The sequence below is a fragment of the Silene latifolia genome, unplaced genomic scaffold (assembly GCF_048544455.1).
Source record: "Silene latifolia isolate original U9 population unplaced genomic scaffold, ASM4854445v1 chrun_scaffold_16, whole genome shotgun sequence".
Classification (NCBI taxonomy): domain Eukaryota; kingdom Viridiplantae; phylum Streptophyta; class Magnoliopsida; order Caryophyllales; family Caryophyllaceae; genus Silene; species Silene latifolia.
Genome location: NW_027413123.1, coordinates 465,256 through 537,344, shown reverse-complemented (window position 1 = coordinate 537,344; position 72,089 = coordinate 465,256). Strand labels below are relative to the sequence as shown.

General features: G+C 39.2%; 4 protein-coding genes across 5 annotated transcripts; 2 read left to right on the top strand and 2 right to left on the bottom strand.

The window, feature by feature from the left end:
• The first annotated feature begins 28,972 nt into the window (after positions 1 to 28,972).
• Positions 28,973 to 29,449, top strand: LOC141637286 (uncharacterized). The gene has a single exon (XM_074446845.1). It carries the CDS (start codon positions 28,973 to 28,975, stop codon positions 29,447 to 29,449), a length of 477 nt encoding a protein of 158 aa, XP_074302946.1.
• A 1,939-nt stretch (positions 29,450 to 31,388) lies between these two features.
• Positions 31,389 to 32,401, bottom strand: LOC141637285 (uncharacterized). Its single transcript, XM_074446844.1, has 2 exons — positions 32,059 to 32,401; positions 31,389 to 31,939 (listed from the first exon to the last, which is right to left on the bottom strand). Exons 1-2 carry the CDS (start codon positions 32,399 to 32,401, stop codon positions 31,389 to 31,391), a joined length of 894 nt encoding a protein of 297 aa, XP_074302945.1.
• Positions 32,402 to 35,086: 2,685 nt separating this feature from the next.
• On the top strand, positions 35,087 to 36,295 carry LOC141637284 (uncharacterized). The gene has a single exon (XM_074446843.1). The coding sequence runs from the start codon at positions 35,087 to 35,089 to the stop codon at positions 36,293 to 36,295; it is 1,209 nt and encodes a 402-aa protein (XP_074302944.1).
• Positions 36,296 to 36,780: 485 nt separating this feature from the next.
• LOC141637210 (E3 SUMO-protein ligase MMS21-like) lies at positions 36,781 to 40,000 on the bottom strand. Of its 2 annotated transcripts, XM_074446774.1 has the most exons (4): positions 39,843 to 40,000; positions 37,630 to 37,877; positions 37,228 to 37,314; positions 36,781 to 37,141 (listed from the first exon to the last, which is right to left on the bottom strand). In XM_074446774.1, the coding sequence occupies exons 2-4, from the start codon at positions 37,850 to 37,852 to the stop codon at positions 37,008 to 37,010; spliced, it is 444 nt and encodes a 147-aa protein (XP_074302875.1). In that variant the 5' UTR covers positions 37,853 to 37,877; positions 39,843 to 40,000; the 3' UTR covers positions 36,781 to 37,007. The 2 variants fall into 2 exon arrangements, with proteins under 2 accessions (XP_074302875.1, XP_074302874.1); XM_074446773.1 differs by lacking the exon at positions 39,843 to 40,000 and having other exon boundaries at positions 37,630 to 37,916.
• Positions 40,001 to 72,089: the final 32,089 nt, after the last annotated feature.

Sequence of the window (72,089 nt, the reverse complement as noted above, 5' to 3'; positions counted from 1 at the left end):
AAAAACGTCCAAGCTAGGCCTTATGGACGTTTCACTCGAACCCTGGGCTATGTTGGCCCAATCATGGGTTTAGTCACACCGAGTCCAGTTTAGAATCGAGTTATGACAGTTTGAGTCATGTCGTTTTGTCGAGTCTAAAATGAACCGATGTCTAAATCAAACCGTGAGTTGAACCTTTGGTTAGTCAATCTCAGGTCGAGTCTTTGTTCAAGTCAAGTTAGGGTCGTGTCCTTAAGTGTGCAGGGGCTCTTACTTTAAATATTGACTCGAAGACGGGGTTTTCTTGTAGAAAGGCCGCCCAAAACCCGACGTCAAGCAATGGAAGATGCTATCAACAAGCTCACGGAGGCCGTGAACCTCATGATGACCCGAATGGATGTGATCGAGTCTAAGTTGGTTGAAGATTCCTCTTCATCTACTCCACCTCTGACTGATTTGGAGAAACGGTTCAAGTTCATCGAGGACCATTTGAAGCTCTCCCAAGGGAAGAATATCCACTATGAGAATGCTAGGGCCTATGCCCCAGTTCAGACAAGTTGCCCACGAACATGGTACTCACGACATCCCAAAGTTCAAGGGCATCAAGATCCATCCACCATGTTAAGGCCTATAAAGGGTACTTGGCATCAAGGAGTACCTGCCGATATGCTCTCTCGAAATTTTTGCCCAATCTCTAGGAGAACACCCGAAGGCGTGGTTCTACAATCTTGACCTCAAGAACTTCCCCCACTTTCGAAGACATTACGGTGGAGTTCTGAAGCACTATGCTTTGACAATGTTGAGATTCAAACCAACATAAGAACTTTGGAGGTTATGACACAAAAGGAGAAAGAGGGCTTTACTGAATTCCTCGCAAGATGGCGCGCTGAAAGCGTGAAGTTAGCTAAGAAGCCTGATGAAGTTGAAATGGTAGATAAGTTCGTGAAGAATTTACGACCTGTTTACCGTAATGCTCTGAAATACCAAAATTTTGGTTCTTTCAAAGAATTGATAAGGATCGAGATAAAGGTAGAGGACGATGTCCGAATGGTCAAGCCGAGAAGCCAAAGGGATACCAAGGGGCTTCGTCATCTAAAGCAAAAGCGCCCAGCAGCTGCCCACTTTGTTGAAACTGTCAATCTCTTAGATGGACAGTCAAAAAGGCCTCCGCGCCAAGCTCCGAGGGTATTCACCGATATCGGGTGCACTTACGCCTATGCTCTCCAAAGGCTCATGGCCCAAGGAAAGTTGAAGCCCATTGGTCCAACTCCGGACCCACTGGCCGAACAACAAGGCAAATGGTACAAACCGAATGCCTCTGTGCCTTTCATCAAGGGAAGGGACACGATCACGAAAGGTGCTTTAGACTAAAGCACGAAATTCAAGATATGATTGAGAACGGGACGCTCCCAATCCCGGCCATAAAGCCTAACAACGTCACCAATCCGTTTGGCGACCACACTAACTTTGTCTCTACCGAAGATAGTGTCGATTACTCTCACTTGATTCGCCCATGTCGTCTGAAAGGGGTTTTCGTCGGAAGAATATTCGTGGATTGCTCCAAATTCCTACCAAGCTCGAGAAACAAGATTACATTCGGGGATTTTGTTGTCGATTGTACTCCTTACATACTCCGAAGCGGCAATGAAATCAATGGCGTTTGGGCCGATGACGAGGATGATGTTTACCTCGTCAAAGGTGCGACAATTCCTCACACCCAAGAAGAAATCTTAAAGGTGAGGCAAGATGCCCTAGAGTCAAACCATTTGACTAGATCCGGACGCCCATATCGTGTGGAGAAAGCTAAGGATATCCCGAGTAAGGCACCTCAAAAGGATCCGGCAGTGGTCGAAGTTCTTGGTGAAGGGTCGACCTCCGAGGCTTCCCTCATCAAGCAACTCCAAAAGACTAAGGCCGACGTATCTATCTGGCAACTTACCTTGAGCTCTTTCGAGCATCGTCAAGCTTTGTTGCAAGCTTTGATGAACATGACCGTGTCGTCAAATACTACTCCCGCGGATATGGTCACCCACATCGCCCGAATCGGCCTCGATTACCAACGGTGTGACATTCTCCGACGAAGATCCTCGCCACCGTTCGGGCCTCGACATAACCTGGCCCTCTATATTGCTACCGTGTGTCTCAACAAGCATATCCCTATGACCTTGGTTGACGACGGATCGGCCGTCAACGTACTCCCTCTCAAAACGGCGCATATTCTCGGGATTGAGAAGAATGACTTCATCCCCACTACGCAGACAGTTCGGGCATTCGATGGCATTGTGCGTCGAGTGAGTGGACTTGTCGATCTAGTAGTACAACGGGCAAGTGGAAAAGAAAATAAGTTGCCAAGTGATTGACATATGCTCATCCTTCAACTTATTGTTGGGAAGGCCCTGGATCCATGCTGCGAAGGCCGTAACATCAATGCTGCATCGAAAAATCAAGGTCCCACTCAATGGCAAAACCGTCACCATTGACGCCACGCCACCATCGTAGCGGGAGGAGACATTACTTCCGGCGGTAAGGGTCGAAGCTACCAATGACGCATGTGGTTTCGAGATTGTCAACATGATCGAGCTGAACTCCGAAAATATGGATCTATATACGGGAAGCCATGTCTGCGAGGTAATTCTCAAGACTGGGAAGTACTTCGGTTTCTCATTATATCCTAGAAAGGAGGAGGCTTTCGAGTTGAAACCACCCGTAGCCAAAGGAGTAACCTTCGGGCTTGGATATGAGCCCACTGAGAAAGATCTACGAGAAAAGAGGGGAAGAACGATCGAAGATCGAGATATTAAAGTGGGACCATATCACTAACTCTAAACGGTCACTTCGTGAGAGCCGGGGAAGAACTCCCTTGCATGGACTTCCCCGAACCCATCTTTGACCCAAAGAAGAACCTTATGGTCCCAGGAATCGAAGTATTCCAAGATTGCTACTACATCCCTGAAGACATTCTGACCGTGATGCCAATAGAAACCAAACCGGATCCAATGAATGACGAGAACGCCATGGGTCTCCTTTTCGGTGAAGAGAAGAAATCACCAACACCAAACGAAGATTTGGTAAGCATGATCCTGAGAAGCGAACGGTTCGACCCATCTACCCTCATCACCGATGTGGATCCTCTTAGGACCAACACGGGATGGCGGAAAACAATCAAGTGGACTGACAACAAAGGACTTCTTTTCAAGTTGACAACGGGAGAAGGAGAGATGTTCAAGCCTAATGATGTTACCGATTCTCGAGTCCGAGTCCGAGTCGGAGTCCGAGTCGAGATAGGTCCTAAGATTGAGTCTAAGGAGTCAGGTGTTGAAAATACCCCTCCCCTAGCTTTCCCTTCCTATGCACCTTTTCCTAATGGTGGTATTCCGGGGCCTGTCCCGAATACCCCTATCTCGCCACTAAGTTCTGATCAGTTGGCTCAAATGTTAGCGCATTTCGCGCGATTTCAAATCAATAATAATATGAACCAGTTTGCTTACGACTTGTCTTACTTACATTGCAATTCAATTTTTGAAAATGATTGTTTTAATAATGACATTGAGACTGAGGTCGAGGATGAACAGTTGGTCGAAGAAGAAGAAGAAGAAGAAGTGGAACCACCTCTACAGTTGATAAAAGGGTTGGAAGAGTACGAACAGAAAACCTCGGTCATCGAAGATACCGAAACCATCAATGTAGGTACAACCTTAGAACCACAGGAGCTTAAAATAGGAACTACTTTAAGTCCCACCGAAAGCTAGGGGTTCATTGATTTCTTGCATGAGTTCAAAGATGTTTTCGCATGGTCCTACAAAGACATGCCAGGCATTGATAGGGAAATTGCAGAGCACAGGATCCCAATCAAGCCGGGATATAAGACGGTCAAGCAGAAGCTACGCAAAATGCATACAGATTGGTCTCTGAAGGTCAAAGAAGAAATTGACAAGCAACTCAAAGCTGGTTTTATCAAGGTGTCGAATACTCGACCGGGTGGCTAACGCTGTTCCAGTGCCCAAGAAAGATGGTAAAGTTCGGGTTTGTGTTGACTTCCAGGATTTAAACAAGGCAAGTCCGAAGGACGATTTCCCATTACCTCACATCGACATCCTGGTGGACAACACGGCAAAACACGCGTTACTTATCCTTTATGGATGGATACGCCCTGTTATAATCGGATCAAGATGGCGAAAGAAGATATGCATAAGATCGCGTTCGAACGCAATGGGGAACCTATTGCTACACCGTAATGCCTTTTGGGTTGATAAACGCAGGGGCCACATACCGCAGGACCGCGACAACATTGTTACATGATTTGATGCACAAGGAGGTCGAGGTTTATGTCGACGACATGATTGTCAAGTCAAAGGAGCGTGATGGCCACCTTGGTACACTACGCAAATTCTTGAACGATTGCGCAAAGTATAACATGAGGTTGAATCCCCAAAATGCGCATTCGAGTCACATCCGCAAACCGTTGGGTCACATCGTTAGCCACCATGGCATCGAGGTGGACCCATCGAAAATAAAGGCCATAATGGAAATGCCTCACCCGAAAACCGAGAAGGAAATTCGAGGTTTCCTTGGAAGAATCCAATATATAAGTCGGTTCGTGGCAAGGCTAACAATGATATGCGAGCCAATTTTCAAGAAATTGAAGGTCGGGGAACACGTCGTATGGGATGATCACTGTCAAGCTGCGTTCGATAAGATCAAAGAAATACTATCTTCCCCTCCCGTGCTTAGCCCACCAACGGCTGGGCTACCACTTTTGTTGTATCTCACGATTCGGATCTCCGCAATGGGGGCAATCTTGTGCAGAGATAGTCGATAAAGAGGAAAGAGCGATTTACTACATTAGTAAAAAGTTCTTGGAGTATGAAATCAAGTATACTCAAATCGAAAGACATGTTTGGCTTTAGTATGGGCGACAAAGAAGTTACGGCACTACATGCTCAGTCATAGTGTCCGCATCCACTCGAAGATGGACCCAATCAAATACTTGTTTGAAAAACCGATTACGAACGGGCAGGTGTCAAGATGGACTTTAATGCTTTCCGAGTTTGACCTGAAATATGTACCGCTAAAAGTGATAAAGGGAAGGGCGGTTGCAGACTTCCTGGCGGATAATCCGATAGTAGAAACTGAGGTTGTGGATACATGGTCGTTTCCCGACGAAGATATCGTTCACATAGACCATGATACGTGGGACCTCTATTTAGATGGAGCATCGAACTATAGGGGATACGGGATAGGAGTTCTACTCGTTTCACCGGAAGGTGAACATGTTCCTATTTCGATCAAGTTGGACTTTAACGTCACTAATAACGCGGCTGAATATGAAGCATGCCTACTCGGTTTGCACAGTGCTCTCGAGTTAGGCATCAAAAAGCTCGTAGTACATGGGGACTCGTCACTAGTGATCAATCAGGTGGCCGGGACGTGGAAAACCCGAAGTGACGACTTGCTCCGTGCAAGCGAAAATAGAGGAACTAGAAAAGTTGTTCGCCGATGTCAAGTACGTGCACCTCCCCGAGGAGATGAAAACCAGTTCTTGATGCACTATCAAAGCTAGTCTGCTCCGATCAACATACCTGATCACATGGATACTATCCGATATGTGTCGAACGAAGATCATCACCGCTTATGTTAATGTAATCGGAGACACGAAGAAACCGAGGCCGAACCCTGGTATCATGCTATTCTGAAGTTCAAAGAATCAGGAGAGTATCCACCTGACATGGATAATCGCGGAAAGCGCGCTATTCGAATGCTAGCCGCTCAGTTCGTTAGAACCAATGACGGACAATTGTACAAGAAGACCGCACAAAATATCCTTCTGCGATGCATAGACTCACCAATCAAAAAGAGTCATGGAAGAAGTCCATGACGGAGAGTGTGGCCCACACATGAATGCCCATATGCTGGTTCGTAAAATCATGAGATTAGGGTATTATTGGACAACGATGGAGACATATTGTCGCCAATATGTCAAACATTGCCACAATTGCCAAATCTTCGCAAACATACAAAGAAAGATGTGCCGCCATCATCATTTATATACTTTGACATCACCATGGCCTTTCTCAACATGGGGAATCGACATTATTGGAAAGGTCAACCCATCCGGAATGGTGGTGGGCATTGCTTCATGTTAGTCGCCATCGATTACTTCACGAAGTGGGTAGAAGTGAAATCATACAAAGTTCTACAAGCAAAGCAAGTAGCAAAGTTCATTCAGAATGAAATCATTTGCAGATATGGGGTGCCACACGAGCTCATTAGCGACCATGGCACTCACTTCCAGGTGAAACTAGTAATACTTGAAAAATATAAAATCAAACACCACAAGTCGTCACCATATCGACCTCAAACAAATGGTGCGATGGAAGTCGCTAACAAGACAATCACTTGTGATTCTCGGAAGATGACCGACAATTATCGCGAGTGGCCGAAAAAGATACCGTTCGCCTTTGTGGGGATACAGAACGTCTATTCGCACAAACCACCGGAGCTAATCCGTTCTATTTGACATATGGGATGGAAGCATCCGACCTATCGAACTAGAGGTACCTTCTTTAAGGATTCTCGCTGAAAGTCGTCCCTGAAGTCGACCGGCGCAAGCCGTATGATTCCTTGGTCATGCTCGACGAGCGACGGTTAAATGCGTTACACCATGTTCAACTCTATCAGAAAAGGATACAAAGGGCATTTAACAAAAAGGTGAAACCTCGAGGAATAAAGGATGGGGATTTGGTCCTAAAGTCCAGGCGCGCTTTACTACCGATCGACCCGGGGGAAAATTCAAGCCAAATTGGGCCGGTCCTTACAGTAAAGAAGATATTATCGGGAGGCGCGTCAGTGAGATCTAGATGGAAATGACTTTGCGAATCCGACGAATTTGGATCAATCAAGAAATACTATCCGTAGAACTCATTCTCAATGTCGTAAAATAAAATTTTGAATTGCGATGCTCGTGAGCGAGTCTAGGCCGCGCACTTTTTTTTGCTTTTGTGCGTTATAAATCAATGATTGTAGCGCGTTTGTTTTGTGGAACTACGAGCTCGGTTTGATTCTGTTAATAACAGATACGTACGCAACTCTTTAAAAGAGTACAACCGACCCTTCTTTGAATAAAATGAAATTTTATGCAGAAACTGGAATTTTTAATAGATAGTAAGTCTTATTAAAGATCGGGCGATGCCCATTACATCCTTCAAAAGAAAAAAAAAGAAAACAACTAGCAACAGATAATAAGTAGTAGTATTAAATAATATATTTGGAGTCGAAGGCTCCTACATCTTTTTTTTTCCTTTGCCTTTTGGGTCACGTGACCGAGGCTCCTGCAGAGGAGGGGTAGTTGCGTTCTGTCTAGCGCGCTTCTTAGGAGGAATCGTCATTTCCTCCCGAGGGCCCAGCCTATCTTTTAAACTCAAGCGAGGACCAAGCCTCCCTTCTAAGGCTGAGCCCGAGTGTGCCTTTGAACCCAACCGTTTCCACACACCTGTCGCCTGTGAGTCAGTCTTAGGAGTCTTCTCAGTCTTAGCACTCGACGTAGGCTAGGATGAGGATATAGGTTCAGATGAGTAGTGTCGAGTCTCGGAATGAGCTTTATCTAACGGTTTAGGCAAAGATGCCGAGTCATATAGATGTAGGTTTGTGTTGGGAACATAAAATATGAAAAACCCGCTGAAAAGAAAGAAGGCGTGGAAGAAAAATAGTAAAAGCCCGCTGAAAAGAAAGAAGGCGGTGGCAAGAAATGATGAATACTCGCTGAAAAGAAAGGAGGCGAGGAGAAGAGTGACAGAATGTTCCCAACAAGAGTGATATGTGATGTCTAAGTGTTCTCATAAAATTAACCTGTGTTTAGTGTCTGGGCGAAGCCAACGTTGTTCCTCTGTGAGTTTAATCCACCTTGTCCACAGATGCCAAGTGATCTTGATTCCCATGTGCCCTCGGGAGCACGCCCATGCCATACGATATCTCCGTCCCAAGTTCGACGACCTTGTGATTCCCATTTGCCATCTTTTGGCGCCGGAATGGCCGATTTACATTTCTACCCTCGACAAGTGCATATTTGAATTAAAGCCCGTGCACACTTACGGTTTTATTTTCTTTTTTGTTTTGCGGTAGCGGGCTACGCCCACGTTGTTTACCGGTCGTATAGAATGTCTGAGTCGTATCTCATGCTCACCCGTCAAGGTTCGATTTCGAAAATTTCAAAATTTCAAAAACTTTTTGCGAATTGTGGATAGATGATCCAAGTAGTAGAATCTATTCGGGTCGATGACCCAGCATCCAAGTGTTTCATTTCAAATTCAAAATTTGGGTCGATGACCCAGTCTTTCAACTTCAATTTTCGGGTCGATGACCCAATCACTCAAAATTTTCAAATTCAATTTTCGGGTCGATGGCCCAATTATTCAAAATTATCAAATTCAACTTTCGGGTCGATGACCCAGTACTTCAAAATGATCCAATTTCAAGATCGATGATCCAAATGTGCTTATGTGATGATTATTGCTCGTACATTTTCTATGTTTCAATTTTAGCAGGATATGCTTCAACTGGGGGCTCTAAAGTCTTCGACTTTAGAGCCATTAGAAATCGGGGCTCTGAAGCCGTTGGCTTCCGAGACCATTATCAAGATGTAAAGGATGACATCCACCAAGAATTCAATTCGATACAAGAGTATGAAATGGAAGAATTCCGTAGCTGAAAGCAAATGATGAAAGTGGCGGCAACCTCCTCGGAAAGTCCCGTCCCATTCGGACAAGCGCCAGCAGATGATAAATTTTGGGCAAAAGTCAACAAATGATGAATTTTGGACATACGCCAGCAGATGATAAACTTTGGGCATGTGTCAGCAGTTGCCGAACTACGACGCGGGTTTGATTCCGTCAGAAACGGATACGTAGGCGCCTAAGGATAAGGCTCAATCCACCATTTATGCAACTTATGGGTCGATGACCAACGAAGATAATTCGACGCAACAGAAGGAAGAGTTAATCCCCGACGAAGTTTCAGGTACGATCTCTTCTTATTGTAACACCTCCATACTCCCAGTGCCTTACCAGGACCACTCAGGTATAAGGATGCCACCATCTCGGTTACCCGAGGCATGATATTCGTAAGACAATAACGAAACAACTTTAAAAGTAAATAAAGTTTAAAGTGATTACATAGCAATACCAAACTGATAAAAAGAAATACAAGATCCTCGGACGGTCTCATCAAGCTAAAACTATCAAAGCTATAACACATCGTCAGACGCAATGGAAGACTTCTAATTGCCACGTGATGACTCATCCCAACTATCCCATACGCGTCATATCATACCCGCTCAAATAATCCGCTCACCACCCCGAATGGATCACCACGTTTTTCAAACATTTAAATGGGGTCGCACTAATCACACAACTCAATATATATCAACAATAAGATAAACAGACATTTAATCACACACACACACACAATCACGCCAAATCCAATCATCTCAATCACCGATCGCCCACTGGACCCCGGCCCCGCCAGTGGGGGACCGCACCCGTACCCACCAAATCCCCGCTCCACATAGTGAGCGATAACCTGTCCATTAATGTGCACATCCCTTCGTGGCGGGTTCCACGAGGAAGGCGAAACTAGGGCGTGAAGCCACTCCCGCAAGTGACCCCACTCAGCCGAAGCCACGCCTCGCGAACCATCAACAACGATCACAACCACAAACACAATACAGTTACTATATCAAACAACCAAACATAATACATCAACCAATATCCCATTATGGGACTAATACTGAGTAGGAAATCCTACCTGGAACAGCAACACAATCAGACGGTCTCAACAGCTGTATCACAAATCCTTTTCTACGAATCCTCCTCCTAACATATAATCACATAATTACTAACAATCACTAAACTAACACAAAACCCCCAATCCTAAAATTAGGGTTTAACCAAATCAAAGGAAAGACAATAAAAAGGGTACATAGATCTTACCCTCGACGCAAGGAACTCAACGGTATAATCAACGCTAAGAACCGACCTTCCAAACTCCGGGTATTGCTAATAATGCGATTAGGATGGAGAACTTGCTTGCTTTCTCTCTTAAACAGTAATTTAGGTTTTGCAAAAGTGATTTAGAATAATGACGACAAAGCTTATATACCTTAATCGCATAATTAACAAAACCCGAGAAAACTCCCCGTAAAACCGGCTACTCGATCGAGTACCCGAGGTACTCGATCGAGTACCCCCTTACTCGATCGAGTGCCCCAGCTACTCGATCGAGTACCCAACAGGTCAGAAACTTTTCTAAAACGCGACTTACCCTTACTCGACAGAGTAAGGCTTACTCGATAGAGTACCCCAAGACTCATAAATACGGAGTATTACAGTCTTCCCTCCTTAAAAAGAACTTCGTCCCCGAAGTTCAACCCATACACAAAAACAAACATACTAACTCGGTCAAGACGCAACAAAGCTACTAAGAACTCAAAACAAAACCCCAACTTACAGAACATGAAACCATGAACTCTTAACACCAACTCTACCAACTATTCCTACCTCCACACCTCGCTCACGATGTCGTATCAACTACATCATAAACTCTCCCGACACTAACTCCATACATAACCAACTACATAAACATCAAACGGAATGTTACATTCTACCACCCTTAAAAGGAACTTCGTCCTCAAAGTTTACTCACACTCATAACCTCATCATCCAACTGTCAACACTATCGAAGTATTCTTGCATTCCTAACATAGAACTACTACAAGCACGTCCATGACCTTTTAACACTATCAACCACAACAAATACAAATCCATACCTTATGCTACACCAACACTCTACTTCCAATTATACTACCATATGTACAACCATCAAAATCTCTTTTATCGCATCCTACTCCTCTTAAGATAAATGTTACGTCCTCGTACTCACTAATACTAAATCCTAGATATATCTTTTCATTATCCTCATCATCACCGCATGTCAAAGATAACCACCTAGAACCTAAACACTCGCCATGCACATATCCAAGGCTCTCTGATACCATTTGTAACACCTCCATACTCCCAGTGCCTTACCAGGACCACTCAGGTATAAGGATGCCACCATCTCGGTTACCCGAGGCATGATATTCATAAGACAATAACGAAACAACTTTAAAAGTAAATAAAGTTTAAAGTGATTACATAGCAATACCAAACTGATAAAAAGAAATACAAGTTCCTCAGACGGTCTACTGCTAAAACTATCAAAGCTATAACACATCGTCTGACGCAGCGGAAGACTTCTAACTGCCACGTGATGACTCATCCCAGCTATCCCATACGCGTCATATCATACCTGCTCAAATACTGCTCACCACCCCGAATGGATCACCACAGTTTTTAAAACATTTAAATGGGGTCAGTACTAATCACACAACTCAATATATATCAACAATAAGATAAACAGACAGTTTAACTGTCACACACACACAATCACGCCAAATCCAATCATCTCAATCACTGACTGCCCACTGGACCAGCCCTGCCAGTGGGGGACCGCAGCCGTACCCACCAAATCCCCGCTCCACATAGTGAGCGATAACCCTGTCCATTAATGTGCACATCCCTTCTGTGGCGGGTTCCACAGAAGGCGAAACTAGGGCGTGAAGCCACTCCCGCAAGTGACCCCACTCAGCCGAGGCCACGCCTCGCGAACCATCAACAACGATCACAACCACAAACACAATACAGTTACTATATCAAACAACCAAACATAATACATCAACCAATATCCCATTATGGGACTAATACTAAGTAGGAAATCCTACCTGGAACAGCAACACAATCAGACGGTCTCAACAGCTGTATCACAAATCCTTTTCTACGAATCCTCCTCCTAACATATAATCACATAATTACTAACAATCACTAAACTAACACAAAACCCCCAATCCTAAAATTAGGGTTTAACCAAATCAAAGGAAAGACAATAAAAAGGGTACATAGATCTTACCCTCGACGCAAGGAACTCAACGGTATAATCAACGCTAAGAACCGACCTTCCAAACTCCGGGTATTGCTAATAATGCGATTAGGATGGAGAACTTGCTTGCTTTCTCTCTTAAACAGTAATTTAGGTTTTGCAAAAGTGATTTAGAATAATGACGACAAAGCTTATATACCTTAATCGCATAATTAACAAAACCCGAGAAAACTCCCCGTAAAACCGGCTACTCGATCGAGTACCCGAGGTACTCGATCGAGTACCCCCTTACTCGATCGAGTGCCCCAGCTACTCGATCGAGTACCCAACAGGTCAGAAACTTTTCTAAAACGCGACTTACCCTTACTCGACAGAGTAAGGCTTACTCGATAGAGTACCCCAAGACTCATAAATACGGAGTATTACACTTATGGCTGGCGAGCTTATATACGCAAGTCTAATGGACTATAAACGACCCGCAGAATCCTCAGGTCGAAAGGGACCTGGGGTATACTTTGACTTTCGCCTTGTCCAAGCCTCAGTCAAAGTGGGGGCTCTGTAGATACCCGTATCCGTCGATATTGGAATTTATAGAGAACCCGACAAACACCCGATGATGATAGGACACATGTATTCTTTAGTTGTCACTGTCATTATTTGGAGCTCGTTTTACGAGGTGGAATGGGCGCCGTCGATTTATATTTTATTAATTTAAATGATATTTAAATTAATGTTTTTAGTGAATTCATTCTGTTAATTTAAATGATATTTAAATTAATGTTTTTAGTAAGTTCATTTTGTTATTTTAAATGATATTTAAAATTAATGTGTTTTTTAAGTGAATTCATTATTCATTTAATTTAAATGATATTTAAATTAAAGCTTTATTTTGAATTTATTTTCTTAAGTTTATTTTATTGAAAATAAAATAAATAATTGATTTGAAAAGTCATTTGTTTTAATTTATTAATTGATTTGAAAAATCGATTTTAAAAGCGAAGAACTCGTTTTTTAACCGTGTGTTTTGAGCTCGATTTTAGCTCGGTTTTTAAGCCCGTTTTCTTTGCGAATTGGCACGAATCTCGAGTACATTAACCCACCTAGACCAATACCCATCAACCCATGTTCGAACCCCCTCACAAGCAGCCCAAATTCTCGTCCCAAACCCCTCACAAGCAGCCCACGCATAAACCGAGCCCCCTGTTTTGGCCGCCAATTCTCGAGCCCAAACCCGCTCCAAACACTACCAAGACCCGTACCCATTAACCCTAACCCATACCCTAGTATCCTACCCATATTATCCTAGCTTAATCACCAAGAAAACCCCCCTCAAACCCTCACAAAAACCGATGGACAGCAGCCATACGGGATTGAGCCCGACTGCCTCCTCCTCTCTTTTAACCTACTTTAACTCCCTATAAATACCACCCCTTCACCATACATTCATTCCTCTAAGTTCTCCATACATCCAAGCATCACATACAAGCTTTAAACCTCAGAAACAAACCCTAAACATCCTCCAAAAACCCTAAACAAAACCGACACACAAACTGAAACTGTTTGTGTGTCCTCTTCGAAAACCCATTCGTTCCTCCATCAAAACTCCATAAAAATTCGAGTTTCTTGTTCCTAATTAACCACATAACATCCATCTACACATTAGACAAAGATTTACGAGCCAAATTTCCCTTGAGAGTACACGAGATCCCTCGAAAAACAGAGTGAAATAACACTCTGTTTTCGCGGTTTACTCTTGTCTGTCCAGTTCTGTTTGTGCTCGTTTTTCGTGCCCATTAACCCAAAACGAGCCAGGGTTGCTTTAAGATCCTTGTTCTCCTTTCTTTCTAGTTTCCAAAACATCTTTCGAATCGAATTTTCGTCGTGAAACGAGGGAGATATCACTGTTTTAAAATCGCTGTCCAGAAACTTTCCAAAACCCGTGTTTGCTTTGTTCTTCGTCGACGACGGCCTCTCGAGATAAAATCTACCATCGATTACGACCCAAGACGGTGTCAACGATACATGTAGGTTGAGGGTGCATCAAATCCCCTTTTCTCTCCTTTTTTATTTCGTTTTTTTTATGCCTTTTTTATAGTTTGTTTTTTGTTTGTTTTCGTTTTGTTTATCGTTTGTTTTAATTAACTATGAAACTAGTTAGTCCGAGTATGAGTTAAAGTACCACTATGAACACCCGCGTTGACTTGAGATGGGAAAAGAAACCGCTACATCTGTCGGTCGTACACCCCCGTCTCATTTACATATCCTCGTGTTCAAGGTAGGGCATAAATAAAACAATTATCTAACTTTGTTCTTCGTTTTCGACCCCCTTTTGTTTCGGCCAAATCGACAGACCCTAGGACCCGTTGCATGTTAGTTTAACCTCTGATTGTTAACCTATGACGTATTTAGATGACTTTAATTTAATTTAATAACCTAATTAGACACGATAGGTGGCTTCGACATAAGTTATAAAATCAATCGACGATTCTGTAAATAATTGAATGCATCTCTCTCTTTCACCTAATTTCTCGCTAGTATAAGAGTGCGTGATTAGCACCTTCTTATTGACACTCGATGAGTTAAATTAATTAGCGAATTTGACCTAATTAGACCCTTTAGGCCGTGTGAATGCACCCTCGTCCGACAATCAATCAACATCGTTTTTTTACTCGTTTTCTAACTTGTTTCTTATCCCCTTTCGCAATCACTCGATCTAATCAATGAATCTAACTTAGGAACTAGGTTGGCCGTTGGTTTGGGCCGTGGGGTGGCCGTTTTATTTACCTTTCTCGTTTTGTTTTTATACCGTTTGTTTCCTCGTTGTTTCATTGTTTGTATTTTATCGTTTGTTATCGAGTTGTATTTTTTTTCAAGTTAGCTTTATTTTATTGAGTCAAAACCTTTTTCAAAAACCTTGGTCTTGTTTGGTTAGACGGTTGTTCCCCAATGCTTGTAGGAGCGTAGTAAACCGCATGTTGTCTAAAGCAACATGGCCCGGTTTATGCTAATGCATGCTTTGGTGCGTAGCCCTATGTCTAATTCGATGGGATTAAGTGAAAGCACGCATTACGAGGAGTGACCCAAGGCCGTGTGTCATGTAGGCCGTGAGTCACCCCTCCTTGTGCACGGTTTTCTAGGCCAAACGGCCATGTATTGCGTCGTGTGTATAGCTTTGTATTTAGATCGAGTTGTATCTTTAATTTGTTGTTATGTCGGCATGAAATGCCTGGTTTGTAATAGGTAGATCCCTACGGCTCCCGCATTCCCCCTAAGCCTTGTTTGTTTTGTTTGAATGTTGCTAGATCAATCAACCCACATGCTAAATTACAACTTTGACAAAGTTAGTTTAGTTGCATCTAAAACGACATAGAAATTGTTGTCACATGATAGGGTTAAAACAACGTTTGCATATCATACATCGTAGTAGCTATGACCTTGTTTGAAATCCGACACTTGACTTAGTAGAGGCCGTTATCGACGGGCGGGGTTGGGTGTCCTTATGGGCTTCCCAACACGTACCCTCACCCCTTACTCAAGATCTATGGTTTGTGGATCCGTCTAAATACCATTGGATTACGAGAGTCATTCAAATCGAGTGATATAGGGTACAAGTCTTTATCTTTAATCACTCGTAGTCGATTGGCTTTATGCTTTTCGATGAAAGGTGTAAAGTTGACTTGAACGGTTCCAAGTTCCCAAAAAACTTGGTGGCGACTCTAACATGTCTTAATTCGATTCGAAAGAACCTCGAGTCGATTATGCCTGGTGTGGATCCCGCGGACGCAGTTCCCGAGGGCCTTGTCCACAGATATATTACAATGCAATTATACTATATGAACTAAATAATGTAAATGCAATATGAAATATATGCATGCGAAAACTACACTAAATGCAATGTATATACAAAAGAGAGAGAGGAGAGATGGGTATCATACAAATGGAGGTGGTGAGGTAGGCCTCATTCACTCGTCATCCTCCTCATCTTGGTAGCCATATTGGTGAGAGCTCCCGGCTTGGTCATACCCTCTTAGTTGGCCCCAATACCTTCCTTGGTCAAATTCTCCTCCTTGACCCGAGTATCCTCCACCTTGGCAATCCCAAGCTTGGTTCCCTTGATTAGGGAACAAGTTTTGCGGTTGTGCCCAAGAGGGCAAAGGGCCATTAGGGTCAACATACCCTTGTTGAGCCATGTTATAGTATTGGGGATAAAGGGCCAAGTAGTTGTCGACCCTCCCTTCATGTACCCCGAGGTCCACTCTATTCATGAGTGCCATCAAATCATTAATATCCGGGGTATTGGGGATTTCCGGTTCAAATTTGGCATAAGGGGTAGGCTATGGTGGGATTGGCACATAAGAAGATGGGCGAATAGGCCTTCCCGGCGCTCCGCGATGTACTTGGCGGGGTGGCTCTTCCCTTTGAGGGGGATTGTCAAGAATTTGGATATCAAGGAGGTAGCTTGGTGGAGGCGAATATGGGCTCAATCTTGGGTCAATGCCCGGTATCCTCCAACCTTCAAGGATGATTGAGGTGCATCCTTTGGTGTACCACTCTACGCTCCCGTGTTGAGTGTAGTTACACCACCGGTGATGGTTGAAGATGGTGTGTTCATCAATCAAAGTCCTCCCCTCAAGGGGAGTATAGGTCCCTTGGGCATTGAACCCGGGACAAAGGTTGTTGGCCAGAATAGTAATTAGACCTGCCATTACGAAGGTCTTAAGTTGGGTGGTTCCTTGAGCAAAATCATTGAACCTAGTAACTATCTCAAGGGGCGTGTTGAAGTTATAGCACCTCGTCCCTCGAACATTCAAATAGGACTCAAGAAAAGTTAAATCGATAAGAGTACACCTATCTTGTTCGTACCTCCCATTGATGGTACCGGCCACAAAGCGCTCGGTGAGTCGAATCACCGGATGTTGGATGGCGAAGGTGTAGCATTGCTTTAAACCGGTAAAATTCCTCCCGAAAATAGCCCTCCAAAGTAGGTCCACATCGAAATTATCGGGTTTATCAGTATAGTTGGTGGGCACTTCAAGACCGAAAATGTAGGCAAATTGATCAAGGGAAAGACTATGGTCTAGGTTGCAGAACCTAAACTCCATGCCCACAGTTGTACGGGTATTCGTTACAATGCGAAGGCTACTCAAAAATTCAAGGGTGAGACTAAGGTACGTCTCCTCATGGGCATGGAAAAGTTTTCCAATCCCAAGGCCATTAAAGAACATCTCGGTAGGGTACCTTATCTTAAGGATTTCCAACACCCTAGTATCTATGAATTGAGTGGGTTCATAGTTCTTACCTAGCAATTTGACAAAGTTCTTGCGGTGGTCATCGGACTCAAAAAGCACCTCTTGGAAGTACTCAAGTTGTTCAATTACTCCTCTTATTAAGGGACGGACGTTCCTTGGTAGTGCTACCTCTCGCGGAATTGAGGAGGATGATCCCTTGTGTTCCTTCCGGTGGATTCAACCAACTTCTTGGCCTTGCCTTTGAGGTTCATCATCTTGAAGTTGAGGAGATGGGGGTTTTGTCGGCTTTTGATGTGATGGGAGTGTTGTTGAGGAAGGAGATGAGTGTTTTAGGGTTTGATAAGGTGAAGAAATGAGGGAGAAAGGGGGTGATTTTATAGAAGAAGGGGGAATCCGAGCGGATAGGTGTGGGACCTGTCCGGTTTATCCGAGAAAAAGGAGCCAATCCGAGCGTCTTTGCTTCGGGACAAATGTCTTCTCATAATAGGAGACGGGCGTCTTCCTACAAATCCGGGCGGATTCTAATGCAGGGATTCTGCTAAGTTGAGAGCAGGAAGAAGACGGGCATCTTTTGAGTTGGGGCGGGCGTCTTGCTCGGGACGGGCGTCTTTCCAAAAATCCGCCCGGATTTCATGACAGCTTAAAAATCGTGTTTTAGGTGGTATTCAGGGCGGGCGTCCCGTGAAGAAACCGAGCGTCTTTTCTCAGGACGGGCGGTTTGGGTTGAATCCGCCCGGGTTCTGAGACAGTGTCAACCATTTAAATGATGAGGGTCCTGGACGGGCGTCTTCTGCTCCTTTTCTTCTTTTTCTTTCTTTTCCTTGCAATATCATACCCTTTCACCGATTTGCTATTCCTCCTTATCTTTTTCTGCAATGTGCTAAATAAAGATGTAAGATGACTCTCTCTCTCACCACTCTCATGCAAGAAATTAAATGCAAATGCAATAATGTACAATATTATACAAAGTAAAAGGGTCCAAGAAATATCATACAAGTGGTGGTTTGAGATAGTACTCCACCAAACTAGTTAAAATTGTAGAAATTCTTATCCATAGAGCTCAAGGCTCTTAATAAGAGATCAAAAGCTTGTGAACAAGCTCCAAATAGACACAAGTATGGGTTGCTCCATTTGAACATGAAATTTGGCCAAAGAAGCTTGTAAAATGTTCTTTTTCTTTTTGCTTTGTCCTTGGCACTAGAGCTTTCCCAATGTTTCCAATAAACAAGCCCATGATTCTTGTCAATACTAGGCATGAAGTATGGTTTATTTTCATCCGTAAACTTCCACTCACCAACTTCTTCTCCAATTCCATTAATGATGATAGCATTTTGATTTCTCAATCCTTCCAAGGTGGGAGGAGAATTCTCATGGCTTTGATGATCGAGTTCCTTAGAAGTTGACATTGTGGGTGCCAAACTTCCACGAGTAGCTTCACGAGCAAGCTTCTCTTTGAGCGTTTTCACCAAGTAGCTTTTGTACGATACCTTGGCCTTTTGAAGAAGGTCCACCATATCCTCTTCAATGATCATTGGCTCCATGATAGGTGTTAAGTAGTCTTCATGAGGAATAGGGGAAGGACGTTCTTCTTCATGATAGGGTATCTCAAATGTCTCAAGGATAGGCTCCTCAAGCAAAGTGGTATTTTGAGTCCGTCCGTTAGGCTCATCATCATTGTTGTTATCTTCATATGAATCATAGATGGGGGCTTTATCTAACTCCTTCTCCAATGTCTCAAAATTTACTTCAAAGGACACACCCTCATACTCACAAAGGCTAAGAGTACTTGGCTTACTCAACCTCATATCTTCATCATCAAATACCACACTTTCATACTCACAAGAGCTCAAGGAGATTGGCTCTTCCCATTCTTCACTTTTCATGTCAAAAGTTACTACTTCAAATTCGCATTCATGCTCAATGTCCAAAGAACGGTGGGGAGTGATTGCTTGTGATTCATTCATTTGGGCAATTTGAATCTCCAATTCCTCACCTTGGGCAACAATGCCTTGAAGGACATTATCCCTCTTTTGGCTATCCTCTAGCATTTGTTTGAAGAAATTTTGTTGATCTCCTATTATTTGGAGAATCACATTTTGAATGGGTTCATTTTCTTGTTGTGGGTAAGTGTGAAAGTGGTTGTATTGTTGCAATTGAAACTCATTTTGTTGTGGGTATTGAGTGGGTGGTTGTTGTAGATATTGGATGTGAGTGTTTTGGTTGGAAAATTTGGGGTAGTAGTTAGGATTTTCATTATATGAGTTGTAAGGTAGGTTTGTGTTGACTTGCTCCTCAAACTCCCCATACCCATAATCATATTCAGAAGATCCACCACATACTCCATATGACAAGTCTTGAGCCATCATAGCTAAGACAAGGAAGCAACTACAAGCATAGAAACTACAAAAAAACGGTAAGAACAATCCTTGAGGAACACGTTCCTCAAGGTGAAAGCACAATTAAAATAGACAAACAAGTAAGAACTTAATCACATAGTACCATCCCTGGCAACGGCGCCATTTTGATGTGGGTGATGTCGTCACTCATCCAATCAAACACATTTATAATTCTCAACAAACAACTAGTTAGTGGTTAAGTCGAGGTCGATCCATGGGACGGTGGTTACTAAATTCATTCAATCTAATTATGGTTGTGCTTGGGGTTGTCACAATTATAATGCGATGATGATTCTAATCTAATAAAAGCAATAAACAAGCAACAAAAGGAAAGATGTAAACAATTGATTAAAAATGCTAGGATATCATGGGTTCATAAGGGATTCATGGGAATTGATCATACAAACATGTTCTCAAATTATAAGCAAGCAATTATTGTTGTGATGGATTTAGTTGGGTAATATCTTACAATCCTAGGAAAGTTTGGGTCCCGGAGCCGAATCGATTAGATTGTACAACACCTACAAATCGACTTAGTCTTCCCTACTCAACAACATGCATGGTCTAATGAGACTCGAGTTGGTTTATGTCTTACAAGTCTCATTGAAAACATAGGTGATGGTAAAAAATGCAAGGATTCATAGGCTTGCATTTCATCAAACATAACATGTGCATGAGTTGAGATCATAACAAGCAAGAAAATAAACCATGAAAGCATATTAATTTAAGCATGAATCATTCCCCATGTTGGTTTCCCCTAATTACCCATTAATCCTAGCTAAGTATCTACTCACTCATGATCAAGTTTAACATGTTAATAAGGTTGTCAATCATACTAACAAAGCCAAACATGATGAACAAGTAAGAAACATTAACAATAATTAAAACAAGGATTAAGAGAATTATACCTATGGAGATTCCAAAATAATAATGCAAATAATAGAAGAACTTGATGATTGATGGAAGGTTGTCAATCTCCCAATAAACCCAATAATCTTCTAATTACCCAATAATGATCTTGAATTATAATTAAGGAGAGATTAATGTGAGATTTGTGGAAAGATTAAGGAGTAATCTATTCTAATCTACTCCTAATCTAATCTAAGGAAGGATTTGTTCTAGCTAAGAGAGATCTCTTCTAATCTCCCTCCAATGATCCTCTCTTTGATTATTATAAATGGGGTATATATAGTAGGGATTCATTAGGTTAACTAAGGCTAAATTAGTAATTACACTTTTGAGTTTAGAGCAGGGAAACGCTAGTCTTTTTAGAAGGATGGGCATCTTTCACGGAGAAAGAAGAAACGAAATTTGCTGTAAGGGAATCCGGGCGTCCGAGGAAGAAGACGGACGGATTGTTGAGGTGGAGCATGGGCGTCTTCGTGGGTATCCGCTCGGATTCTTTGGAGGAATCCGGGCGTCTTTGTTGCTGGGACGCACGAGTTGTCACTGCGGGACGGGCGTCTTGTGGGTAAGCCGCTCGGATTCTGTGGCAGCATCCTATTTCTTCGCTTCCTTTTTATTCTTTCGGGATTGGTCTTTAGTTCTTTCTTCCTCTTCATACTAGTCCATCAAATATCGTCAAATAGCTTCCGAATATGCACAAAAGACGGGAATTTCCGCCTTATTATCTTCTTTCCTACAAAACATATGAAATGCGATAGAAAAGCAAATAGGAAGATTTTGACGGATAAAATGACCATAGAATGTTATAATAGTATGCAAAATAGGCTCAATTAGGGAACTAAATGTGCTCAAATATGAGTCACATCAAGGAGATGTCTTCGGTTTCTTCGAAGGATGCACAACTCTAAACCCGGCTCCTTCCTTTCCCTCAGTCAGATGCTTCTCTTTCTCCTTTTCTACATCACGAACCTTGTAGTCAACAGGCTCGCGCTTCCTAAATCTCTCGCGCTCCTCCGGAGTAGTAGCTTTCCTCCACCGCGTATAGGAATCAGACACCCATAGAGCACTAAGAAAAGAATTCAAGAACCACACGTTTCTTTGAGCCCGTTTGATGGCCCATTCTCTTGGGCTCTCAGTGGTAAGGGCCATAGTGGTCTGCGGGACGGTATCAAGCTTCAGAATCATCTGCTTCAATCTAACCTGCCTCATCAACCTCTCCGGGAAGATGCATATCATAAACTCAAAGCCAGGAATGCGCACCGACCGGGTAGGATCCAAGGACGATACTCCAGTGACAGATTTGAGATGCCACCATGGTACGATCCATCTAATCAGTGGACCATCATCACTCTTCAGTTTGTTCTCCCAATAGTTGCAGACTCGAGTGAAGTCCATCATGTAAAGTCTAGTCCTCATTGCAATTGAGCGAGCATGATAAGCAGGAATATTAACTATGGGCTCGATCAATCAAAAATGCTCTATAAGCCAGACCTACCAAAACGCAGGTATTAGAATCAAAAAAGAAAAAATAAAATCGAAAAAAAAAAAAAAATTTATTTTTTTGGGGAATCATTTTACCAATTTAGATATTCATTTTCAAACTTACACATTTCTTTTTAATTTTCTTTTTGGGGGAATTATTTCACTCCCATTCCATTTCACATTTCAAACTTATATGTTTCTATTTTTTCTTTTTTTTTAGGGGGTGACCCTCCCTACCGTCCGGTCATTTTCAGTAAATTTGTTTTGCATTTTCGAGTCTTTATCTTGCGCTAATTTAGGCCATGTGTACAAATATATATCCTATTTGAATCTCTGTGTACATTTCGGCAGCATGACAACATAAACCGTCATCTACCAAACCTGTTCAAAAGCTAACCTGCACGTACAAACAAAGCAACCCAACAGCAAAGGCACTCAGGCCATCGTATATACAACCAAAAGGTATATGTACACCAAACTGGGGGCTCGAGCCCGAAACAAAATGTATATAGTGCAAAATGAAGGTTCCAAAATGTACAAAAGTCTGTGAAGTACGGCCAACAACAAAAACGACAAAGAGCAACAAACTACAGTTGGTCGTCACCCAACTCGGTAAATCTCGCCTCGAGAGCAGCGATCTTAGCATCGCGGACCTCTAGCTCCCTCAGCAGGCGAGCCGTCTCCTCTCGGGACTGGGCTAGCTCTCGCTCCAAGTCACGCTTCCTCTGCAAACGACAAGAATTGGCTCATGTCAATCGTTTCAAGCAAAAAGGAAGTTAGAAAATTCAAAAATGAAGTAAACGGAAGATTCATAGCTGACGTCCTCTACCGCCAGCAAGTGCCTCGATGGCCGTAGCCCGTAGCAGGTTAGCTACCCTCCACAAAGCCACGAACCGGGATGGCGCAACCTATATTTCAAGGATCCTCAACAATTTTATAAGCTTAAACAAGTGTATTCTTATACGAAAGATGATTAAATTGGGGAGCATACCCTCCGAATCAGATGCTGCCACTCGTCTAGACCAGCATCTCTCACCGCCGCGTCAAAGTCGCGAAGATCGGGGATCGTCGTCATCCCCGTCGCATTAGTGTACTCGAGGGTCTCGGGGTACTCTGCGGAATCGATGCCCGCCACCTCAACCTCCTGCAAAATTCAAATGGTTTTCATCAATTGATGATCATTCATCATGTTTTCATGTCAATCGAAAAAGAATAAATCACTTACCACGACTGGCCAGTACGCCAACCTCCCATAGAGGAACGCCGAGTAGTCCTCACCAGGAAGAAGGAGGGTGTCGCCACCGACACCAGCTAAGTCAGCCTCCCTCTCAGCATCGGAAGGCTCCATGAACATCATCTGAGGAAGATCGATGGGAACCGTCAAGACATCTCGGGAGCACTGACGAGCCAAGCGCTCGCCCAAGTACCACACAGGACCCATCGATGTCATCAAAAGAAACCGGCTCGAGCTCCTAGGTCGAAGGACCTCAGCCACAAAAGAAGGAGCGCTAGTGTAGTCCGCCCAAGGTTTGGGCACCCACTATGAAAAGCAAACAAGAGGTCATTCATATGATTAGTTCCGAAAGAGAGCAATGAAAAAGTGAACAAAGAAAAGTGGCTCGAAGATACTCACGCTGTCCAGCTGCAGAGCGTTCACGTCCCGTCGACAGGCATCGTGGAAAGAACGCTGGCTCTTCGTGCGACACATCACCCAATCCCTCACGACGGGATAAGCTCTCTCCCCTGGCTCCGACCTCTTGGGCGCGAGACTCGGAAAGTAGGAGTACACCCACGCCTATAAAACAAGATAATCAATAACGATCTTTCGTGATTCGATAAAGAAATGATCTTTCATGAACAGAAATGGAGGTTCATACCTCTAGCAACAGTCCAGGGCCAACGGTAGCAGGAGAAGTCCCCTTCTTTATCAACTCCGAACGAACTATGACCCTCATATAGCGAATGATGACCGCAAAGCCAGCAGTGACCCAGTCCCAACGGCCTAGGTCACCCAGGTCAGAAAGGAAGGGAAGAAACTTCGTCGACAGCCTCTCTCCCTTGTCTCCAAGGTAGATCGAAGACAAGAACCACTAGAGCCACAAATGAGCTCTCTCCTCGGCAGTGCAAGGAGGAGGAGCTGTCTCCCTCCCATCGATCACCACCATCGCCGGTCTCTTCCCAGCAAAGTAATCCCGAACATAGGAACTACGCACCAACCCGGGAACTGTAGCAGCCCTCAGCATCAGGTTCTAGCCGATCAAGCTCCTAGCCTCAGCCGAGCCCATCCTCATGGCCGTCTCCGGCGACACCACCACCTCAGTCCTGTACGGCAAGCCAGATATTATGTCGTAGTCCTCCAACGTGACTCCAACCTCACCGAAAGGCATGTGAAAGGTAGAGGTCGTGTCCCAGAACCGATCCAAGAAGGCTCGAACCAGGCTAAGGTTAGCCCGAATCTTCCTCCTCATGATGTCTCTCCAAGCCTGTACCAAGGCACCAAACGCTCCTCGCTTGATGATGGCCCGCTCCTCTGCTGACAGTCTCTCGTAGCCCCCATCATCGTCGTGTAACCCGAGAAAGATCTAATGTTCCCGGCCTCCTATTTTGATTCGAAGCAAGAGCTATCTTTAGTTCGAATGAAAGGGAAACGGAATAGCGAATAAAAATCAAAGAAGATGAATGAAAGAGTGATGAGTTTAAGTTACCAACCTCTTAACCGTCATGTAGGATAGGTGACCCTCCGCAGCCCAGATGAGGTGTCTGCTGTCCCAGCTCTCAGCCCACTCGGGCGCTCTCCTCAGCTGATGACCACCTCGTCTGACGTTGGCCCGCCTCGGGGCCCCCTCTTCCTCAACAACCTCCTCCTCGACGACCTCGTCCTTAGCAGCTGCCACTATAGTAGTGAAAGCCTCCTCTAGCGCCGCCTCAAGCGTACGAGAAGGGTCAAGAGCTATGTCCACGTCCATGGGACCCCTCCCTGGCGTAGAAGCCTCATCACCTGCAAAATTAAAGTTAATTTAGGCCACGTCAAGTGACGACAAGCCTTAATTAGGGGATTTTCGTGCTTCCAAAGCTCCGAAATCGCTCTTTTCTTGCCATCTTTGGCCAATTTTCCCACAAACCCGTCCGCTTATGTGGTAATTTGGGTCAAGTCAAGCCTAAGTTAAAACCTAGTCATGGGTTCGAGTCGAAATTTCGACAGCATTCCGATATAACGGCGATTATGCCCTAGAAAATGTGTCCTGAAAAGGCCGTCACAAATCAAAATTCCGAAATGATAGGATGTTTACCCATCATACAAGGATTCCAAATACCAAGTTTCATCGCAAATGGGCAATCCTAAGGCTATTTTCGAAGCAATATACGGTTCAGCTGTGAGACCGTCACAATTTCACTCAAATGCTCAAAACTCAACGAAAATTCGAAACAAATACATGGTTATGATCCTTCTACTACCAATTAGCCATTTACAAGGTCAAGTTTACAAGGCAAAATCATTTGGGGGAAAAGCCCCAAATTTTCGACTTTTTTAGGGTTGAAAAACCCTAATTTGTCGGTCCAATTTGATCAAATACGGAAGATTAATGGAAAAATGATATACATACCTCGATTAGTCATGGAAAATGCAAGCTTTTGATCAAATTTTGGCAAGAAATGGTTGGAATTTGCGAGAGCAATTGAGATTTTATGTTTCGAAACTATGAAATGAATCCCGTGTTTTATCGAGTTTTTACTTAGGAAAACCGCACCCAGGAAAAGACGCAGCAGGTGCTGCACCTCTTCCTCAGTTTCCCTCCAAATGAATTTTTGAAGATTCGTTATAAGTTCGTTATTTGTGGGCCATCTTTGGTGCGCCTCTTCCTTGATACCACACATCGTATATTTGGTCCATTTGAAATTTATTCTTCGCCCAGACCCGCATTTCCAAGCCAACTGCAAACTGTCGTAATATATATTTTTTTTACCAAGACTTTATTTGCCACAACGAGCGGATATTTTCTGGCAGGTCTTTCGACACACCTTTATTCTGTTCCCCCAGCGAGGGTACATGGACAGCCAATCGTCCCTCTCGAGACATGCAGATCAGTTCCCGATTCTGTTCCCCCAGCGAGAGTACACGGACAGCCAATCTTCGCTCTCGAGATATGGAGATCAGTTCCCAATTATGTCCCCCGACGAGAGTATATGGACAGACATTTGTCCCTAACAACACGTGGAGAGAAACATCGACCCTAAGCTCTTATGAAGTTTGTTTGAAAGCCGACCCAAGCAGATTTCTCCTAGCAGTTCCTGCCTACGTCCTACTACCTCTTCCAATATCGCGTTTTATTTCCCCTTGGAGTTTCAAGGAATTTCAGGTATGGTCTCTTCTTATGGCTGGCGAGCCTCCTTACGTAGTCTAATAGACTTTAAACGACCCTCCCCGGAAGTCGACAGACTCTAAAATGTTCCCGTCGACAGGTCCTTGGTTCAGACCCTTTGAACCGCCTCGCGTCGCCATAGTCGTCAGGTTGTAATCTTCGATTGACCTGATGGCTATACTTTGACTTTCACCTTGTCCAAGCTTCAGTCAAAGTGGGGGCTCTGTAGATACCTCATTTCTGCACCTCCCGCAAACCACCCGGTGATGATTGGGCCGCATGTTTTGTACACGGAATGATTTGTGACAGCTCGTAAGTTTATCATCAAGTGATCGCTCAAACACTTGTGTCTACCTTATAGTCGTGATCTACGCGCCGATACGGTTCTTTTGACAATAATTAGAGTACATTTGGAGTCCGGGTCAAAAATCGTCTTCATTTTCTAATAACTGTTTAAAATGCCGTGTCAGAATGTTCTGGAATGTTCCGGATATTTCTATTCCATATTTTCAATCTTTTAATCTTTGGTAAAATATATCCCGAAATTATCATATAAAATATTAAGGAAATAAGATTAATCCGCTATTCCATAATAGAAACACCGAAATCTTTCTTCCGCAGAAGGAAACCACTGAGGAAAAGACGCAGCAGGTGTTGCGCCTCATCCAAGAGACGCAGTGCTTGCTGCGCCTCTTCCTCAGTCCTCTTCTGCGTATTTTTCGTATCTTTTCGAGATTCACTTCCAAAGTTTCTCCGAAAACCCTAATTTCCGTCGTGTGATTAGTATAAATAGAGACCTTTGGTCTCACAACTTTCTCACGCGAGTGTTCGCCCTTCTATTCTCCCTTTGCATTCTAGACCACGTTCTTACTTTTTGGCGTCTACGTGCTTGAACTTTCGACCACGTAAGCTCGGATCTTTCTGAGTACCAGCCTCGTTTTGCATGACCGACCAATTTGATCAACTCCACAATCAATCAACTTAATCAATCTGTTTAATTCCTCTAAGAGGGCACTTTCGTCGTACATTCGAGTCGAGCATCACTAAACATTAACTTAGTCAATCTCGTTTCATCAAACATGTAAGTCTGAGGGTGTAAATCCTTCTCTTTTAATTATTGTTCTTTATTTTTGTAATCATTATTGTAAGATTTATGTCGAAAATACGCTTAAAACCGATTTGTAAAACCTTATTTCAAACCCTTTTTACGGATTATCAGGAGACAAACGTTGAGAAAGGACGCAACAAATCGCCGCGCCTCTTGAAGTGACGCAAAGACTCGATGCGCCTCTTCCCGAGGCCGCCAGCTTCCTCGCTTCCTTTCTTCTTCCTTCGTCTTTTGTTAAATCCGTATGTTTTATTTTGCTTTCAATTGTTCATGTTTCTTTCAACACAATAATTCTAATATGATAATTTTAACCTTTAATTCATTAATAACTTATCATCATTAACATCCCGACTTAAATCCCTTATAATCCATATTTGCGGGTTTTCGTCATTCAAATCAATTCGGGTTTTTAGAGGTTTGATTCATCCATATTGAGTCTCTGGAATTCATCTTTGATATATTTTTATCCGTTATTCTTCGTCACCATCATTAATTCGTCTTTAACCTTATTAATTTGTTTAGTTTGTTTAATTTGTATTTGTAATGAACCTTATTAATCTTGTAAATAATTCGTTCTAATTAGTTTTTATCCATGTTTTATCGTTTTTAAGACCTCAAGCACATGTAAATAATCTGTTAAACCACTTCTATCCGAGTCAAATAATATAAACAAGCATTAAAATCACCAATGAATATTAACGATTTGTAATTCCGGATTCACAGCCAGAACTGAGCTTAGGAACAGACGCAGCGTCTGCCGCGCCTCTTCCAAAGGACGCAGCTCTGCTGCGCCTGTTCGTGGTTGAGTTCTGTCTCTGAACTCCCGTTTCTGCCTTGACCTAGTTTATTATTTTACGTATTTAATTTACTATTAATCGTATTATCACCTAATTCTTGTTTGTTTATTTATTTATTCTTTCTTTTCTAAAATTATCTGTTTTAAATGTATTTTCGACATAAATCATTTAATCCAATGTAATTATTGCAATTTTCTTTATTGTATTTTTATTGTATTTCTTTTATCGTATTGCTTGTATGCTCTCACATGTATTCGATCTTAAATTCCTACTTCGACTCAATTGCGTGTTAAATTACATGATAACCGACTTAGTATATTCTCACATGGTAGGATTAATCTAATGGATGTTGCATTCCATGCATATAAATCGACAACATATCAAGTATAGACAATTTCCCTAATCATTAGTAGAGGCCGCTTTCTTGGCGGGCGGGATTAGGTGTTCGATCAAAAGAGCTTCGTAATACGTACCCTCACCCCTTAGTCCAAATCTCTGTGAACATCCGTGTTCATTGGCATCCACGAGAGTCATTCTAGACATAGAATGCTAAGAGTAACGAGTTCTTGGTGTTCATGTCACTACTTTGTGTCTTGACATGGCACGAGGTATTCGAACGGTTTACAATTTTCCACAATAAATTGGTGGCGACTCCACAAATGCACAAGAAAAGCTTGCTCACTTTTCGCCCCCGTGGGCCCGCGTCCACAACTCCGTGTCAGGTTGCATGTGGAAATCTCAGCAGGGGACTCACTCTTCTGATTGGTTGCGTGCGTTTCCTATTTCTGGATTGGGGCAGACTATGAATGGGAGGACCTATCGTAGTGTTCTTAGCTATCACTTGGGTGTCCCGTTGTTCTCGGTGTCTCGGCCCTGTCCTGTTTGTTCTCGGGTTTTTGACGGGGATATCTATGGTGATCATCTTGTGTCATGTGCTGGTACTGTGGGCGTTAAGCATCGGCATAACCTCATTCGTGACACCTTATTGGACATCTGCTATAGGTCGGGGATCTCCGTTTGTAGGGAGGTTGATATCGGTTTGGTAGATGGACATGGTAGCTCCCTTCATCCGACGGATCTGCTTCTTTATTATTGGGACATGGGGCATGATGTGTGTGTCGATCTGATGGGGTCTTTCCCCTTATCTCAGACTGGGTTGTCCGATTTTTTGTCGGGCCGGGTTGTTGCTAACACTGCTCAGTGAAAGTGTGCCAAGTACCGGGATTTGTTCATGGCGGCTGGTTATGGTTTCCTACCCTTCTCTTTCTTTTCGCTGGGAGAGCTAGATACAGATGTTGTGGCTTTGCTCAAGCGGATCCAGAAATTCTATGTTTCTTAGGATGCAGGGGTTCGCGTGACCGCTTACATTTTTACTAAACTTAACTTTGTTATCGCTAAGGGAGTGGCGCCCAGATTGTATCTCAGCTGTCCACTAATTTCTTGTAAACTTTTGCTTGATTTATAAAAGTTTGTGGTTTTATAAAAAAAATTAAAAAAATTAAAAAAAAAATAATAATAGTAACAACAACAACAACAACAACATCAACAACAACAACAACAACAACAACAACAACAACAACAACAACAACAACAACAACAACAACAACAACAACAACAACAACAACAAAAATAACAATAACAATAACAATAACAATAACAATAACAATAACAATAACAATAACAATAACAATAACAATAACAATAACAATAACAATAACAATATCCTGACCTCCTTGCTAAACAACTTCAGTGTGTTTTAAAAATCCGACTTTTAGTTGGTAGAAATTCTCATATAAGATGTTCGCTTGTAAACAAGTAGCATAGTGTGGCTTGGGACCGTTAGTTTGTTCCTTGGTTGTGTTTTGCTTTTTGTAAGAACCTTCTCATTTATTTTTCTTTATGGATGAATATAGATGAGTATAACTTTCTTGCAAAAAAAAAAAATAATAATAACAATAACAATAACAATAACAATAACAATAATAAGAATAATAACAACAATAAAAATAACAAAAACAATAATAATAATAATAATAATAATAATAATAATAATAATAATAATAATAATAATAATAATAATAATAATAATAATAATAATAATAATAATAATAATAATAATAATAACAACAACAATAACAACAATAATAACAACAACAACAATAATAATAATAACAATAATGGTCGTTTTAAGAGTTAAATGAGTGTAGAGATAGAGAGAGAAAAAGCCTAAAAATTAGAAATTCAAGATAACAAAAACCCTAAAAAACTCTAAAACCCTAAAAAATGTCGATTAATTGTTTAGATCCACAACAATTTCCACCTCCAACCTCTACCCCGAATAAGGTTGCTGATGTTCCCACTACTTCAATGGCGGTCAAAGGCGGCCCTGGGAATGGGGATAATGGGAAAACGTTGAATATAAATACGGTGGTTGAAATAGCCCCGTATGACTTCGAAGCATTGGTCCCTGAGACTCAAACTGTGATTGAAACGGTTCCTGAGACAACTTCTGACTGGGTTGTTCAAGGCCGCAGAAAAGGGAAAGAACGATTAGGTGCAATTGCTGAAGAGCCAAGTGCCTTACTAAGCCTCACGGAGGAGGATGTGTAGGAGGAACTGGAGTTTTGGAAGTCTGCTGTTTATGGTTTCGTTCTGGGTGCAAATCCGCCGGTTGATGTGGTGGAGGGTTTCCTTAGATAACTATGGGCAAAATATCCGATTGACAGAGTCTCCTTTTTCCCGAATGGAGTGTTTTTAGTGCGGTTTAAGACAATTGCACCAAGGGATCTTGTTCATCAGTAGGGTAACTTCCTCTTCAATAATAAGCCGCTCATTGTTCGGCCGTGGAGTTAAGACGTGCTGTTGGAGAAGTCTGAAGTCAAAGATGTACCAGTTTGTGTTAGATTGCATAATCTTCCTTTGAAATTTTGGGGTAAGTGTCTGCCTAAAATAGTTGGTTTATTGGGTGCTTTTGTTAGATGTGATGCTGCTACGACGGATAAGACCAGATTGGGATTTGCCCGGGTAATGGTTTTTTTTTTTTTTTTTGGTAAAGGTAAATTATATTGATAGAGTACCAAGATACATCAACTATATGAGTCTGATATAGGCATCAGACAAACTAGAAAAAACAAAAAACATAATTACATAAGTTTTTCAATACATTCAAGATCTCTCCAAGCCAAATTGCCTTTGATTTGTTGCTGAACTTTTGTCCTGATTTCATACTGAATCATGGCCACACAGACTTCAGGTCTTTGAAGTTGCATCTCATACCTGCATCCATTTCTTTGTCTCCACACGTGATAGGTAACTGCATTCATAATGCTGTGCAGGATCTCTACCTTCAATCTATAAAATCTAGCATTCCTTCTCCAGTCATAGTCTCTGCTGTCAGGTAAATCAATTCCAGTCCAGGTCTGGATAAGAGTCAGGATTTCTTTACTATACTTGCATTTAAAAAACAGATGCTCGGGAGTTTCCTCCTCATTTCCACATATGCAGCAGAGGAAGTCACTGCTAATATTAAGTCGAAATAGCTTGTCCTTTGTGTTAAGGCCCTGATGTTGATACAGCCAGGCAATCATTCCATGCTTAGGGACAGTCCACTTATTCCAAATCTGATGATACCATACCACATCAGGAGATGGCTGCTGCAGCCAAGAGTAGCCTTTTCCAACTGAGTATTCTTTACCTGGAATCATGCTCCATTCATTCTGAGAGTAGGCAGGCTGCAGTTCATTCCTGAGCTTCCATACCTTCTTCCACTTCCAGCTAACATCATTCGGACATTGATACTCCCTCAACCAGTACCTCTTATATATGTGCTATGAATCCACTGAACCCAAAGCTTGTCAGGGTGAGCGTGGATCCACCAGAGAGGTTTACCAACTGCAACTTTATTCCATAAGCATTCATTCTTTAAGCCCAAGCCCCCCTGTTTCTTTCCCTTACAAATTTTAGACCAGGCTACTGTAGGAGTTTTAGCATATTCTGAACCCCCACTCCATAAGAAATTCCTACATATAGCTTCAATCTTAGCAATGACACCCTTTGGAAGAATAAAAATAGACGCCCAGTATGTATGTAAGGATTTGAAGACAGCTTTAACCAGGACTAATCTCCCAGCATATGACAACTTTTTGGTACCCAACATTCCTGAGTCTATTAAATTTCTTGATGAGGATGGTTGTCTTGTCAAAATTAAGGTCGAGTTTGAGTGGAAACCTTTACTTGGTGTGAAATATAATGGGATAGGACATGAGTCTGAAAAATATAAGAAACCAAAGGAACCAGGGACTCAGAAAGAGGTCGTATAGCAGAAAGGGAAGCAACAGTGGAGGCCTAAACAGAAGACAAAGCCTACTGCTGCTCCCATTGTGCTAATAACGACCACTCCTCCTGTTGTTACCAACATACCTAATCATGAGGCAGTTGTTAGTACTCCTGTTGAGAAGCCTAACCAATTTCAAGTGTCCTGGAGTAGAGATGGGAAATAGCATATGGACAATACCCCTGCTAAGAACATCATCAGACTTAGTAGGCAGGAAATTTAGGAGGCAGGAAGGAGTTCTATTAAATTTGGGCAGACACCTTCATGGAATCCCTTAACAATACAACACCTAAAGTAGGAGTAGGTACAAACGGTAGTGCATTACCTCCTAAGGGGGGTAATGTATAATTGGGGATTCTTGAATGTTAGGGGGTTGAATAGCCCATCTAAGCAAAATAGTATTAAATGGTTTATGCATCAACATCATATAGGTTTATTTGGCCTCCTTGAGACAAAAGTCAAGGCCTTGTCTAAAAATTGTGTTAGGAATAATTTGTGTAGTCATTGGTGCATTTATACTAATAATCATCTACATAAAGAGGGGTGAATTTGGATTTAATGGAAGCCCCATATGTTTATTGTCCAATTTCTTGATTATAATCCACAGTTCATTCATATGATTATCACTGACTTGGGGACTGGCTATTGTTTTTGGTTGACTATGGTTTATGCATATAATGGGACCCAAGAGAGAAAAGAATTGTGGGACAAATTAAGTGATTTTAAGAGGAATATTTATGGAGCATGTGTTATTTGTGGTGACTTTAACACTGTACTGGTGCCTGCTGAGAGATTGAGGGGCAATAGTACTGTGGAGGAAATGGAAGATTTCAAGGCCTGTGTTGATGAATGTGAGGTGGCTGATGGTCCTACTAGTGGTTCCTTCTTTACTTGGTGTAATAAGCAGGACCCAACTACTAGGGTATATAGTAGACTAGATAGAGTGCTGGTTAATCATCAGTGGCTCCATGATAATCCTTCTGTGTATGCTTAGTACTATTGTGAAGGAATTTTTGATCATACCTTGTGTGTCATTCAAGCTTTTGATGATGAAGAGAAGAAGAGAAGATATTTTAAATACTATAATATGTGGAGTCAAGCTGGAGATTTCAAGCTTTGTGTTCAGTCTAATTGGAAAGGCAATTGGTATGGCACAAAGATGTATAAATTGACAAGACAACTTAAAAATCTAAAATTCCATCTTAGAAAGCTGAATAAGGAGAGTTTTGATGATATTGAAAATAATTCCCATAGAGCTAAGATGCATTTGGAGTATATCCAAGACAGGTTAAGGGTTGAGCCTCAAAACATACAGCTTATTGAGATGGAGAGAGATGCTTCTAATAGTATTAGATTCATGGCCAATGCTTTCCATGAATTTTTAGTGCAGAAATCTAAGGTTGCTTGGATGGAAAAAGTAGATAGCAATACCAAGTATTTCTATCAAGTAATCAAGGGCAGGTAGGCCAATGTAAGGTCTTAAGTATTACTAATACTCAGGGGGTCTTATGTGAGGATACTGACAGCATCCAGTCTGCTTTCTTGCAAATCTACACCTCCCTCTTGGGTACTTCTACTGAGACCAGGCAGGTGTATACGGCTGTGGTGCAGAGGGGACATGTTTGTACTGAGAAACACCAGCATATTCTCCTCTCTCCAGTCAGTGATGATGAAATTAAAAAGGTTATATTTTCTATACCTAGCCATAAGGCTGCTGGACCTGATGGCTATTCTAGTGCCTTTTTCAAAGACTCTTGGGACATTGTGGGGACGGATATTTATGATGTCATTCAGGATTTCTTTCATGAAGGGAAATTGCTTAGACAAATAAATTATACCTTAGTAACCCTCATTCCTAAATGTGACCTTCCCCATAGTGTTACCCAGTTTAGACCAATCTCCTGCTATAATGTGGTTTATAAATGTATATCTAAGTTGATCTGTAATGGGCTTGCTGCTATAGTCCCTGACATCACTAGTGAGAATCAAAGTGGGTTTATTAAAGGGAGGAGCATTGTTGAGAACATCTTAATTTGTCAAGACATAGTCAGGTGTTATAATAGAAGAGCTGCTTCACCTAGATTTATGCTTAAAGTGGACTTACAGAAAGCCTGTGATTCTGTAAGTTGGGCTTTCCTTGAACAAATGATGAGTAGCCTGAACTTCCCTAACCATATGATTCACCTGATTATGGAGTGTGTGTCTACTGCTACTTATTCCTTGGTCTTAAATGGTGAAACTTTTGGGCATTTTAAAGGGGCAAAGGGTTTGAGACAAGGGGATCCCCTTTCTCCTTTGTTATTTACTGTGGCCATGGAATATTTTAGTAGAATTCTTGCCTACACTACTAATACTATGGCATTCAAATTTCATCCTTTGTGTGGGAAGCTGAGATTATCACACCTTATGTTCGCTGATGATCTACTTTTATTCAGTAAGGGTGATATTGGCTCTATTATGGTATTGTTGAGATCCTTTAGTACTTTTTCACAAGCATAAGGGTTACTGATGAATGCTAATAAAACTAATGCCTATTTTCAAGGAGTCTCTAAGGAAATTTATGCTTATGTACTGCAATTCTCCGGATTTATTGAAGGTCATTTACCTTTCAGGTATTTGGGGATACCAATTACCTGTGGGAAACTGGCTAAGCAGGACTGTCAAGTACTTGTTGAAAGGATTGTTACTAAAATTAGAGGATTTGGTACCAAAAAATTATCCAACTCAGAGAGGCTGGTGCTAGTAAACTCAGTCCTCACTACGCTGTACAACTACTGGATAAACATATTCCTTATCCCAAAAGGAGTACTGAATAAGATTAACTCTATTTGTAGACACTATCTTTGGGATGGAAGTGTGGACTATATTAGGGTGCCCCCTATGGGGTGGGGAAAAGTTTGTTCTCCAACAGATGAACGTGGGTTGGGCATCAGGGATAGCCTATCCTGGAATATTGATGCAATAGGAAAACTTGTTTGGTGGATATATTCTTATCCTGATAGATTATGGGTTAAATGGGTACATCATGTTTATTTGAAAGGGACGGCCTGGAATGATTACAATCCCAATGGAGATGTTAACTGGGGTTGGAAGGTCATTTGTAGAACTAAAACTAAACTTGCTCATGGGTACACCAATAATCAGTGGATTATGGATCCTAAAGGCTACTCAATCAGTAGTGGCTATAAGTTTATCAGACCAAAATTTCAGAAAGTAGTGTGGCATAAGTACCTTTGGAATAGCTGGTGTATTCCTAAACACCAGTTCATTGGCAGGTTGATAGCTCTTGAAGGTATGCAGTTGAAGGATAAGCTGCTTGCATTAGGTATAGCTCCTGATGCAACATGTCTCTTGTGTGGGGAAGCTGATGAGAGTTATCTCCATCTATTTCATAACTGTAGTTACAGTAAGAGGATCGTAACTAATATGGTTGAAATTTGCCATGTCTCTTGGCCTAACTCTAATCTGATCCACTGGCTTGGAGTGTGGCAGGGGTCTTCATTACAGAAGAATGTCCTTATGTGTAATGTGTTGGCTGCCTTCTATCAGATTTGGATGCAAAGAAACAAAGTGCGGGTTGATAATTGTCTGTTGAGGCCTGAGTGTGTGATCATTCAGATCAAGAAGGAGGTGAAGATGAAATTGGCTACTAAATCTACCCAGGGCCTGAGTATGAATGATGTAGCTTGGTTGAATTTAGTTAGCTTGTCTTTGTAAAACCTGTTTCTTTGGGTTTTTGGAACTGTTGATGTATTAAAATTGGTATAGCTTGTAATAGCTCGTTTTGTGCTTAATGAAATTCTTACATTTCATTAAAACACTACTACAAAAATGATCAAAGAGAACGGTCTCTAACCGTTCTTATAGGTACTTTGAACCGTCCTGTGGCCAAGCGTTCTCTTTGATCTAAGAGAACGGTTGAAATCAAGTCAACCCGGTCTCTTTGTAACAACAATCAGAACGGTCTAGCTCCACAACCGTTCTCTTTGATATATCACACAGAACGGTTGTATATAAGAACCGGTCTCTTTGATAAGGCCGTTCTCTTTGTTAGAATTTTGGCTTTTTTGGCGCCTTATATCTACCTTTTCAAAGAGAACAGTCGTGATGGTACTAACCGTCTTGGTTGTTAATTTTATTTTTTTAAAAAAAATATTTACATTTTTATCATAACCCTACATGATTGAATCGTATAGCTCATAAAAATTAAACCTGTTACAATTCAGAAACTCCAGCAATTTTTACACAAAAACCTTCCGATTTAATTTGAACCATTAGGACGGTAAAATAAATGCTGCAGATAAAGTAAAATAAATACAATGGTAATAACTAAAATAAAAACTAATCGAACTAATTGTCGTTTCATACCAAGTCTGAATGATAATGGAAGTAACGTACAACCTACTACGAATAAGATGAATCATTGTCACTAAAAGTAGTCAAGTCTTTGAAAGGACCACCGCGAGTCTGAGTTTGTTTGTTTTGTGGACGCATTTGGCTCTATTTCGACATGTAACAAGGCATCACAAACCACTCTTGAAGCACACAAGGCTATTTTGCAATCTGAAAGGAAGAGAAATACATGAAGATAAAAACAAACATGAACTGAATCGACAAATCATACAAATATAGAATTGATGGTGAAATACCTTGAACAAGGCAATTGTTAGATTTAGTGGTGTGCCAAATATGGTGCATAATTGCTTCTTTTTTCATACACATGCTTGCAATCCATGCTGCTATATTAAACATAGTAAGAAGATTGATTAGCAATAGAAAAGATAAAATCTCTAAATAGATTGCGAGTTTGTAAGAAGATGTCGTTAACTCATTTTTCTCGTGCGAAATAGAACCCATTTCATCTTTTCTAGAAGATCTGTAACCATATTGTTTCTCGACTACAGAACACTAAGCTGGCCTATACAGAAAAATAATTGTTTGCTTCTAAACCAAATTGATCAAAATATAAGATTGAGTACGAACCTGCGAACTAGCTCCGACAAATCAGTGACCATCTTTCCGGTTATTAGGCAAAAAAAAATTAAAAATACCAATTTCTGTATCAGCAACCATCTTGAATTCTTCTTGCTCTCCGCCAGGCATTGGCTGATCTGCATGATGAACACTCTGCAAGCCAAGCTGATTCAAGTCATCCGTTATAAAGGCAACATAACTGAATCTAACATACCCAAACAGCTTCTCTGAAGCGACGTAGGAGAGGATCATTTTGAAGATTTGTGGCAGAATGACCTTCAAATGTTCTTTTTTCATCATCAAGCATCTTCTCAAAATTAGTTAGCTAAAAATTTAGGCGGAAACAGAACTGTCACACACATAAATATAGATATAACAAAAACAAGAGGATGAGAAGGTTCAATTACGCAACCTGTCGACCAGGCTGGTAATTTTTTCCAATCGATTTCACAACACTTTAAAAATTGTTGCATTCGTTGTTAGCACACAATAGTTGTAGAACAGAAATTTCAAACTACATAATTCATTATATTTTTGCACCTAGCACATTTGAATGTCTGCTTTTCGAGCATACCTTTTATTCTACGAGAAGAAGAAATTTGTTAATTGCATCTTTGATAGGTCGACAGATTGAAAGCTTCAGTCTTTGTTACATTAAAGAAAATAAGCCTGTGGTCTTCTTTATTTCTTACATTGTACAATGCACTGCATGATTTATCAAATATCTCCAAACTCTCAGTTGGCAGGGGTGTTCATCGGTCCGGGATCGGACCGGACAAAACTTAGTGGACCGAAGACCAAATAAGGGTAAAATGGTGGACCGTGGACCGGACCATAGCTATAATGGTCCGGTCCAGTCCGGACCATAAAAATGTATGGACCGGACCGGACCATATGGACCAAATAATACATTTTTTGTTACCTTATTATTTTGACGATTACTTTAATTTATATTAATAACCTAGATTTTTTTTTTCGAGTAGTAGAATATGTCAAAGTAATATATTACAAAACAATATTATGAGATTAGGAGAAATATCTGTATATCATACAATTTCAAAGATATTCCTTACAAAAGTTTGGTCCACGGTCCGGTCCGCGGTCCGTTCGGTTTGGTCCAGGACCGGACTGAAGACCAAACTTATGTAAATAGGTGGACCGTGGACCGGACCGGGCCAAATAAAGTATAGTCCGGTCCGGTCCGGACCAAATTACGCGGTCTGGTCCGGTCTTTAGTCCGGACCATCTAATGAACACCCCTATCAGTTGGCCTTCAATCTGTCTGGCCCCAGCATGTTGTTCTAACTTCTAATCCCATAAAGAGTACACAATCTCATCATTGTCCTAATGCCGCCTTATTAAACCATAAATAAATCGAGGGAATAAAATATTACATGTGGGTATATATATTATATATAGTATGAAAAACAAAATCAAAATTCATAAGAAAATATATACGTATATTAACTGGAAAATTATACTCCACCCGATTCAACTGGATAGTAAAAATGAAAAGAACCAAATGAATCGGAGGAAGTATGTTATAGACACGCACTACTTATAACTATTTTAATAAATGAAGCAAACCCATCTAGGTCACAAGTTGTAGTACAAATATATTGTTAAATTCGTTGCACAAGTAAATATTAATCAGATTTAGAAGGTAGATTAATTACCTGAAAATGAGTAGCAGAATAACCTTGTGAAGAGTAACCAATTAACCTCTCAAATGATGCATTTTGGTGATTTGGCACATGTATACTACCTCCAATTTTCTGCATACAGTTTGAACACAACAACATGCAATTTATGTAAGCTTTAATTCACTCTTCTTCTCACAACATGCAATTGACATTTCAAACTATCTATAATTAAAAGACATGAACCGCTTTCTAGGAACATGAATCCGTAAATCTTAATCACTACTGACTCGAAATCAACTGCAAATTTACATGTACCAGGAGTCCCAACATTATTCGACAAAACTGACTTCCTAGTTCCTATGGTACATCCTGATCATTTTGTTAGAATCAAATATCCTATGTCGCTGAGCAGCTGGGGGGGCATCAAATGATAATCGATTTGCACCTAGCACATAATTCATTATATTTTTGCCCAAATAACAAAAATCCCCAAATAATACAAACCCTAACTTACTTAATCTCAATTTTAACATCAAATAATCAATTACCCAACATTTTAGCAACATAATAAGTGTAATTCATGTATATAAGACTAGTTTAAACCTCAAACAACAACAATTAACACTAAAAATTAAATCAAACCAAACCTTGTAAAAAGGAAGAAAGGTGGCGGCGGGATAGAGACCTAACGGCGGCAGGAGGCAACGTAGGAATACGAGCGACCACGGACAAGGGGCAAAAGCGATGATTGTTCGTGTTTGAAAGAAAGCAATAGAAGTTGTATGTGCGGAGAAGTGTAAACGGGAAGTTCATATTATTTAGGATTTGCAAATAAACAAATAGAACGGTGATAAAGAGAGACCGTGCTCTTTGTTTTTCAAGGAGAACGGTTCTAAATATCAACCGGTCTCTTATTTCTTTTAAGACGGTTGGTCAAATCTAACCGTTCTCTTTGTAAATTTACAAGCACGGTTGGAACAAACAACCGTTATCTTTGTAAATTTACGAGCGCGCCAAGCTAAAAATAAGAAAGAGACCGGTTCCGCTATCAACCGTTCTCTTAGAGGCGTTCTCGTAGCCTTAAATTGTAGTAGTGAAAAAAAATAACAATAACAATAATAATAATAATAATAACAACGACAACAACAACAACAACAACAACAACAACAACAACAACAACAACAACAACAACAACAACAACAACAACAACAACAACAACAACAACAACTACAACAACAACAACAACAACAACAACAACAACAACAACAACAACAACAACAACAACAACAACAACAACAACAACAACAACAACAACAACAATAATAATAATAATAATAATAACACTAATAAATGATATAATAATTTTTAGCTTATAGTTTTCTAAGTAGTATCAATTTTATTTTTAAAAATATAATATACAGTTTAATAAAAAAAAATACAGTTTCCTTAAATATTATATTTTTGAAGGAAAAGATAATAGGTTAATGAACAAGTTTTTATCACTAAATGCATTTTGGAGAGCAAATTTTTCTCTTAGTATATAAGCGATTCTCTTATTATATAGGGAATTTTCGTGACTTTTTCCCCTTAAGCAACTACCGGAAAATATACTCAAACTCAATTAATACTAATAACCAAACTTGTATGTACAAAAAAAACTCATACCCATACTTGTGAGTTTGAGCTATAGTTAAATGGGATAGAAAAGAAGGCAATTGTTATGAAATATTATTATGTAATATTATATGAATGTCCATAGCTTCGAATATTCTAGAATTATTGTATTAATGAAACTATACGCCATTGTATATGTATAGATATATTCCTCATCATAATGGAATAAAGACAGTTTTGTCTCTCTTAATTTCTTTTTGCAATTCTCTCTTTTCTTTATTTAACAACAGGTCATCAGCATGAGTCTGAACCGTCCGAGCTAAAAGAAATTAATAATCTTATTGTGTTCATCTATTATTTTTAAGATCTGATAATCAGAGGTTCATATAAGATTTTATTCTCCAATACGACTAATAAGGTACATATTAATACTGAGTAGAAAATAAAAATCGGTTTATTCAGTAATTATATGAGTACAACTTATTATTCTTTATTTGTGTGGGTGATAATCGAGTCACATGTTTGACAAATTCTGTTAGTGAGGCACATATGATTACCACCCATTCACACTAATACATATTCCCTTTGGTAGATGAACCATCTAAACCAAAAATATTATTATTATTTCCTATTACGCGCCCTCACTCGAATGCTTATTGGGCTTGAAGAGTTGTTATTGCACAAGCTCCCCTTACCATGTGGTTGAATTCCACTTTGTCAGATATTGGAGTGTTGGACCGTATAGTTTTATGTTCTATTGAGTTTTTATAATGACAAGTATGTTGTGTTTATATATTTGGTACTTGTAATGGTAGGTTGAATATTACAAGAGCTTTAAACAATGAAATTATCTAAAGAAAGAAGAGGCAAAGTTATAGTAACTTGAACTGTAACTTTGGAAGAACAAAGCTTGTTGATTAGTAATACAAAGCCAAATACAAGTTTTGAAGCTCAAGATGAAGAGCTTATATTCAAGATACGAAGATGACCAACTACTGAAGATCTCCAGGAAGATTAGATAGTATAGGTGGTCATTTGGTAATGGTATCTTTAAATTCATTTTTGAGAAGTAAAGTTATAGCAATTTCATCTAGAACTTTACTAACCAAATCCATGGTTATAATCATTTCAACTATAACTTTGGATTACTTATGAAGAACATGACTTTAAAGCTTAAATATTTCGAAATGGTTTTATAAACTAAATTATTTATTATGATTAGATCTTATACTTATTTTGGGTGAATAATTCCTCATTATTCTATTGATCAGTAATACAACTTATGGGTTGTCATGCTATCTAGGATTTATGCAATTGTTCATGATAAACCCTAAAAAGAAACCATCTAGGGTTTCGTGCCGCTTAGGGTTTCCTGGTGATGCACGATTGTCTTAATCGTGTTTCTGTCCTTGTTTTCCCTTTGCGCAAGTTAGGGTTTAGAATGTCTTATTTGATAATAATTTGTTAGAGATTTCATATCTCCTTTTATTATCTAGTGATACATCATTTCCATAAAAATAAGAATATATCTTGTTATATATATTAAAAAAGATTTCATATCTTCTTTATTATTTATCAAGATATTATTTTCTTAAGATAAGATAATATCTTAGAGAAGAATTAAACCTAATTCTTTTCTTAGAGGACACGAAAACACACGGCCCTAGGGTTTCGCTTTTTCGAACCCTAGTTTCCGTCTTCTATAAATACTACATTTACTCTTTTATTTAGGGTTAAGACTTTTCATGCAAAAACACTTTCAAGCAAATCACGAAAATAGAGTAAAAAATGTTTTTAATTGCAAACGCTTTTAAACGTGTTCTTACTTTTTTTTTATTTGAAAAAGTCGAGTTCTTCATTTGTCAATTACGTATATTGATATCGTTATTGGATAATAGTGCTTATATTTGTTTCTTATACGTTTATTTATGTGAACATCAAAAGAACAATGAAACACTTTTTTATTAACGTAAGATAGATAAACCGAGTATGTAATGGTACTTAATTGAGTTACAACTACAGTTAGTTGTACGAGTGAGTTGATAATTTTGTAATCCGTAGAAAGGTACTAAAATTATTAATCGGGAATAGTGGACGTAGGTTTCGACTTGTGAAACTGAACTACTTCAAAACCACGTGTGTCATTCGTTTTGCTTCGTTATTTTGTTTACGTTTCACACTAACAGATTAATTAATTAAAGTTTAATCAATAAATTTTAAATAATAAGTTAGTAATTCACGCTCATACAGACAATCGAAAAAGTGGTCAAAAGTTTTTACACTCTTCAATTGGTATCAGAGTCTCGTGCTCTTGATTGCCTAACCGCAAAGAGGCTGATCTTTCTATCTTTTTTTATTTTATTTACATTTAATTTCACTGCCTTACACGTGTGAAATGGATTCCAAGTATCTAAGGTCTCCCATCTTTGTTGGGAAGAATTATGGACTTTGGAAAAACATGATGACACATTATATAAAAGGACATGATTAGGAGTGCTGGAAGATCATAAAAATGGACCAAATAAAATTTTGGTTGGATCTTGTGAAGGCTCTACCTATGAGAAAAAGGAAGAAGACTATACTGAGGCTGATTATAAGAAGGCTGAGAAAAACTCGAAAGCTATAACCTGTTGCAAAACGGCATGACGTCAAATGAATTCGATTGTTTTTCTTGTTGTAACTCGGCTAAGGAATTATGGGATGGTCTTGAATTATCTTATGAGGGAACGAAAATCGTTAAGAAATATCGTATTGACTTGCTGATTCAGAAATATGAGCTCTTTACAATGGAGCCAAATGAATCTCTTGATAGCATGTCTGCACGATTTTCCAACATTTTAAATGAACTGAAAAATCTTGGTAGAAAGTTTGAATCTGAGGACATTGCTAGAAAAGTCCTTAGGAGTCTGACTAAAAAGTGGCGCCCTAAGGTCACAGAAATGGAGGAATCAAGAGACCTTACTTCTTTATCTTATCAAGAGCTTATAGGAGTTCTCATGGCTCATGAGCTCGTCCTAGATAAGGATGAAGCCGAACCATATAAAAATAAGAGTATGGCTCTCCAAGCATTAGCAAGTGAAAAGGCTGATTCTGACATTGAGGATGAGACGGTCTTGTTTGCTAAACGTTTCAAAAAGAAACTCTTCAGAAACAAGCAAACAAAATCGTCCTATAATAACAATAAGTCCTTCAATAAGAAAGCAACTGAGTCAAAAACATCGTTTATCAATAGAGGAAGCTTTATGTATTGAGAGTCTGATCATATGATCAAAGACTATCCCACATGGGAGAAAATTAAGGATAAGAGTAAGCGTTAAAAGACCAAAAATGAGTTTAAACAAGTCATGATGTCATCATGTTGGGGAGATCTCGACACAGAAGATGAGGGGTCCGAAGATGAAAAAGTTGCTAATCTATGCCTAAGGAACGTCAGTCTTGACTTAATTTCTGACAGTGATGATGATAGCATGAGTTCAAGTTCAGAATGCTATCTTCTAGGAGAATCTGGCTCAGACAATGAAGAAGAAGAGGTAAGCTATCTTGAACTTAAGAAACAAGTAAGTAAATTGTCTAAGAGCGTATTTTTTTAATACTTCAAGAAAACTCTTGATAACAGTCACAAACAAGATCGTCAACTGAATATTTGAAAGAACAGATTCTAGATATTGCTGAAGAGAATCACCTTCTAAAAGCTAAAGCTAAGAAGCTTAAATCTAGAGTTATGGCAATATAACTACAACTCCAAATTCGACAAATGCTGAGAAGATGGCTCTTGAGTCTAAAGTTATAGCTGATGAAGCTATAGCCTCAGAACTAAAACTCAACATACAATAAGCATCTCTATGCCAAGGTTATAGCTAATGAAGCTACAACCTTAGAATTGAGAAAAGTCAAAGAGCTTATTAAATATGAGGCTACAGCCAGAGAAGCTATAGTTTCAGATCAAAAGAAGGTAATCGATTCTCTAAATCGGCAATTGAAATAATCTAAAACTTTACTATTCGATACTAAGATATTATATTTTGAGATGATAGAAGTTCTTAATAAAAGATTCCAGGATTTTCGTGACAAATATAAAGAGAATAACTCCTCTAAAGATATGGAACTGGATCATTCCAAATGTCTAAGAGAAATCCGATCTTTAAAGGATTTGCTCTTACATGCTAGAAAGGTTCACGATAAGTGGGAAGGAAGCACAAAAGTCCTAAATTTTTTAACTGAGCAATCAGACAATAATCTGAAAATAGTATTAGGACATGAGTGCTATGGTCCTATAGACCACTCTAAATGTAAATAAACTCCTTCTGAACGAGATTTCAGGAAGAGAAAATATGTTAATTTACCTGAATACTTGATTTGTAATTACTGCGGTCATACGAGACATATTCAAGTTGTGTTAAACGCGTGCAAGATTTTCGCAAAGGTATTCAATTTGTTAAAGCATCTAACACCGTAGTTGAAGAAAATAATATTCCTACAGATGAACCAAATTTAAATGAAGAAAGAAATAATAACTTTCGTTGGTTCTATGATATGAGCTTTGACTATAAGAAAAAGACTCAAGAATCTAAGCAACCACAAAACCCTAAAGATTCTTATAAGAATAAGGCTTCCCCAAAACAACCTGAAATTCAACATCACGAAAGACCCAAAGTAACTCTAAGACATGTACTAGAAAACACTGCTCGTTTTACAAACGGAAAATTGTGAGACAAGTATGGGTTAGAAAAGATCTAGTCATTAGAGTGGCTAACGTCAAAGAACCCAATTTAGCTTGGGTACCGAAAAACTGTATCTAATCTTCTTGCAGGTTGTGTTGAAAGAAAACAATCCATGATACCTTGATAGTGGTTGTTCAAGGCATGTGACTGGAGATATAAACCTATTTCTTTCACTTAAACCCTTTGATGGAGGTAAGGTTACCTCTGGAGATTACAAGAAAGGTAAGGTTGTTGGCGTTGGCAAGGTTTATATATCTACTTCTCATGCTATTAGTGATGTTTATCTTATTAGAGGACTCAAGCGTAATCTACTCAGTATTTCTCTATTATGTGAGAAAGGAAATAAAGTTGTTTTTCACTCAGATACTTGTCGTATAATAATTGAAGGAACTAGTAGTGTTATTCTTGAGGGGTCAACGTAAAAGGAATGTTTATATGATTGATTTAAATGCTATTCCTACTTACTCGTTCACATACATGAAAGCTACTTTAGACGATCCATGTCTATGGCATAAAAGGTTTGCTCACATTAGCTCCACCATATTGAATAAACTCAAAAAATGGGATTTGGTTGAAGGGTTGCCGTCAATAAAATTTGACCAAGAAACGCTATGTGAGTCGTGTGCTCATTGCAAACACATAAGATCGTCATTCAAACCTAAGAGAGTGGTAAGCACCAAAGAACCACTAGAACTAGTACAAATGGATCTATGTGGCCCAATGAAGGTAAGAAGTAGAGGCAGATCTAGGTATGTTTTTATTCTAGTTGATGACTATTCAAGGTATGTTTGGCCTATCTTTCTAAATTCAAGAGATGAAACTGTCGATGAATTTGTAGTTCTAATGAAGCTTGCCCAAAATAAGTATAAATCAAAATTAGTTTCTATAATCATGCCTTTATAGAATTTTGTAGGGAAAATGGTGCATGACACAATTTTTCTGCACCACGAACCCCACAACAAAATGGTGTTATTGAACGTATTAATAGAACACTAGAGAATATGGCACACACTATGCTATTGTGTAGTGGTCTACCTTGTAAGTTTTAGGCTGAAGCTATTAGTACTGCATGCTATGTTCATAATCGAGCTTTGATTGGACCTATCCTTAAGAAGACTCCTTATGAGCTTCTTAGAGGATGAAAACCCAACATATCTCATCTACGTTACTTCGGGAGTAAATGTTTCGTCCATAACAATAGCAAAAACAGATTGAGAAAATTTGATCCCAGACGTGATGAAGCTTTTTTTATTGGATACTCTAATCATAGTAAAGCATATAAAGTTTTTAATAAAAGAACTTTATGCATCGCGGAAAGTGTTCATGTTATTTTTGATGAAAATAAAAATGTTTGATAAAGCTGAACTCGATGGGGAAGAAGATATGAATGAACCAGATTTCCGTCTATCTATAGATGATCCTCCAGAGTTAGATGAGGAAGATAAATAAATTGAAGGCACTAATGATGAACATGGAAGTCCTTCAAATGAGAAGGGAAAGAGAGCTGAGACTATAGTTGATGATATTATAACCTCCTCTCAAAACAAGAATTTGGAAACTGAAGTTATAACTTCGATTCCAAGCCAAGGTGCAGAATCAAGAGTTATACCTGATTCCGCTATAACCCCAGAATTAGATTCAGGAGGGATAATTCTTGGATCTCAATCATTCGAAGAAGGTGAGTCCAGTTCAAATGACAATGATGTGCCTCCAGCTTCTAAGAAATGGAGATATAAAGATTCTCATCCTATGGAAAGTATTCTTGGGAATTTAAAGAAGGGTGTTCAAACTCGTAGAGGATTGAACAACTTTTGTTCTTTCTACTCTTTTCTCTCTACCATTAAACCAACCAATATAAAAAAAGCTCTTGCAGAACCAAACTGTATTGTAGCTATGTAAGAAGAACGTCAATAATTGAATCGAATAAAGTTTGGCACTTAGTTCCAAGACCTAACGATCGATCTGTCATTGGTACAAGATGGGTGTTTAGAAACAAGTTGGATGATACTGGAGTTATTATTCGAAATAAGGGAAGGTTGTTTATGCACGGATACAACCAACAAGAAGGAATATATTATGATGAGACCTTCGCTCCCGTGGCCAGACTTGAAGCTATTAGATTATTAATAGATTTTGCAGCTCATAAAGGGATGAAATTATTTCAAATGGACGTTAAGACTGCATTTCTTAACGGTTATTTGAATGAAGAAGTGTTTGTAGAGCAACCCCCAGGATTTCTCGACATCAAGTTTCATAACCACGTTTAGAAATTAGATAAAGCTTTATATGGTTTGAAACAAGCTCCCAGGGCTTGGTACGACAAATTGTCTAAATTTTAACTCGAAAGTGATTTTAAAAGGGGATATGTCGACAAGGCGTTTCTAAAACCTGGGGATTCCGATTTATTAGTTTCATAAATTTATGTTGATGATATTATTTTTTGTTCAACTAAAAATAGGTTGTGTAAGTATTTTTCAGATTTGATGACCTCAGAATTTGAAATGTGGGAGAACTCAAATTCTTCCTAGGACATCAAATTCAACAAAATAGTGAAGGCATTATGATCCACCAACAAAAATACATCAAGGAACTAATCAGGAAATTCGGAATAGAAAATTGATATGAGCGAGTCGTTGTTCACTCAATCAAACACATTTATATTCTCAACAAACAACTAGTAAGTGGTTAAGTCGTGGTTGATCCACGGGACGATGTGCTTTGGGTTTTTAGCCTATCTATCTCAATATATGCAACTGTCACGATTTGGTATGTGTTATAAACTACACTATTATAATGGAAATGTAAACAAATGGATAACAAGGCACGCAAATAGAAATGGAGATGTAAATAAATGATTAAAGACACTAGGGTGTCATGGGATCATAAGGAAATCATGTTAAGATAACATAAATGAGTCACATAGATCCAAGCAATTATTATTTTTGGAATCGAGTTAGCTTATGTCTTACGATTCCTAGGGAGACTTAGGTCTCGGAGCCGAGTTGATCAAAATTTTACAACACCTACATCGACTTGGTTCTCCCTATTCAACTATATGCATGGTCTAACAAGCCTTGAGTTAGCTTATATCTTATAAGTCTTGTTGAAAAGATAAGAGAATCATGCTAGGTTGTCAATCAAGCATTTCATCAAACATAACATGTGCAGAAGTTGAAAGGACAATAAGCAAGCATTCATATGAACTTATTAAGCATAAATTTATCCCATAATTACTCCCCTAATCCCCCACTAACCCTAACTTAGAGACTACTCACAAAACATCATGATTATCATGCTAATAATGGTGTCACACATCATAATATAGGTAAACATTATTAAGCAAGATATTAAGCAAAGGATTAACAAGTAAATGAAGAGATTAAGAAAGTTACCGACTTGGAAAGTAAAGATGAACATAAATAAACGAGGATTCTCGCATAAAGATGAAAACTTGTCACATAGTCTTCAAATACATACCCAAGAGATCCAAATGTAAACTATTGAAGATTGAAAGAACAATTGTTGAAAGATTGAAGTGCTTTGTGGAAAGATTAATGACTAATCTACCCCTAATCTAATCTAAGGAGGCTTAATCTACTCTAAGAAGGCTTAATCTCCTTTTAAATGCAAGAGGGTATATATAGTAAGTAAGCTTTAGGGTTAATTATGGGCTTAAATGAACGCTAGGCCCACCAAACATGACTAACTCCTTGCAAGTCCTCTGCCCAGGTCAGGCGTCCTGGAGCTCTGAAGAAACAAATCTGTGTCTTAGGTCGGGCGTCCTCTGCTCAGGTCGGGCGTCCTGGGTCTTAGTGTTGGAGTTAGTGTCCTCCACAATAGTGCGTTTACATAATAAATCTCATTAAGGAATATCATCAGATATTTAACTATTTGATCTTCGTCAGTTGATTAACGTAAATCGATAACGGTTGGCTGACTAGAGTTTAACGTTATTGTCGTGAGACTAGCGGTGATCAATCGACCCCCTTTCTTTGGTCACACCTAAAGGAATGAACCCCAATTGACAACTAATTAATTGTGTGAGATACAATTTATTTAGTCCCTTGATTTATAGACTAAAAGGTTAGTCAATTATTTTTAGAGAGATTTCGAGTTGTGAACTCGAGGCACGGCAGTTATTACGTAATTATATAATTGAATAATAAATATTGGCAGACGGGTTTTAGTTAATTAATTTTTAATTCACTAAAATTGTACTAATTGATTAATGTGATTAATATTAGTAAGTAAATAATATGTGTAGCGGTACACGTATATTTACGGAGTGATTTGGACGAAATTAATTATGGAAGTATTTAAACATGAAACGATGTTTAAAATAAAATTACACGTATTTGTGCGACAAATATAAGAACCGACATGGACCCGTAAATGGGCAAATGGACCGTGTAAATGAAGTTAGTGGATGAACATAATCATTTCACCTTAATTTATATTCTTCCATAAGTTATCTTTTGTCATATGATCATTGTGCATGTCATAATATTTTTATACAAAAATTAAAACCAGCCAACTCCTACACTCTACCTTCCCACCCGGTTTTCCTCTTTATACACTCCAAATGTTTGCTCATTTTTACACCACTTCACTTGAACATTTGCATGTGTATATCTATCATCTCTCTAAAATTATTATTCATCCTTTACTAAGTTGTTAGTAAACTAAAATAAATAATTACTAAGAGTGTTAGTATTATTTATATATTATCAAGGGAATAATTCTAATAAGTTACTAGTAAATACTTGTTAGAATAATTGGGTTGAGTTCTTAGGTGCATATTGTAAGGAGATCTTCTCTTTGAAGATTTGTTAGGAGGATCATCCTTTTATTATAAGCTCAAGAACAATCAAGGTATGAGATCTTGATTGTGCCCATTTTACCATAAAATAAATGTAAGGAAATTGTTTTTCCTTAAACATTCATTTTTATGCTTTTATATTTGCATGCATGTTACATAGATCAATAAAATGATAAATTATGAGATAAATTCATTTCTATTAGAGAGTCTAATATGGATCTATGATCTTTCAAGTGGTATCAGAGCTTAGGCTTGTAATTTGCATGTTGATTTTAAGCATATTAATGAATTATGAAATAATTTATAAAAACTCAAAAATTGTGTTAGAGGATGTTTTAGCACGAAATTTTTGGGACATGCATAACTACTGATCTGAAAAGATGTGTGGTTAATTTTGGTGAGTTATAAAGTTATTTTGCTATTTTTAATGATTTTTGGTAGAAAACCGAGTCAAAATGCCGTATTTTAGTTAAAAATTGTTAAAATTGATTCGGTCCTTGGACTTTTTATGGTATTTTATGCATGTTTTCTACTGATTGTATGCAAAAGGTCGAAGGTTGGTTCGAATTTTTTGCATGTTTATTGATTTTATGAGATAAAAGTCGATAAAAGTGAAATAAAATAATCATAATTTTGAAACATTTGATTCTGCCCTTGATAAATTTATGTACATTTAATAATATTACTTAAATGTTAAAAATGAATTTTAAAATGTGTTTTCACCTTGTTTTAATGTATATTGGTTTTAGTGGTTAAAAACCGATAAATATCGATCTTTTTCTTCATAAATTTTATCCGGATTTTTGGGGCAATTTTTCTGACATTTTGGTGTTCTTGGGAGTGTTGCAGAATACTCAAAAAAAAATTTCCAATTTTTTGGGTAATTTTTCAATTATTTTGGATTTTTACTTAAAAATTATGATTTTTACCAATTAAATTAGCAAAATATCACCAAATCAAACTAATTATTCAGCATAATTTTTTTTTTTTTGGTACATTCAGCATAAAATTTGTGAGGACTAATTTTGAGGTTCAAAACAGTTTGGACAATTAGTTTGGACTTAAATGAGATTTAAGAGTTGATTATTTGTTTTTACATGTTAAAAATCGATTAAATCCACAAACACCGAGATGGATACCATCGATTGATGGATAGGGCGATTTTGGCATCATTTTACAGCATTTTAAGCATATTTATTTAAGTTGAATGAATGATTGTCATTTATTTAAAGTATTTATCTTGTTGTATTGGTTTGGTTCAAATCAATTTCCTCATCTATAATAGTTTAGAGCCAAACAAGTATGTATTGGTTTGGTTCAAATCAATTTCCTCTTGTAATGGCTCCCTTCTCGTCATCCTTGCCCAACAACTTGTGGGGATAGATTTTTGGGTCGTGGGGATTGTCCCTCAAATGCCCTAAAACTTGATTTATTGAGCTACGCCTTTAGCCTTGGTCTCCTCTTCTATGCTTGATCGTTGGATGTAATCAATTTAACTCCGATTTACTTCGTTCTGGTACGGTTAGTGCTCCTCTCCGGACACCAATTCTCATAGAATATGCATAATAGGAAGCTAAAGACAAGAAACGACCCTAATATACACTAAAAAGCATAGGAAAGAGGCTCGTTAGGGGACTAAATGTGTGTAAATACGAGTCACATCAATTATCCCCAAACCGAACCTTTGCTCGTCCCGAGTAAAGTGGTGACTAAAACTATGATTTTTATTTATATTAATCTAATAATATAGCCAATGCGAGACAATTAGCGGGTCTCACTCCACCGCTTCAACTCACAACAAGACATCTATGAGGCACGACGCCTTCTTGCAAGGCAAGGTGTGGCTTGCCAAAACTTTGATGCGCCATATATTAAGCACATAAACAAATCAAAGGATACATCTACAAAAGAATAGCCACTTTCCTCATCTAAATGGCATAAATCAACTAAAAGGGAAGCAATTTAAGGGTACACATTCCAACATAGATATTAGTCTCCAAGTTACCAAGTCTACGAGGATACAAACAAGTCACCTCTAAGTTGTGTTAAACTAGGCTACTTTCATCCACATTGCTAAATGCTTTCGTCAAGAGAAAATTCCCTATGGTGTTAGAAAACACTGTAGGATCGCGGAATTCCCCCTCTAGCCTAGACAAGAAGAAGGGTTGTCCCTCTCCACCATGCAACAAAGATAGGATCATCAATGGATAAAGGTGTCAAGATAGTTGAGTTTCACGATGGTAGTTTGTTTTTGGGTTATTTTTCCCCCCAATTTCGTAGCATTTGACAATTCAAGAACATTTCTTGCCATTTTTTATGTTTGGCATTTGATACTTTGGCATTTTGACTTTTCGGCTTTTATATGACATTTAAACATTGGGAGTAACCCCATATGTAGCAAGAGTACTCTAGAAAAGCATTGGAGTCTATTTTGTGCTCCTTATTTCTTTGACAAAATTGCAAACTTTTTGACATTCATTTGGCATTTGAACTCAATTTGATGATTATAGTGCCCATTCCCTTTTGGTTGACAAAATGATGATAGAAGTGAAAGAACGATTGCATGGCTTCAAAGGTCGCCTCGGAAAAAACGGTAGCCAAGGAATTATCACACCACAAGGTAAAATTGACTAGGCCTTAGTCCATGATTTAAAAGATACTAGTATGACACATCCTAGGGTGTCTTGAGGGTATTCTAGCAAATAAAGTCTCAAGGAGAAAAATTATCTACAAGGGCCTGATATAAACTTGTCAATAAGTTTCCCAATTAGGCATTTTCACAAAAATTTCTAACATGCAACCTACATGCCATGATGAAAATAACATATATACAAATGTAATATGCTTCTATCATCTAGTATGCCAAGTTACCTAAATGCAAGCTCCTAATAACATATAAACACGAAAAACCGCAACACAAAGCTCCAAAACATCCTCATACACATATAGCCCATCCTTCTTATAAGTAAAAAGAAATGGAAGGGAGAAAGGATTAGAACAATTATACCATGCGACCTTCTTATTCTCTTAGGATATGTTTCAAATGGAGTGGTGTACCTATATGAGAAGAGAATAATACGCACAAGTATATACAATCGTACATTACTAAATGAAAAAACATTTTTTTGGTTTTTGACATATTTCAATTTTTAGGGATATTGTTTTTATGAAATTAAAAGCATATTTTTGAGATTTTTCAAGATTTTTCAAATTTTTATATGTTTTTGGAATCTAAATTCCCCCCCCCCCCCCTCCCCCCACCACCACCACCACTTTATTTTGGACAATGTCCTCCATGTACAACGTAGGAGTAGGAATGAAAATACAATGCATGAAATGAATGAATGCATGATCTTTATAAATGCAACTATATGTCATATGTCACAAATGATGCAATTAAGCTAAACTAAGCTAAAGTGATGCATGTTTTCTATTAATATGAAAGCTAATTTGAATTAGCTTAAGGACACTTATGATCAAACCTTCCCAAACGGATTTAAACACTATTTCTAGTGTTGGAGAAATGATACAAAATAAAGGTTTTCCATAAACCATTAGGACTAGTTTATTTCCTAGTTAGATTATTACTAGTTTATAAGTAAGGTAATTGTATTAGCCTTAGGAAAGTCAATTTTAGGAAAAGATTAACTTGTGAAGCAAGGCAGCACTAAGTCGTTTATTTTCTAGTATAAATAAGAGGGTCGTTGTATGTTATTTAAATAGATTGAGAATTAAAAAAAAAAAACAGAACTTTGCTTTGCTGTGTGCAATTGTGAATTTCGGATCGACGCGTTCGTTCCAAGCTTTGTTATTGTTTGACGCGTTTTCAAACTCTAACCCGATTGATAGCAATAGGTCTTGCGATTCAATCACCATTGTTCGATCTATAGGTCTAGATCGCGCAAATATCCCATTGTTTCGATTTCAAGACAGATTTCGAAGCAAATATCCCTTTTCCATTATTGTTCGTTATTCTTTGAAACCGCTTCCGCGCAAATTTCGTATCATAAGTGGTATCAGAGCTTCGGCTCTTGATTTCCTCAAATCTAGACGGTCCTAGGCGTGTCAAAGCCAAGTTATTAGTTGAATTTCTGATTGCGATTGGAATTCAAGGGTTAAACTCAGGCAGGTAGTTTGAGGGTTAATCGGTTTTGCATCTCAGGAGCGAGGTTCTAGTAACTTGCTACTCAAGGCGTGAAGGTTGCAAAAAAAAAAAAAAAAAAAAAAAAAAAAAAAAAAAAAAAAAAAAAACTGTTCATCCGTGAAAAAAAAAAAAAAAAACTGAAAAAAAAGGTTCAAAAAAAAACATGTTGGGAGTGTTCTTATTTGAAAGCAACTATGAGGAGAAGGTTAAGTTTGATCCGAAATTGCCTCCTATTTTTGATGATTATAATGATGAGGAGACAATTGAGGTTAAGGGTGATGTTATTTTTCAAGAACAAGATCTAGTTAATAAGTGCACCAATGGAAAATTATTTGGTAATGCTGAAGAGCATAATTATTTTATGAACCGGATTCCTGTAGTTGACATAAGTGATTCAAAAAGATTAAAGCTTGATCTCGTGCAAGGAGGGTGGTGGGGTGGAAGGCACAAGCTCATATGGGAAAAGATGGATACGCTTGAAGGCTGCATTGAAGATGACGAGCTGAAAAGGAGAGCAATGATTTTCACGAATAACTTCATGTTCTTAGTCAATTTTGCATCTGAATTTGCTAGGATTGTATTCGATCCCGGTGGATTCCATTAGTCTAAGAATCGGGACGATTCTTTTGAAGAAAGGGAGTATGATACAAAATAAAGGTTTTCCATAAACCATTAGGACTAGTTTATTTCCTAGTTAGATTATTACTAGTTTATAAGTAAGGTAATTGTATTAGCCTTAGGAAAGTCAATTTTAGGAAAAGATTAACTTGTGAAGCAAGGCAGCACTAAGTCGTTTATTTTCTAGTATAAATAAGAGGGTCGTTGTATGTTATTTAAATAGATTGAGAATTAAAAAAAAAAAACAGAACTTTGCTTTGCTGTGTGCAATTGTGAATTTCGGATCGACGCGTTCGTTCCAAGCTTTGTTATTGTTTGACGCGTTTTCAAACTCTAACCCGATTGATAGCAATAGGTCTTGCGATTCAATCACCATTGTTCGATCTATAGGTCTAGATCGCGCAAATATCCCATTGTTTCGATTTCAAGACAGATTTCGAAGCAAATATCCCTTTTCCATTATTGTTCGTTATTCTTTGAAACCGCTTCCGCGCAACTTTCGTATCAAGAAATGAGATTTGGTCATGAGTGACCATGCATGAATACATGAACTAAATGCAACTAACTACATGAGCTATATGACATATATTACAATGCAAGCTATATTATATGAACTATATAATGCAAGTGTGATATGGAATATAATACAAATGCAAGATGCCACTCATGGTTAAACCTCCCCAAACCGCTCAAAACATCATTAAAAGTACCAAAGACGGAGATGTAACACCCCCACATACCAAGGTGCCTTACCAAGGACCACCCTAGCATGAGAGACTGTTACCATCTTGGTTGCCCGAGGACGGTATATCAAAAGAAACCATTCCACAACATTTATTAAAGTATATAAGTTAATGTTTACATAGTTTCAAAGACCAAATCAAAGAAATGTTTACTACTACTCAAAACAACTGAAAGCTAAAGCAACTAATCTCGTAATAGCGGAAGCTAGACTCGAAGTGATGACTCCCCATCTCGTCCCCATAGCTAAAGACCATCATCACTTGTCACAATCTGCTCACCATCCCCGAATGGATCACCACAGATTTTACAAAACAACAATGGGGTCAGTTCCTTTCATAATCAATATAAGACAAAATACAATAAAGATAAACAGCTGCTCCACAATCCATCTCCAACTCCCAATCACATCTTATAACTGACTACAAACTATACTGTGTAGCGCTGCCTGTGGGGGACCGCAACCTTGCCCACCTAAGCAACGCTCATCACATGAGCGACAACCCATATTCATTAATGTGCACATCCCCTCTTGTGGCGGGTTCCACAAAGAGCGAATCAAGGGCGTGAAGCCACTCCCGCAAATGACTCCACTCAGTCAAGGACACCCCTCGCGAACATCATCAACAATCATCTCAACTCCAATACTCCATACTCCAATCAACCAACAACGATCAACCAACAATATCAATTATATCAATTAAATCATAACAATACATATTAAATAAATTATACAGTCAACTGAGTAGGGAAACCCTACCTTAGCAAAAATCTGAAACGAGTCAATCAAGAATGCTAGAACGGCTCCTCTATGAAATCTCCAGCTAATAATAACCATACAATTCCAATCATAATCATGCCAAAAACCGTTTTTCCCCCCAAATCACAAACTAGGGTAAACCCTAATAGACAAATTGACAAAACTTGTAGAACTAAAAGCTTACCGACACAATCGACGCAAGGGAGAAATGAATAAGACTCACGAGCAGTCCACGAACTTGAGAAGAGATTACAGATGATTCGGGTTACGTTTGAAAGTTAGGTTTTGGTAAAAGTAATTATGAAACAGTAAATCCCGTTTTATAACTCTAATCCTCTCTAAATCAAATCGCGGAAATCAACCTGTCAGACCGGATACTCGGTCGAGTATTCCCATACTCGGCCAAGTATTCCTGGATAGTAGCCTAACCAGAAATACACGACGCATTACTCGGCCGAGTAAGCCATATTCGGCCAAGTAACAGACATAGAAAACCGTAGTTTTACAGTCTTGCTTCCTTTAAAAAGAACTTCGTCGCCGAAGTTCACACTATACACAAAACAAAACCAATAACCACAACACAACTCCTCAACAGCAACACAACAACTACTGCAAGTACAAAACAACTCCCACTATATAAGACAAAACACCCAACTCAAACTGAAAAGATGACAAAAACATAGCTAAGCTAACTCAAACTAACCCAAAAACAAGCATGCGACCATCTCCTACTCCCCTTCAAAGACAATGGTTACATCCCCGTAACCAAACATACCTAATCGAAAAGGTGAGGAAAACTCTCTCTCATCGACTCCTCTGGTTCCCATGTGGCCTCTTCCACATTGTGATTAGACCAAAGTATCTTTAGTAAGATGGTCTCACCGTTCCTTATCTTGCGCACTTTTCGATCTAAGATTTCCTTGGGAACCTCCGCATAAGTTATAGACTGATCCAGCTCTATGTTCTCAATCTCAAGCACATGTGATAGGTCACTCACATACTTTCAGAGTTGTGAAACATGAAACACATTGTGGACTCGATCCAACGATGGTGGTAAAGCTAGCTGGTAGGCTACTTCACCTATACGGTCTAAGATCTCATACAGGCCGATAAACTTCTGACTCAACTTCTCTTTCTTGCCAAACCTCATCGCCCCTCGCATAGGTGACACTTTCAAAAGGACCTCGTCACCTACTGCGAACTCAATGTCCCCACGGTGCACATCTGCATAACTCTTTTGAAAATCTTGAGATGTTTTCATCTTTTGACGAACCAGACGAACTTGCTCAATCATATCCTACACCATTCGTGGCCCTAAAACCACTGTCTCTGCACTATTGTCCCAATAAACTGGACTCTTGCACTTCCTGCCATACAACGCCTCAAACGGTACCATTCCAATGCTGGTGTGATAACTATTGGTTTATGAAAACTCAATCAAGTCTAGCCTATCTTCTCAACTCCCACCAAACTCCATGGTACAAGCCCTCAACATATCCTCCAAAGTCTTAATAGTCTTCCCAGTCTGACCATCCGTCGCAGGATGAAAAGATGTACTCATCTTTAAGGTCATTCCCATCAAATCCAGCAACTGATGCCAAAACCGTGATATGAACCTCGCATTTCGATCCGACACTATATCCTTTGGCACACCATGTAACCGAACCACATGCTTCCTATAACCCAAAACTAGCTGTATCTTGGTCCAAGTATCCTTCATCGGAATGAAGTGAGCTGACTTTGTTAAACGATCGACGATCACCCAAATCATATTGTTACCTTGCTGAGTCCTTGGTAACCCCACGATGAAGTCCATAGAGATCGACTCCCACTTCCACTCTGGCACCTCAAGTGACTGTATGTCTGTATCTTACCTTGTTGTCTTTGTTGCTCACCTTTTACTCTTTGGCAAGTTAGACACTTAGCCACGAACTCGGCCACATCCTTCTTCATATTAGGCCACCAAAACATTTTATTTAGGTCCTTATAAAGCTTGTCACCCCCTGGGTGAACTGAATAAGGAGTGCAATGAGCCTTCATCATGATCACTCTTTTCAAGTCCGCATCACTAGGAACACACCATCTCCCATCAAAACGAACACTCCCATCGGTGTGGATAGAAAACTTCGAAACCGTGCCACTTTGTACCTTTGACTTCCATTCTTGAATCATAAGATCAAGCGCTTGTTTCCTCTTTATATCGTCATACAAGTCCGGCTCGATTGTCAAGTCTTTGATTGCATTCCCTTTCCGAATCATATGGATCCCCATCTTGGACATCTCATCCCTCAGCTTAAGCAAAGACATAGCTGTACATAATGAATGAACACTCTTCCTTCTCAAAGCATCTGCCACAACATTGGCCTTACCCTCGTGATAGTTGATCTCCATGTCATAGTCCCCAATCAACTTCATCCATCGCCTCTGTCGCATGTTCAGCTCTTTCTGAGTGTAGATATACTTCAGACTCTTATGATATGAAAACACCTTAAAGGTTGGCCCATAATTAGTGCCTCTAAATCTTAAGATTAAAAACAGCTGCACCCAGCTCCAAATCATGAGTAGGATAGTTCTCCTCATATAGCTTCAGCTGCCTCGACACATTAGCTATAACTTTCCCATTCTGCATCAAAACACAACCCAAACCATTCTTTGAAGTATCGGTGTATACTTCAAAGTTCTCACTTCCCTCATGTAAAGCTAGGATAGGAGCTATGGTCAAGCGCTCCTTTAAGGTTTGGAACGCCATCTCACAACTCTCATCCCAACGAAATTTAGTCTCTTTTCTCATCAATGTTGTCATAGGCCTCGCGATCGTAGAAAAGTCTTTCACGAACCTCCTGTAGTAGCCAGCTAAACCCAAGAAACTCCAAATCTCAAAAACATTCTTTGGTGATTCCTACTTAGTCACTGCCTCAATCTTCCTAGGATCCACCGACACACCCTCTTTACATATCACGTGACCCAGAAGAGCCACTTTCTCCAACCAAAGCTCGCACTTAGATAACTTGGCATATAACTGATTATCTCGCAAGGTCTGCAAAACTAACCTTAGATGCTCCTCCTTAGTCTTGGAATAGACTAAGATGTCATCAATGAAGAAGACCACAAACCTATCCAAGAACAGGCTGAAAATTCCGTTCATAAGATCCATGAAAACTGCTGGTGCTTTCGTCAACCCAAAAGGCATCACTACGTACTCATAGTGACCATAACGTGACCGAAAAGCTGTCTTAGGAATATCCTCATATTCTATCCTCAACAGATGACAGCCCGACCTTAAGTCGATCTTAGAAAACACTTCTGCACCACTCAGTTGGTCAAAAAGATCATAAATCCTTTGCAAAGGATACCAGTTCATCACCATGACATAATTCAGCTCCCTATAGTCGATGCATAGCCTCATGCTCCTACCTTTATTTTTCACAAACAACACTAGTGCTCCCCACGCTGACACACTAGGCCAGATATACCCTTTGTCTAATAGGTCATTCAGCTGCTTCTTCAACTCCTCCAACTCCTTGGGTGCCATACGGTACGGTGCATTAGATATAGGACCCGTCCCCGGTTTGAGCGCAACATTGAAGTCGATATCCCTCTTAGGTGGTAACCCTGGTATCTTATCTGGAAAGACATCACTTAACTCCTCAACCATAAATATATCGGACGCTGTCAACTTCTCCACACGCATATCTCTCACTTGGCAAAGAATCAAGGGACACTTCTTCTTTAGACATGACTTTAAAGTCATCACAGCGATAAACATAGACTTTGGTCTCACAACAAAACCCTTATATGACACCCTGACACCCGTGGGACTCTTTAAGGACAGTTTCTTTTGTCTGCAATCTAAATTAACAAAATACTTACCCAACCAGTCCATCCCGACGATGACCTCAAACCTATCCATGTAAAACTCTAACAAGTTGACCGGTAAGTCTACCTCCCCTAGCAACATGGACACATCTCTATACAACTTAGAGCAAGACACCGACTCCCCATAAGACATAAACACACTATCTTTTACAAGTTCAATTTCTCCCAAACCTATAGCTAAGGCACGACCGCTAGACACAACAGAATGGGTTGCACCTGAGTCAAACTAAACGAAAGACGGTGTATTATGAACAAGAAAGGTACCGGTAACCACGTGAGCATTGTTCTCTGCCTCCTGTTTGCCCATCTTAAAGAGCTTCCCACTGCTTTTCTGACCTCCACCCTGGACCATGGTGTTCGAAGTAGTCGGCTTAGCTGCCGTGTTCTGAGTCACACTATTGTTCGGGCGCTGATAGGATCCTCCAGTATTGCGGTTGAAACTGCCATTGTTGTTGTTCTGCCCTCCATGATTGCCCCATGAACCAGATGGCCTGTTGCTCGCAAAACTCTCGCTCAGAGCTTAAGAAAAGTTCCCCTGATAAGTTCCCGGAAAGCCTCCTCCAACTCTGACATTGGAACAATCGTGCCTCTTGTGACCCACTTCACCACATTTGAAGCAGGTAAGGTTGGAGTTTTCACTAGTACTCCGACCACCACCTTTTCCCCGTGCTCGAGACCCCCCCTGCATATCCAGACCCTCCAGAAAAAGCCCTAGACTGACCGTGATTGCTCTTCTTGTGGCCCGACTAGTTGCCACTCTCACTCTCTGCCTTTCTCTTTTCAGTGTTTCTTTCCTTAGCCTCCTTGGCCAAGTCCACCGACCTCTCAGAATGCCCAACTCATGCGTATACCCCTTTCAGATCGCTAAGTACCCCAGCCGGTAGTCTATCCATGATCTTAGGTGTCAACCCCTTTTCGAAACGAAGAGCTAAACTTCGCTAACCCAGTTGTATATCCTCTACGTAACGTGACAACTCTAGGAATAGGTGATAGTACTCCGTGACAGTCATATCATCAGCTATGTTGAAAGAATCAAACTTAGCCCTTAGCTTGTGACTGATGTGCTCCGGCACAAAATGCTCCCTCATAGCATTCTTTAGACCTTCCCATGGTATAGTTGTGGACAAGGGAAATTACATCCACTTTATGTTTATTATTTCATATTAAACACTTTTGATTTTGAAAGAGTCGCCACTAAATTTTTAAATAGAATTTAGAAACCAAATTGTAGAGATTTTAAGTTCTTGTGAGATTACGTGTTGGGAAGTTTATTTTAATTTCATTAAGTAACACCCAACCCCGCCCGTAACTATAACGGTCTCTATTAAATAAAATGATGGCTATTTTGGATATGCATCTCATGCGAGTATGCAATCATTGTATTAAACCAAAACATGTGAATTTCATTCTATGTCGATTTAATGCATTTAACTTGTCAAGTTATTTTAACATGCGAATATTGGTTTAAACTATTCTAGTAAAAAAAATAAACATCCAGTAGAAAAAGATTAGAGTATCTCTTAACCTTTCGCGGCGCTGCATAATTTATTAATTTATAGAAATAAAAATAACAAACTAATAAACAAACAATTGCGAAATAAGACAAAACAGACCAAAAGAAACGCCCTAATGTCGTGAGGAACCACACGGTTTTCTAGGTGAAAGGGGTTCACGCTTAACCTATTCTAAGTCAAGTTGGATTGTTAACGTGTGATTTAAGATAAGATGCAATCGTAACATATTTAAACCTAGCATACAAGCATATGATTCAAATGAATAACAATCGATAAAACAGGATGAAGAGGTGAAGAGGCGCACGGCCCTAGGGTGCATACTACACGGTTTTAAGACGGATTTAAGACAAGACCCATATTTAATTCCTAAACATGTGAGTATGATGTAATAAGACACTAGTAACAAGCATACTATAATCAAGAAGATACTCTGAACATTCTATTTAGATATTTACAAGAATAAAGAAACTAAATTAGACATGCATTAGATTAAATTGCAAATTGCCAAAACAAATTAGGAAACTTTCCATAAAAAGAAAGTGGCCGTGCCACACGCCTCCGAAGGCCACGTATTAGGGGTTGAATTGCTAGGTTATTTAGGTCATCGAGTATTAATAAGACGGTGTTAGGCACACGGTCTTATACTAGCGAGAAATAAGGTGAAAAATGAGAAAAGATTGATTAATTTAAAGAAGACCAAGATTTGTTATTTAATTGAATTGGGAAAGCTCATTTATGTTAAAAGGTTATCCACAAGACAACTATTTAACTAAACAGGTTATAAGATGAGTTAAAAACTAATTACAAATCATAAACTAAACAAATTAATTAAAAGGGCATGGAGACATGTGTTACAGCGAAAGTGAGAAGAAAGAACAGTAAATCAATTTCATCAATTTGCAACTCAATCATGTTCATTAAATCGACCTCTTACAAACACAGGGACATGTAAACAAATAAGGCAAGGCGAATCGATCACTTCAGACGAATTAAGCCCTTTCTTATTCGAATCAACACAAGTGCTTGTAAGGGTATTTTATCTCATACTCATATCTATTCTAATGTTAGATTTAAACAAAAACCAAAACAAAACAATAGTAAACAATATGATGAACAAACGACATAATTAAAAGACATAAACGAAAAGGGAGAAAGGAAGATGTTTTTGGCACCGTCAACCTACATGTATCGTTGCCCGTTGTCTTAAGTCGTGATTTGAATGTAAGGTTTTATCCCAAGGGGTTGTCGTCGACGAAAACAATTGAATTGATTGAAAGGACTCTCTGGTACACGTTTGAAAACGTTGTTGTATGCGCAACGATTTTCAAATGAACACCACGACTTCGTTTCTCAATATTGTTGAGATCCGAAAGAAGTTCTGGAAACTAGACTCTCTGAACGTAAAAATTTTATAAAGAAACATAGGTTTTGGACAGGATTTGAGCACGGAAATTAAGAAATAAAACGATGCAGAAACTTTAAAACAAGAAAATGAATCCTTGTTTCCAAGTTGCTACTTCCTCTTGCTTGCTTTGGTTTTGGGAGATGTTTGAACGTGAGTATGATGTGAGGGGACTAATATTTCTTTTTGATCCTCTGCTAGGGTTGAGGTGTGGGGGTATTTATAGAGATAGAATTAGGGTAGAAGTAGGAGAGGACAAGGAAGAGTCCAACCGTGTTCCTCCTTAGCCCCACCCGGTTGCTCTCAACTTCTTGATATGGTTTCGTTTGGTTTTTGATAGATTTAGGATAGGTTATTGTTATGGGAATATTGTAGGATAGATATTTCTGGGGATAGGATTTGGAAATAGGGAATTAGGATCAACAGAGAACTCGAAAAAACAGCTCAGCAAAACCGTGTGGCTTCAACCGTGCGGCTGTTTTGAGTCGGTCTTCTTGGATCCTTTTTGGTATTTCTTTTGGTGTTGGCCCTATGATATAGTAGGGTGGTAGTATGGACTAGGAATATGTTTAGGGTTGGGCCAAAATAGGTATGGTTTGGGGCTGTTTTAAAAGCTTAAAAGACGGTTGTGCAAACGCGAGCCAAAATGGCATGGTTTCGGGTAGGGGGTCTTGGATGGGTTCGTTGAGGGGCTAAATTGGGGGTTGACCTGGGGTGGCTAGGTGAGATGGGTAGGTGGGTTAGCATACTCGAAATTCATGCCAATTCGCAGAAGAAAAGGGCTTGACAAACGAGCTAAAACCGAGTTCTAAATCGCTTGCTCAAACGAGTTTTAAACTTGATTTTCAAAGCATTAAAATCCAATTATTCAAATAACACATTTTCAAATTGAATAAAAATGTCTCATTTTATTTTCAATAAAACATGAAAAATTAGATAAATTAATTCAAATTAAATAAATAAAATGAACTTCTTTAAATGAGATGGTAATCAAACGGTTTTTCAAATCGTTAAATTACAAAGATTACTCTATTTTCAATAAAGTAAAATCAATAAAATAAAACTCAAATTATAACAATAAAATGAATTTACTAATTGAAAATATTAATTCAAATTTCATTTAAATTAAATAGAAAGAATAAAAATATTCATTTAAATCTCATTTACATTAAATAAAAGAATTGTCATCGACAACAGCCATTTTACATCGTAAAATGATCTCGAATAATGACACGGTCAACTTAGCAAATACATGTTGTCCTATCATCATCGGGTATTTTGACGGAATTTCTATAAATGCCAATATCGACAGATATGGGTATCTATAGAGCCCCCACTTTGACTGAGGCTTGGATAGAGCGAAAGTCAAAGTATAACTCAGGTCCCTCTCGACCTCAGGATTCCGCGGGTCATTTATTGCCCATTAGACTTGCGTATATAAGCTCGCCAGCCATAAGAAGAGATCTTACCTGAAGCTTCGTTGGGGATTAATCATCGGTGGTCATCGACCCATTGAAAAGGTGGTGAGTTGAGCCATATACTTAGGCGCCTACGTATCCGTTGTGACGAAATCAAACCCGTATCGTAGTTCGACACTGCTGGCATGCATTCTGCTAATCTATGCCCATAATGGAATGGGGTTTTCCAAATGAGGTTTCCCTTCCTTCAAAGCTTTGCTTTCAGCTGTGGAGTTCCTCCACTTTGTATTGAACTGTATCGATTCGAATTTGATTTGACGTGGATGGTGGATGTCTTCCGTTGATTTTGATAATGGTCTCTGAAGCCAACGACTTTAGAGCCCCCAGTTGCAATGGGTCTAAAGGCGAAGCCTTTAGAGCCCCCAGTTGAAGTATTTCCTGTTACATTCGAAACATGGAAAACAAATACAACAATATTCATATTATCGTATAAGCACACATTTAGATCATCGATCTTTGAAAGTTGAAACCGTTTGATAAACTGAGTCATTGACCCGAAGCTTGGATTTGAAGCAACCATTGTTGAAATGGGCCTTAGGCTTGGATTTTGAAAAATATTTTCATACTGGGGATGTATTGCTATTTGGATCATCGATCCTTGAAAAAGGATTTGAAAATGAGCCATCGACCTGGATAAGCATTTTGAATTTGGATTTGAAAATGGGTCATCGACCTGGATAGACATTTAAAAATAGAAATGGAAATGGAAATTTTGAAAATGGAAATGAAAATGGGTCATCGACCCGGATAAACATTTTGAAAATGGACATGATCATCTATCTTTGATAAAAGTTTTTGAAATCCCGATTTTCAAAAGGGAAAGGATAGGGTAGACTCGATTTGCATTTTGAAATGCAACAAAAGGGTGAGACTCGTGACTGAAGTGGGCGTTGCCCGCTACCTTCTAACAAAAATAAAAAGCCGTAAGTGTGTACGGGTTTTAACTCAAACATTTTGACTTGATAAGGGTATAAATGTAAATTAGCCGTTCCGACTTTCAAAATGTTACATCAAAAATCCGCGCAAGGGATGCAGAAGGATAAAAATCCGGTTGAAAGGTGTCGCAGCCTCCCCCTTGGCCGAAGGCATGGTGGTCAATCCTTGTTTAGGCAGGTTTTCCTATTTCCCTTAGGTTTCTGAATTCCCTCAGTTTCCATATTTCTTCAGCCTTCCTTATTCTCCAGGTTTCCTTATTCTTTCAGGTTTCCTTATTACTTCAGGTTTCCTTATTTTAGTCCCCTTATTTTCCTATATAAAGAGACTAAGGCATGAGGATAAATTATAAATCTAATTCTTTCTTTCTCACATCCTTCCTCAAAACTCTTCTAGTTATGAATCCTTTAATCGGAACGATGAAAGGTTGGGCCCAAGAATTCAAAGGGCGAGAAACTCAAACATTTCTTAACTCAGGTATTCAACAGATACTTTGCCAAAAACAAATATTACCTCAAACCATTTTCTTAGATGAATGCCTAAAGAGGTGGGATCCCATTCACCATGTCTTTGCCTTTCCTGAAGGTGAGTTATGCCCACTACCTGAAGAATTCACTGTCTTATGAGGGTGGAAAAATGTACAAGAACCTGTAATTCCCGATCCCATTCCGGATTAGGAGATGAAATACCGAGATTATTTGGTCTTGTCCCGTGACGAAGCCCGTAGCATCGTAAAAGGGTAGAGAGTAAATTTACTCACACTGGCCCATAAGTTCCAAAAAGTCTATGATCCTGCAATTCCTACAGTTTAACGTCCTCGGGTTTTTGGACTTATCTTATTACATCATTATTGCTTTGAAGTAAGCATAGAGATCCCTTCTTGCGAAGGTCAAACTAGGCTTATTGGGGTCATGGAGCAGATGGAGAGCAACTCAAGTCCGGCTTGGATTATCCTGGCTGAGACTATTAAAGGGTTAGATATCAGAAAGGCTTACCCGATCGCTGCTTATATTGGATCATCCAGACTTCTACAAGTTTTGCTCTTCTTTTCCTTCTTTCTTCTCGTTTTCTTCTTCCTTTTCGCTCTTTTGTTCGTTTTTTTTTTTGCCTCTTTTTTGTTTTATTCTTTTTCCTTTTCTCCTTATTCACTTTCTTCCTTTACTAGGTATGGCTCTTCGATCACCTTGGATTGTTTGATTGTTTTGCCCTCCCCAAGAAGTATCATGTGAGGCGTTGTATCAGTCTACCTCTGAGGTGCAAATTGAATATGTCGTCTGCTTATTGGCATGAAGTGCTGACTCTTGGTGTAGGGTCCTATGTTACTTGGGTCTTACTCGGGCTGGCTATAGACTCTTTCATAGGCCTTTCTGATGCTGACAAGAAAAGACATATTCCTTTCTTGGGTTTGGATCACCCTATCTATATTAATCCGGGCCGTGTTCTTTGACAATTTTGCCGGCCATAAATGATTCCCTTGATGGAAACCGCCCCAGGACTGCCCTTCAACCTCACTCACTCTCGTTGCCAGGCGTGGCTCTATGCCTGGCACCGCATCACCTTATGGCGCGTGCCCAAGCTAATTCCATCGACATGGGTGTCTCCTTCATATTTGAGATGGGTCAAAGAAACTTCCCCCAAAATCAGAAGGAAACTTCAGAAGGATGATGTTGTAGACTGGAAGTACCATGAGGAAAGCTTAAAAAATCGAGCATTGTTTGAAATGAATTTAACTGCGACCGAGTCTGAACCTAAGACTGACAAAAATCCTAAAGATGATCCTAAGGTCTCAAGTGTTTGGAAAAGATTGGGGGTAAAGGCTGATGATGGGCCGACATTGGCAGAGAGGTTGGGTCCCCGACCAAGTGCAAAAGACAGACTGGGCCCGCGTGAAGAAAGTGTAGTTCCTCCGAAGAAACGGGCTAGAGTGACGATGGGTGAGACTTAGTCTCATGATGGTTTACATGACTCGGCTATATGAGGGATAGGTAGCTATTATATTATGTTTTATTATTATTAGATGGTTTAGACACTATGGGCTTCGCCCGGAATTATTGAAATAAATAAAGGAAATATTATTTATTAGAAATTCCCAGTTTTGCATTTAGAATTACATTTTTTCGGTTGTACTCTTTTAAAGAGTTGCCTTCGTATCTGCTTTTCAATAGAATCAAACCGGGTTCGTAGTTCATAATTCATAATACAGAGACAACGAATGTCAAACTTTGAAACTAGACTCAAATACAAATGCAATCCAAATTTTATTTCATAACATTTGAGAAAGAGGTCTTTAGGGATAATATTTTTTCAACTGGTCTAGATTTGTAGGATTCGAAAAGCCGTTTCCATCTAGATTAGTCAGCCGAACCGCTCCTCCTGTCAGAATTATTGTCACCAAATATGGGCCTGTCCAATTTGGCTTAAATTTACCCCTCGCGTCGACTAGTAGTAGTGCACGAACCGATTTCAACACCAAATCTCCTTCTTTGATTTTTCTAGGTTTCACCTTCTTATTAATAAAAGCCCTTTCTATCCTTTTCTGATAGAGTTGAACGTGATACAACGCGTTCAAGCGTCGTTCATCCAGTAAATCCAAAGACTCATATCTAGCTTGGACCCAATCTGCTTCAGGAACTTCGCTCTCAAGTAATATCCTTAGGGATGGTACCTCTAGTTCTATGGGTTAAACTGCCTCCATCTTATAAACCAAGTAGTACGGGGTTGCCCCCGTGGCTATTCTGATTGAAGTTTTATATCCCCACAAGACAAAGGGCATCATCAATGGCCAATCTTTATAGTTATCAGACATTTTCCTCAAAATGGCTGTAAGTGTTTTATTGGCAGCTTCTACAACCCCATTTTTCTGTGGCCTGTATGGTGATGACTTATGGTACTTGATTTTATTATTTTCGAGTATAACCTCCGTTTCAGCTTGGAAATGGGTCCCGTTATCACTGATGAGTTCGTGGGGTGTCCCATATCGACAAATGATCTCATTTTGAATGAATTGTGCTACTTGCTTTGCTTTTAGCACTTTATAAGACTTGGCTTCTACCCACTTCGTGAAGTAGTCGATTGCGACCATAATGAAACAATGTCCTCCTGACCCAGAAGGGTTGACCTTTCGATAATGTCAATCCCCCAGGTTGAAAAAGTCCAAGGTGATGTCATGGTATATAGCATTGAGGGTGGTACATGCTGTACATTTGCAAATATCTGGCAATTGTGGCAATGTCGAACATAATGTCAGCAATCTGCTTCCATTGTGGTCCAGTAATAACCAAGTCTCATGATCTTACGAGTCAACATGTGAGCATTCATGTGAGGTCCACATTCCCCGTCATAAACCTCCTCCGTGACTTTGTCGGCTGTTTTTTGATCAATACATCGCAATAAGACACCTTGCGCGGTCTTTTTGTATAGTCGCCCTCCATTATCCTCGACGAACTGGGTCAAGAGCATCCATAATTCTCGCTTTCCCCGAGCATCGAGGTTGTCAGGGTATTCTCCCGTGTCTTTGAATTTCAAAATTGATGTGTACCAAGATTCGATCTCATCTTCCTCAGTGCCATTAATCTCATTTATGTATGATGGTGCCGACCTTCGTTCGACACATAGTGGCATGCTGTCTATAAGATCTGGGATGTTAACCAAGGCTGCAAACTTAAAAAGAGCGTCAGCGAATTGATTCTCTTCTCTGGGTAAATGGACATAGTGTATTTCCTCGAAATACTTTTCCAATTCCTCTATCTTAGCCTGGTAAGGTGCCAGACTATTACTTTTGATTTTCCACAACCCTGTTATTTGGTTAATGACCAAAGATGAGTCACCAAGTACCAGTAACTTCTTTATATTTAGACTGATAGCACTGCGCAAACTCAGTAGGCATGCTTCGTACTCAGCAGCATTGTTGGTGGTGAGGAAATCTAATTTGATGGATACAGGTACATGTTCTCCCTTTGGTGAAATGAGGAGGATTCCGACCCCATATCCCATGCTACTCGATTCTCCATCGAAATAAAGATCCCACACTTCGTCTTCGACATGAACCACGTTCTCATCTGGGAAAGACCACACGTCCGTAATGTTGGAGTGTTCCCGACAATAATACGATCACATTGTTAATCATATTGAGATCACATGTTTTAAATCTCATATTAAGAATAGATGAGGGAAAGTAATACTTCTTAGTCAACTGGTCCACACATATCGGTAATAATTGGCTGACTAGAGTTTGACATTACTGTCGTATGACGGTGGTGACCAGTTGATCCCCTAAGGTCATACCTATAGGGTAATGCTCTTAATTGATCAATTAATTAATTGTATGACGATACGAGTTAATTAATTCCTTAAAATTGAACAAATGATTTTGTGAGTGATATTACGTATCTTATTGTAATTCGATTATCTAAGGTTCGTATTAGGTAATTAAATTGTTTTATTACTTAGGTTTATTTATTGTTTATGAAACAATTAATATTAGAATGAATGGTTATTGTAAATACAAGTAGTTGTGATTTATAATTCTATGAACCATTTTAAGTAATTGTAATTGTGAATTACTAGTTATTTTTTGTATGTGATTTATTTTGTTAAAATAATGATTTTTAATTTGTTAAAATGCATTATTTAATTAACATGTCTAGTAACATATCCAATTTGTCCCATGACACAAATAGACATTTTGGCAAACTTAAAATGGACCCATTTTATATGGGTGTGCCGATTTAATGGAGGGTTTAGAGGTTAGTTGTGTTTTGATTATTTAATTAAAAGGAAACATAACCATAACCATTATGATAGGCTTGCATTCCTACTTCTTGAGAAGAACAAGCATGAAAAGGTTTCGGGCATTCTACCCTAGAACAGCCGGCCACCCTAAAGAAAAGAGAAAGTTTTCTCTTCTCTTTTTCGTAATTCATTCTTATATGTTAATTCACTTGGTGATTAACTTATCTCTTTAGTTTTTGTTGTTGAACAAAAATAATAATCTCACAAAATCCTCCCTCTTGACCGAAATATTCAAGAGTATAATACAATTATTTTGTGTCAATTTTTAAGGTAGTTTTTATTAATACTAGTCTCATATTAATTTAAACTATTAAGGGTATTATCTTGGTACAATCCTTGGGGAGGGATTCTACACTTGAATCTTGTTCATTCATAAGGAAATTTGAAGAACTAGCTAAGGTAGGCGATCTTACTAGTGCCCATATATCCGAAATATCAAATGTAAGGAACCGATTTTCTCTTTACTCTTGTATTTGTTTTGCATTCATAAGATCCGATTTAATTTTATGAATAAATTAAACTATCATATATTGGATATGTTAACATATGATATTAATGAATTCCAACAAGTGGTATCAGAGCACAAGGTTGTTGCATGCAAAATCGGGTTTGTTTTTCCGAGTTAATTAATTAACAAATAAAACTTGTTATTTTGGATTTATGAAGATAAATCACGAAATAATTTTGCATGTTAAAAGTTTCAGGTCCTCAATGGATTTTAGGTCATATGGGATGATTATTTATGGATTTTATTGTTCATTATATATATTATTAGCATTAAAATGTGATTTTTATGAGAAAAATGTCAATTTTGGACGAAAAATAGCTAAACTTCGAATTTTTTAGTGATTTTTGGATATGATTTCACATATATTTTCTACTAGTTGTATGTTAAATTTTGTAAAAAAAACTAAGTTATTTTGCATAAAATATGGATTTTATAAGTCAATATCGAATTTAAAGGGTTTATTAGGTTAATATGAGTTAAATTTCGAATCTGGTCATGAAAATTTAATATGTTGTCACATGCATTTTTATTCAGTGTGTGTAAAAGTCTAAGGCGGATTGAACTTCTTTTGCATGATTTATGAATTTTTGAGTAAAAATTCAATAAATAGTGATTTAATTTAGTATATAATGCTAAAACATATTTCATGAGTAAAGAAAAACGACATATGTTGCAGTTTATCCCACATTTTCAGATCTAAAAGTGAAAAGTTGATTAAAATTAATTTTCTCACATTTTAATGGTCATATTTGATAAAACCGATAAACCGTAATGATGTTTTTCTCGAAAAAATTTCGAAATTTTTAACATAAGTTTTGAACATTATGAGTGTCATGATATTTTTCCAGAATGTTCATGAGTTTGAATTTCAAATTTTGAAATTATTTGAAATTATTATAATTTAACTTGGAGTTTATAATATAAAATTGTCTTTTGGGTCCATTATGAATAATATTAAGAAATCAAGTTGAATTA

Excerpts from the sequence above, each read along its gene's own strand:
- LOC141637286 (XM_074446845.1), top strand. The coding sequence starts at position 28,973 with ATGTGGAAATCTCAGCAGGGGACTCACTCTTCTGATTGGTTGCGTGCG.
- LOC141637284 (XM_074446843.1), top strand. The coding sequence starts at position 35,087 with ATGAATGCTAATAAAACTAATGCCTATTTTCAAGGAGTCTCTAAGGAA.
- LOC141637285 (XM_074446844.1), bottom strand. The coding sequence starts at position 32,401 with ATGTTGGGTACCAAAAAGTTGTCATATGCTGGGAGATTAGTCCTGGTT. Across the intron at positions 31,940-32,058 it reads TCATAGCACATATATAAGAG|GTAAAGAATACTCAGTTGGA; the intron begins GTACTGGTTGAG and ends GCATGATTCCAG.
- LOC141637210 (XM_074446774.1), bottom strand. The coding sequence starts at position 37,852 with ATGATGAAAAAAGAACATTTGAAGGTCATTCTGCCACAAATCTTCAAA. Across the intron at positions 37,315-37,629 it reads GGTTGCTGATACAGAAATTG|CATGGATTGCAAGCATGTGT; the intron begins GTATTTTTAATT and ends TTAATATAGCAG. Across the intron at positions 37,142-37,227 it reads TAACAATTGCCTTGTTCAAG|ATTGCAAAATAGCCTTGTGT; the intron begins GTATTTCACCAT and ends TCTTCCTTTCAG.